Raw genomic sequence first — 72,089 nt, forward strand, 5'->3', positions numbered from 1 at the left:
TTCATAATGTTCTTACTCAAGCTCGAGATGTAACTTTACATTTGATATTGTGCAACTGAAATATTGGGCAAGATTTCCTGGGGAAAGGCAATCTCTCACATTCTGCTTGATGGAAGGCCGGAGCTCTAGATGTCTGAGAGGTGATTCCAATCGGGGCTCTGCCCAAAATGTGGAGCTGTGCTTCCACTCTGACAGTTCTCTCTCAAAGTCAAGAACTGTCAAAGGAAAGCAAGCCATGCCCCCTTTTTACAGCAGTCAGCTGCCGAATTCTGACTTTTAAAGGCCAATGTGGTAGCTGTTGTCAAACAGTAAATACATAAGGTAAGTGTGGCGTTAGAGTGCTGGGAGAATAGGCTGGCTAGTGGTGGTGTGGTGCCAGATAAGTAGGGTACTGTGCTGAAATGATGCCAGCTGGGATAGGGGGCTGGGGTAGGGTGCCAGGAGTGGAAGGCCAGATGAGCTGGGGCACTATGCCAGGTAACTGGAGATAAGCTGGGTGTCAGTTACATAGGGAACTAGGTGGGTAGAATGTAAAGTGGGAAGGGTCTAAGATGACAGAATGTAAGGGGGCAAGGGGATTAGGTAAGTGTTCCAGTGTTTAGTGTAAGCTAGGGCAATGGGAGAAATCAGATCTGGCGGAGGTGGGGGAAGCAGGGTGGAATTCTGACCAAGGATTCTGCTTTGGTGGGGAGGGGTTGAATGTGTGGAATTGGGTCAGACTGGTCCAGTAGATGGAAGGAATTGTTAGGTAAAGATGGGTCTGGTGTGGGAGGTGTGGTGGAAAGGTAAGGCGAGTTGGGTGTGAAGCAAGGGTTTAGAGAAATGTGTTAGCCCAGGGGAGGACGGGTGTCGGATTGGACCTGGCAGTAGTTGAAGTGGGGTAGAGGTCACAGAGGAGGGAGGAAAGCTTAGTACGTGGAGGGGTGGTCAGGTCAGGATCTGGAGTGTTGTAAGTAATCTGGAGGAGGTGTAATTGGATCTGTGTGAAATAAGCTCATGGTCTGTTTAATAATCTGACTCCTGAGAAACTATGTACAGGTTTTAATAGTTTAATTTTTCCTAAGTAAATATTGATTGATTTTACTGTTGTTACATGTACTGAGGTAGAGTGAAAAGTGTTGTTTTGCTTGCTATACAGGCAGATCGTACCATACAAAGTGCCTCAGGGCAGTAGAACAGAGTATAGAATACAGTGTTACAGCCACAGAAGATTCAGAGAGAGATCACAATTAACATTTAAGAGGTCTGTTCAATAGTCCGATAACAGCGGAGAAGGAGCTGTTATTGAATCTGTTCGTGTATGTATTCAAACTTGTATATCTTCTGCCTGATGGAAGAGGGTGGGGACAGAGTATATCTGGGGTGAGAGGTGTCTTTGATTACGTTGTTGCTGGAAAAACTCAGCAGATCTGCAAAGTGAAATCAAAGTTTACATTTCGGGCCTGGTGACCCTTTCTCGGAACTGTTGGTTGCTTTCCTGAAACAGTGGGAAAAATAGATGGAGTCAATGGATGGAAGGCTGATTTGTATGATGGACAACACTGTGTTCACAACTCTCTGGAGTTTCTTGCGGTCTTGGGAAGAGCAGTTGCCATATCACACTGTGATGTCCTTAGTTTATTGGAACCTTCTGAATTCTCTAGTTTAAATGGAAACTTTTGGAGGGTTCTGTTCCTGACAATTTTTGGGAGAGAGATTTGGATAAATGGCATGCATGCAGCTCTCTCACTATTGCCAGTTCCATTACTCGAGTAAGAAGTCAAACTCTTTGGCTACAATTGTGGTGGAGTTAGGCCCCTTCTGTGAGTAAATGATGTCATAGGACCTCAACAGAACTACATCCGATAGGGAGACTCCAGTCAAAACTTTCTTCCAGCTTCAATAGGCCCCATTGTTTGGAACTGCAGTAGTTTGTTTTGTCAGCTGGGTCCATTATGAATGTTTGTTTGAGTATCAAAAGTGAACAAACCATTTTTTCCTATCAGGTTGTTACATTCAATTTTATTGGCAGTAAATGTTTATTGATGGAATAGTTTTAAATTATGTTTTTGTGAATGGATGAAAGTGAGGACTGCTGATGCTGGAGATTATAGTCAAGATTAGAGTGGTGCTGGAAAAGCACAGCATGTCAGATAGCATCCGAGGAGCAGGAAAATTGATGTTTCGGGCAGGAGCCTTTCATCAGGAATGAGGCTGGAAGCCTCAGGTGGACAGATCATGAGGATGGTGCTGAGCTGGAAGATCGGAGCTGGGGTAAGGGGGGGGGGAGGGGGGGGGGGGAGGGGAAATGAGGAAACTGGTGAAGTCCACAGTGAATGGATGTCTGCTTTCACAACTTTCAATGACCATATGAGGGGATTTAAGATATTTTCAGTGTCTCTGGTGTTTTTATGCAGTTATGAGTGAAACTTAATTTCTATACATGTTTATTTCAAAGACTTCCCATTACTGTAGCATGGATCTTGAAGCCTATCCATGGTCGTTGCCAGATAATTGGCTATGAGGGATATTTTGCGAGATGGGACTATGAGGGCAGCATAGGGAATATGAGGATTAAGGAGGGTACACATGAGTTGAATGGTCCAGCATTCATGTTTTTAACTGGATTGATATCCAAGTGAATGGAGACAGGACTTCAAACCTGCCAGCTTCATCATCTGCCCACTTTCGTTGCTGTCTCAGATCTACCTCTGGAGTGGTGGGTCCAATTGTATTTTGACCCTGCCCCCAGAACAAAATATAGTGGGAACTGGGTTAAGGATTCAGATACCTGTCACCTTCATGGAAATCTGGCCATTCATCATTGCCTCTCCTTCCCTTGATGTTGTTAGCTCTGCCAAGTATTTCCAGTATTTCAGTTTTTGTTACCGAGTCTAATATGCTTTAACCCTATGTTTCATTGTTATTTTTATGAGTGCATTAGTCCGCCCATTGTTTCCATATTACATGTGTGGATTACTCACACTACATTGAAACAGCCTTTCAGGGGTTACTAAAGCAGCTCTTTATTCTCCACCACCATTTAAAAAAAAATCCTAGCAACTTCTGGGTCAAGAGAAAATAAGGTAATGTTAAATTAACTTCTCTGTTAGAAAATAAATCAGAAAGAAGGTTGTCTGTGATATGCCAAGCAACTTGCAAATGCACATCTCTGAATTCAATGAGTTGAAACAGATATTCCTCATCCTTTAGTTTATCTGTGTGAAACACTGTCAACTCAATTCCCTTGCCCTGATCATATAACAGCAATTGCATAAAACCAATTTGCATAATTAATAGAATGTGTTAAAGCATATCGCTTGGTTCTGTTTCCTGAAACCAAATTATACTTTTGATATGTTAGACTCATTAGTGTGTTGAAAAGTCCCAATAAATAAATTTTCTATATGATCAATTAAGACCTGATGCAAAGAGAGTAGGATAAGTTGTAACCCTGCTCACCTGATGGATTCTATGTGCTCAGGGACTTAAAATGGTTGCAGGGTCTTTACCATTTAATTTAACAGGGCAATCCTTTCAATTTGATGATTAGCCTCTGATAACTTAATCCAACTATAACTTTAACCTGAGACCTATGTTTAAAAAGCCATTGTGGACACCTCGTAGAGTTAACCTGGAGAAAAGAGGAACAAGGGATGGATGAAGTCCAGAGCAGCATGTTCAGTTTATTTACATGTTTGCTTTCCTTATGGTTGAATAAAAACAATGCATTTCTTGGTGCAAAAGGGTAAACCTGGACCCCTTCTGTTCTGGGCTTCACTCTTCACCACTAACTCTCTGGCTCCTTTCAACTGCTTAACTACTTAATTTCCTGGACCAGACCAGACTCCCTCAAAGTATATTAAGAAAGTAGCCTAGACCCCCACTTTTCCTTATTTTAAAGGTAAATGTGAGGTCCTGTGTTTCAGATGCAATTTGTTTAGTCAAACTACTCGACGTTAAGCAAAACAGAATGTATTCAAAAACTATAGTTAAGATGCAACAAAGAAAGAGAAACTTGGACTAACAAGTCTATTGGAAAATTTAACAGATTAACAGATTATTTTACGACTAAACAGTAACTGTTTCCACTATAGCAACAGCTCATAAATACATGCTTGGCAAAAGGTAAATTCCAAAAACAGGTTGTCTCACATGCAGTTCTTCAATCCAGGAGGAAAGGAGATCAAGGGACAATTCTGAGAGAATGCAGCAGCTGAGAGGGATTCACTGCATTCCAACCCTGCTAACACCCCAGCAACAGCTACTGAATGCTAGACCTAAAATCCCTGGTTCTGTGTGTGGGAGCTTAACCACATCCAATCAGGCTGCTTCTATTGTTTCAACTTTTTAAAAACAGTGAAGGCTTCACAAGCTGTTTATCATCTTGTAGATAGCTCATCACCTGTCTCCCAATCTCTTTCTCTCCAGAAAGAAACAGGACAAACATACTTCTTACAGTCACAGTATCATCATACTTATCAGGATCCTGGTGTACATATTCACACTCATGAAATCTCTCCTTCAGGAGTTCAGGTGGAAGGTGGGAGGTACTGCCAAATAAGCAGGGCCCTTAGTGTAAATTCCTTTCCCTCTTTTCCCACTACTAGCCTTATGCTTTAAAGGGTCAGATGCTTTGCTGTCCTCTTCAACCTCCAACTGTTCAATTCAGACCATCCATAATTTTATTGACTGGTGAAGAAAGGCTCAAGGGGCCAAATGGTCTGTCTACTGCTGTTCCTATTTTGTATTTTTGATTGTTAAAATCTGGTTCAACAACAGATGATAGTAAGATTTCACAGACTAAGTAGTTGTTCCTTCATAGCTGAAATACCTCAAAAGATTATACCTCGCAATTGAATAATGGGAGGTGACATCAATTGTGCTCTCAGGCAGTACTTCTCAGCAATAGGCTGCTTCTTGATGCCCAATTTGGATTCCGCCAGGGCTACTTATCTCCTGACCTCATCACAACCCCCTGATTTAAACATGAACAAAAGAGTTGAATTCCAGAGGTGAGGCGAGAGTGATAGTTTTTAACATCAAGGCCATATTTGATGGAGTGTGGCATCAAGGACCCTCAGCAAAACTGGTGTCACTGTTAACTGGGAAATCAGTGAGCAACCTCTCTGCTGTTGGAATCATAACTGGACTAGTCATATAAATATGATGGCTACCAGAGCGGGTTAGAGGAGAGGAATCCTGCAGCAAGTACTTCACCTCCTGATTCCCCAAAGCCCAATGAAGAGTCTATGCCAGGATGCAACGTGGAAGCAGAGTTATACTGTGAACAGGAAGTCTGTCACAGCTACAAATTTAAAGGGCTGTTGCTCTCTAAATGTGATTTTATTTCTTGTGGCAGGTTCAAATTGAATCCCAAAATCTCACAGATTCTATCATCGTTGTCATCAGTAACTACTCCTCAATGAGTACAATTGCCCACCTAGGAAATTCTGTGTCACTGCTAATAAGCTCTATGGTCCTTGAGTGGCTGATGACCCTGATCCTAGAACTACATGCACATCTAGCAGTTATTTCCAGGAAGTGGAAATGTTCCTTGGTCTCGAAATCATTGGCGTTCCTTTCCCCTGTTCCTTTTCCACACTATCTCTTGTTGATGGGTGCTAATGAAAAAAAACAGTGCCATCTTCATCTGCATAATTTTGCATTGAAGGTGTGCTTTAATAGGTTCAATAGCTTCTTAATTGCTCATTTCAAAATGATGAATGGGTTTGCGATTCTGGCAGCCTCTCATCTTCTGGAATGTGAAATGTTAGCTTGCTCTCTATCCATGGATGCAGCCTGACCTGATGTGATTTCCAGCATATTTTGTTTTCAGTCCAACTTCTGGAATGCTGGCTTAGTCACCCTATATATTTTACATTCAATTGTTTTAATAGCTGGATATCAGGAGATATATATTTAACAGATTAAGTCGTGAAAAGTTGCCATTTGAGAGCCTAAATACCTCAAAAGATCAAACTCAGCAATCAGATGAAGGTTCAACAGGGCTATCAAGCAATACTTGGCCAGGGACTTCTGTGCCCCTCTCTTGTCCTCCCAGTAAATATGTATATAGTTTAACTGTGTGTACTGGTGGTGGTTGCACTATGCTTCCGACATGGAGACAACTATAGCCAGCCTCAACATCAAAGGCAGCAGGGAGTCACAGCGCAGATTCCAGACCCTCTCGGTCCTTTGGGACGGGAGGTATGCGGTGTGCTTCCTGCAAGAAACCCACACTACCCCGGGAGACGAAGCCACCTGGCTCCTGGAGTGGCGAGGGGGAGTCTACATGAGTCACCTCACCCGCAGATCTGGCGGGGTGGCTATCTTGTTGGCCCCGCATTTTCAGCCGGAGATCTTGGGGGTCAGGGAGCCAGTGCCAGGCCGTTTGCTTCACCTGACGGTTCGGCTGGGGGGTGCGGTGCTTCACTTGGTGAACGTCTATGCTCCCCTGGCCGGGCCGAGGCAAGCGAGCTTCTTCGAGAAGTGTCTGCTCACCTTGCTTCCATTGACGAGAACCAGTGCATCGTCCTCGGGGGAGATTTTAACTGCGTCCTCGAGGACAGGGACCACGGTGGTGCCGGCACGAGTTCGGCGTCGGGGAGGAGGTTGGGGGACTTGGTCAAGTCCTTCGACCTGGTGGACGTCTGGCGGAATCTCCATCCTGACTCCATCGCCTTCACCTTCGTGAGGCCTGGGGTCGGAGCGTCCAGAATCAACCGCCTGTACGTTTCGTGGGTGTACGCCTCCTGTTTCCCAAAGGCCTCCTCGCGGCAGGTGTCGTGCACAGACCATCACCGAGTGTGGACGGATTTCCTTCCGTTCGGCGCCAGGCTGGGCTCCGCATACTGGCACTTTAACAACCTGCTGCTGGAGGACGAGCGGTTCCGGGACTCGTTTTGTCGTTTCTGGGCCGGCTGGAGAAGGAAGCGGGGAAGCTTCCCCTCCCTGAGGCTATGGTGGGACGTGGGCAAGGCTCACGTCCGCGTCTTCTGTCAGGAGTACGCGGGGGGTCGACAAAGAGGCGGAAATCCAGGATCCGGGAGTTGGAGAGGGAGATGCTCGACCTGGAGTCATGCCTCGGTCAGCCCGACGCGGACCCGGCCCAGCGCGGGGTGTACGAAGAGAAGAAGGCCACGGTCCGGGAGCTGCAGCTCCTCCAGGACCTGGAGCGCGGTTCCCCCTTCTTCTACTTGCTGGAAAAAAGGCGTGGCACCCGTCAGCAGCTCCTTGTGCTGCTGGCCGACGACGGGTCCCTCGTCTCAGATTCGGAGGGTATCAGGGCCCATGTCCGATCCTACTACACGGCCCTGTTCTCTCCGGATCCGTCCAGCGAGGATGCTCGCAGAGTCCTGTGGGAGGACCTGCCGCAGCTCAGCCCGGAGGACGCCGGAAGGCTCGACGCTCCCGTCACCTTAGAGGAGCTGACCGGTGCCCTCGACTGGCTCTCGAGGGGCAAATCCCCGGGGCTGGACGGGCTAACTGTGGAGTTCTTCAGGGCGTTCTGGGACGTCCTGGGGAGCGACTATGCACAGGTCCTGGGGGAGTGTCTAAATGCCGGAGAGCTGCCCCTTTCTTGGCGCAGGGCGGTCATCGTCCTGCTGCCAAAGAAGGGGGACCTTCGTTCTTTGAAGAACTGGCGTCCGGTCTCCCTCCTCAGCACGGACTACAAAATCTTCGCCAGGGTGTTGTCTTCTCGCCTGGCTTCCGTGCTGGCCCACATGATCCACCCGGACCAGTCCTACACGGTCCCGGGCCGGAGGATACACGACAACGTCCATCTGGTCCGGGACCTGATCCATTTCTGTCGACGGGCTGGTCTGCCGAGCGCCTTCCTGTCTCTCGATCAGGAGAAGGCGTTCGACAGGGTCGATCACGAGTACCTGCACGGGACTCTGCGGGCATTCGGGTTCGGGACACAGTTCGTCACCCGGATCCGACTTTTGTACGCCGCCGCAGAGTGTCTGGTTAAAGTTAACGGGTCCCTGACGGCGCCCCTTCGCTTCGGGAGAGGAGTGCGTCAAGGCTGCCCCCTGTCCGGCCAGCTGTATTCCCTGTGCGTGGAGCCTTTCCTGCGCCTCTTGCAGAGGAGGTTGTCGGGGCTGGTTCTGCACGGCGCGGGCACGGGGGTGGTCCTTCCGGCCTACGCCGACGACGTGCTCCTCACTTTCACCGACCCGGCTGACCTGGGGAGGATGCGCGAGTGCCAGGCCATGTACTCGGCGGCGTCTTCCGCCAGGATCAACTGGGCCAAATGTTCCGGGCTACTGGTGGGTCCGTGGCGGGTGGACTCCCTGCCGGAGGAGTTTCGGGGGTTCAGCTGGAGTACCACCCATCTCCTCTACCTGGGGGTCTACCTCAGCCTGACCGAGGAATCCTGGCCGGCCAACTGGCAGGAGCTGGAGGCCAAAGTCTCGGCTCGCCTAGGCCGCTGGACAGGACTGCTCCGAGTGCTATCTTACAGGAGCCGAGTGCTGGTCATAAACCAGCTGGTGGCCGCCATGCTGTGGTACCGGCTGGTCACTTTGGTCCCTCCTCTTGGCTTTGTCGCTGACATCCAGAGAACGTTGGTCGACTTCTTCTGGGACAAAAAGATGCACTGGGTCGCTGCACAGGTTCTGAGTTTCCCCATTGAGGAGGGCGGTCAGTCGCTGGTGTGCGTCCGCACCCAGGTCGCGACCTTCCGCCTTCAGACCTTGCAGCGATACCTTTACGTCGAGCCTCCTCCTAGGTGGTGCGCCCTGGCGACGTATTTTTTCCGCCAGGTGCGTAACCTCAACTACGACACGCAGCTCCTGTTCGTCGATCGTGACGGTTTGGAGGTCGCCCTCAAGGTGCTGCCTGTCTTTTACCAGGACCTGATCACTGTCTGGAACATGGTCGAATCACGTCGCGCCTACCCTCCGGCAGAAGTAGCGGCTGTCGTCAGGGAGCCGTTGCTCAGGAATCTGCACCTCCGTGCTCGCGGGTTCGAGTGGCTGTCGAAGGGGAGGGCTGTGGCGGCAAGGGTTACCAGGGTCGGGGACGTGCTGGGTGCCGGGGGGCCTGGGCTGGACGTTGCTGCAAGACATAGCAAGCAGGGCAGCGGTAGACGTCCGGTAGGTGGCCACCGGCATCCGATGCCTTAAAACGGCGGTGCTTGGACCCGACATAGTGCACCAGTTGGAGGACGCTCAGGTGTGCGGTGGGACCCCTTCCGCGCTCACCCCTGCCCGGACGGAATTTCACATTGGCCCCAAGGTCCTGTACTTCCCGCGGGAGCCTGTGCCCCACAACCTGAGCTGCCTCCGAAATTTTAATTTTGTCCCGTTCAAGGACGTTAAAAGGCGGGCCCTGTACAGACTGCTGCTGTACACCGTCCACCTCTTCTCCCTCATCCACCGCCCGGACACGCCCTGGCGTGCCCATTTGCCACCCGGCGGTGGGATTCCCCAGTGGAGGGCCCTCTACGCAGGAGTCCTCCCCCTTTCTCTCGGGGATCTGGGGTGGAGGGTGCTGCACGCAGCAGTCCCGCAGATTGCGGTGGTTCACGGACTCCCAGCCCAACTGCTTGTTCTGTGGTGCTGTGGAGTCCGTGGACCATGTGTATGTTGGGTGTGGGCGTTTGCACTCCCTTTTTGATTTTCTTAAAAACCTTCTCCTCTGTTTTTGGTTGCACTTCAATCCCACGCTCCTGATCTTCGGGCACCTGGTGCGGAGGAGGGAGGGCAGGTCTGAAGACCTCCTCGTGGGTCTGTTCCTGGGCCTGGCCAAACTGGCCATAAACAGGTCCAGGCAGCGGGCCGTGGAGGGGGTCGTAAGGGCCGACTGCCTGCCCCTCTTCCGCGGTTACGTTAGGGCCCGGGTGTCCTTGGAGAAGGAGCACGCGGTGTCCACCAACACCCTGGAGTTGTTCAGGGAGAGGTGGGCGCCGCAGAGAGTGGAGTGCATCATTTCCCCCTCCAACGCTATTTTGATTTAGTCCCTGCCCTCCCCTTCACTGTTTGTTCACACAGCATTGCCCTCTGATGTGAAGGGCATTGCTTGTCACAGGCCACTCGGGTGTTTTCCTACTTTTCCTTGTGGTGGAAATTGAATAAAGATTTGTACACCTTGTCTCTCACTGTGTCTCACACCTGCACACACACACCATGGGTGCTGGGGAAAATAAGCACTACCGCAGTTAGGTGGTAGTGTGGGGGTTAAAGAGGGAAAAAAAAAGGAGTGCTTGATGTGAAGGGGCACTGCTTGAAAAAAAAAGAAAAAAGATAACATGGGGTAAACAAGGGCAGGTAACCACCTGATGAATAACACCTACTGCCTTCCCCCAAAGGATAAAGTAATATTTATCCAAGTTGGGTAATATTTATCCTGTTTGGAATGAGCTCCTGAAATATTGTAGGAGCAACTGCACTTTATAAACTGCAGCAGTTAGGGAATCAGTTCACAAATACTTTCCCAAGGGCAGTTAGATATCAACAACAAACGTTGCCTTTGCCAGCAAATTATACATATGGTGAATGAATATCTAACAAAAATAATACAATTGTGTAATTGTTTTTACAGCATATTGTATTACTGTGAAGAAACAAATAAAAGGTGGATATGTACAGATCTATGAGGAAGGACCTGATGGTGGGACTAAGTTGACAGCTCTTTGAAGGAACCAATACAGACAGGATGGATTAAATAGTCTCCTTTTGTGTTTTTTAATTTTATTGCTACTTGCAAAAGAAAATATATTGTGCAGAATGCTTGACATCAATAAGACCGGTTGTTTTGTGGGAGTAAGCAATGAATTCAAGAATATTTAGTTTGTACTTTAAAGAATATGGGGAATGATGCCTTATGATTTGTCAACATCTGAAATTGTTGACTATGAATATGTCCAATACAAATGCTGTTGTGACAGACTTAGTTTGACAGTGCACCAGTCTGTGGTAATGAATGGAAGCCTAGCTTGGATGAAACGTTTAACTGTGCCAAGATTGCCATCCTGCATAGCAAGTGCTGCAAAACTCACAGATCTGCCATCCCCATATTTTTTGCCGTTGACTTAATCTAGATAAACATGGAATGACAAAAAGCAGGAATAGGCCTTTTGGTCCATCAAGCCAATGGGTGGCATGGTAGCTCAGTGGTTAGCACTGCTGTCTCATAGTGCCAGGGACCTGGGTTCGAACCAAGCCTTGGATGACTGTCTGTGTGTAGTTTGCACATTCTTCCCATGTCTGTGTGGGTTTCCTCAGGATGCCCTGGTTTCCTCCCATGGTCCAAAGATGTGCAGGTTATGTGTATTAGCCCATAGTGTTCAGGGATGCCTAGATTAGGTGCATTGGTCAGGGGTAATGTAAAAGGGGTAGGGGAATGTGTCTGGGTGGGATACTCTTTCGAGGGTCAATGTGGACTTGGCCAAATGGCCTGTTCCACACTATAAAGATTCAATGATTATGACTGATAATCTATTTCAAAGCCATATTCCTGCTCTCCCCGTTATATCTTTAGGATATAGAAATCCATTTATTACTTTCTTATATTCAATTATTTGATTCCACAGTCTTCTGTGGTAGGGAATTCAGTAAGTTCATTACTGTAGAGTAAAGATATTTCTCCTCATCTCAGTTCAAAATGTATTATCACATATCCTAAAACCTTGACCTTTTGTGCGAGACTCCAAGGGCAGGGGCAATCTCATTTTTTTCATGCAGTCTATTCAGCCCAGTGGAATTTTATAAATTTTATTGAGATCCCTTCCCATTCTTCAGTGAATAAATGCCCATGTTGACTCAATGTCTCCTCTATGTCAAAGCTATCATTCCAGGAATCAGTCTGGTGAGCTTTAACTGCACTCACTCTGTGACACGTATTTCTTTTATTGGATAAGACCAAACCTCCACACAATATTCCAGGTATGGTCTCACCAAAGCCCTGCATAGCTGCTCTACTCAAAACAACTTGCACCTAACCGACCTGAGGTAGGGAATGATCTTTCCCATTCCTGTTTTCCTCCATAACGATTTCTTTTTTCATTCATAAGATATGTGTGCCACTGTCTAGGTCTGCATTTATTGCACATCTGCAATTCCCGTTGACAAGGTGGTGATGAGTTGCCTTCTTGACCCTCTGCAGTTCATTTGGTGTAGGTACACCCTCAATGCTGTGAGGGAGGAAATTCCAGGACTTTGAACAGCAACACTGAAGGAACGGTGATATATTTTCAAGTTTGGATGGTGTGTGATTTGGAAGGAAACTGGCAGGTCACGGTATTCCCATATATCTACTACCTATGTCCTTATAGTGATCTTGGGTTTGGAGGGTGTTGTTGGAAGAGCCTTGATTAATTTTTGCATGCATCTTGTAGTTGGTTAGCCATTATTGCTACTGATTGTTAGTGGTGAAACGAGTGGCTGTTTGTGGATATGTGATGCCAATCAAATGGGTTGCTTTGTCCTGTATAGTGTCAAGCTTCTTAAGTGTTGTTGGGCCTGCAATCACCCAGGTAAGTGAAAAAGATTTCATCACACTCTTGGATTGTGCCTTGTAAATAGTGAACAGGCGTTGGGGAATCAGGAGGTAAGTTATTCACTGCAGGATTCTGAGCTTCTGATCTGCACTTGTCGTGTTAGTATTTATATGACCGGTCCAATTCAGTTTCTTGTCAATGTTAAGTAGCCTGCAGGATATTGATAGTGAACGATTCAGTGATTGTAATGTTCCTGATTGTCAAGAGACAATGGTTGCATTCTGTTTTATGGATCTGGCCATTGTGAGGCACAAATGTTATTTGCTCCTTATTAAGAAAAACCTGCATATGGAGACAGGCTGCTGCAATATCTGAAGTGTGTGAATGATGCTGAATATTGTGCATTTATTGGTGAGAATCCCCACTGTGAACCTCTGAAGGAAGGAAGGTCATTAATGAAGCAGCTGAAAAAGATTGGGTCTTAGGGCACTATCCTGAGGAGCTTCTGCAGAGGTATACTTGGCTTAAGATAATTGATTTCCAACAACCACAACTATCTTCCTTTTGTGTCAGGTGCGGCTCCAAACAGTGGATAATTTGCATTAACTGCAGTTTTATGCTCCATGATGCAATCACCTCTGGAGTTTAACTGTTTTATCCATATTTGGACCAAGGCTGGAATGAGGCCTGAGCTGAGTAGCACGGGAACAACCAAAACTGAGCATCACTGAACATGTTGTTGATTTGCAAGTGTTGCTCGATAGCAACACTGTGTTGATAATCGAGAATAGACTAGTGAGTTACAATTGTCTAGGTTGGATGTGCTCTGAATTGATGGCAGGACAATATCTGAGCAATTTTCCACATTATTGGGTAGATGACAGCACTGTAGCTGTACTCGAACAGTTTGGCTCAGGGAGCAGCTATCTGTAGAGGACAAGTCTTCAGTACTCTTGCCAGAATGTTGTCAAGACCATAGCCTTTACAGGGTCCAGTGCATTTAGTTGTTTCTTGATGTCACGTGGACTGAATTGAATTGGTTGAAGACTGGCATTTGTGAGACTGTGGACACCAGGAGGAGGCCAACATGGCTCATCCACTTGGCACTTCTGGCTAAAGATGATGCAAGTGTTTTGCACTAATGTGTTGGAACAGCAATATTTGTGAAGTTTGCTTGTGAGTTGTTTAATTGTCCACCACCATTCATAAATGGATCAGACAGGACTGCAAAGTTCAGATCTAATTTAGTATTGTGGAATTGCTTAGACTTGACTGTTGCACATTAATTTTAGTTTGGAATAAAATTATCCTTGTTTCATATTTTCACCAGATTGACTCCATTTTTAGAAAGGCCTGGTGTTGTGCCTGGAATGTCTCCTGAATTCTTCTTTGAAGCTGGGTTAGTCTTGTCTTGATGGTAATGGTAGACTGGGGGATATGTGTGGTTACAGGTCTTGATCGAATACAGTCCTGCTGCTGTTAATGGTTCACAGCCCCCCATGAATCACTAGATTTCAGTTGCTCGACGTCTTCCAAGTTTGTCCCATTTAGCTTGGTGCTGAAAATGTGTTGCTGGTTAAAGCACAGCAGGTTAGGCAGCATCCAAGGAACAGGAAATTCGACGTTTCAGGCCAGAGCCCTTCATCAGGAATGAGGAGAGGGTGCCAGGCAGGCTAAGATAAAAGGTAGGGAGGAGGGACTTGGGGGAGGGGCGATGGAGATGTGATAGGTGGAAGGAGGTCAAGGTGAGGGTGATAGACTGGAGTGGGGTGGGGGCGGAGAGGTCAGGAAGAGGATTGCAGGTTAGGAGGGCGGTGCTGAGTTCAAGGGAATCGACTGAGACAAGGTGGGGGGAGGGGAAATGAGGAAACTGGAGAAATCCGAGTTCATCCCTTGTGGCTGGAGGGTTCCCAGACGGAAGATGAGGCGCTCTTCCTCCAACCGTCGTGTTGTTATGTTCTGCCGATGGAGGAGTCCAAGGACCTGCATGTCTTCGGTGGAGTGGGAGGGAGAGTTAAAGTGTTGAGCCACGGGGTGGTTGGGTTGGTTGGTTCGGGCGCCCCAGAGGTGTTCCCTGAAGCGTTCTGCAAGCAGGCGGCCTGTCTCCCCAATATAGAGGAGGCCACATCGGGTGCAGCGGATGCAATAGATGACGTGAGTGGAGGTGCAGGTGAATTTGTGGTGGATATGGAAGGATCCCTTGGGGCCTTGGAGAGAAGTAAGGGAGGAGGTGTGGGCGCAAGTTTTTCATTTCCTGCGGTTGCAGGGCAAGGTGCCGGGAGTGGAGGTTGGGTTGGTGGGGGGTGTGGACCTGACGAGGGAGTCACGAAGGGAGTGGTCTTTGCGGAATGCTGATAGGGGAGGGGAGGGAAATATATCCCTGGTGGTGGGGTCCGTTTGGAGTTGGCGGATGATGCGCTGTGTACGGAGATTGGTGGGTTGGTAGGTGAGAACCAGTGGGGTTCTGTCTTGGTGGCGGTTGGAGGGGCGGGGCTTAAGGGCAGAAGAGCGGGAAGTGGAGGAGATGTGGTGGAGGGCATCGTCGATCACGTCTGGGGGGAGTCTGCGGTCCTTGAAGAAGGAGGCCATCTGGGCTGTACAGTATTGGAACTGGTCCTCCTGGGAGCAGATGCGGCGGAGGCGAAGGAATTGGGAATATGGGATGGAGTTTTTACAGGGGGCAGGGTGGGAGGAGGTGTAGTCCAGGTAGCTGTGGGAGTCAGTCGGTTTATAGTAGATGTCTGTGTTGAGTCGGTCGCCCGAGATAGAAATGGAAAGGTCTAGAAAGGGGAGGGAGGACTCTGAGACAGTCCAGGTGAATTTGAGGTTGGGATGGAAGGTGTTGGTAAAGTTGATGAACTGTTCAACCTCCTCGTGGGAGCACGAGGCAGCGCCGATACAGTCATCGATGTAGCGGAGGAAAAGGTGGGGGTGGTGCCAGTGTAGTTACGGAATATGGACTGTTCCACATATCCTACAAAGAGACAGGCATAGCTGGGGCCCATGCGGGTGCCCTTGGCAACTCCTTTAGTTTGGAGGAAGTGGGAGGATTGGAAAGAGAAGTTATTCAGGGTGAGGACCAGTTCAGTCAGTCGAAGGAGGGTGTCAGTGGAAGGGTACTGGTTGGTGTGCTGGGGTAGGGCCACCATTTAGCTTGGTGGCCATGCCAAGCAACACAATGGAGAGTCACCTGAATATGGAGACAGAAATACAACAACTGTGTGGTAGTCTGTCCTACAGTACTGTCATAGACAGGCACATCAGCTACAGGCAAATTGGTGAGGATAATGTTAAGTAAATTTTTCCCTTTTGTTAGAACCCTTAGCAGGTGCTCTTATTGTTTGTCTATATTAAAGGGTTAAGTAAACCTTTATTCTCGGTGCACTTACTCAGCACATGCACTTTAGGTTTCCTTACTTAAGAAAGGATGTAAATGCATAGGAGGTGATTCAGAGGAGGTTTACTGGTTTGTTGTGGAAAGTACGGTTCCCTTGTTGGTCAGTCCATAACTGAGGGCCACTATATTAAAATCAGGGATTGCCTTTTAGGACAGAGATGAGGACGTTTCTTTTTTCCCTCAGTGTTGTGCAAATTTGGAACTTTGCTTCAGAAGCTGGAGGTAGGATCATTCAATATTTTTAAGGTAGAGGTAAATAGATTCTTGAGCAGGGAATTGCTGCTTATTGAGAGTTAGCTAGGAATATGGAATGTGAAACACAATACTGAATGACAGAGAATGTTTAAGGGACTGAATGCCCTCCTTCTACTCCTATCCCATACGTTCCTAACGGGTTAATTGTACCTTTACTCAGCATGCAGAAAGAAGAGCTTGTTAATATTTACTCAGATTAATGTAGACCTTAATTGACTATAGCTTATAGAGTTTTCTGGAACCAAATAAAAAGAATCCTAGTTCTTAAAGATGGGTTTATCTCTGGACTCTTGTTTCTCCACAACAGTTTGCTACTGTTTAATTAGATTTTGCAAATTCACTCAATTAACATTAAAATAAACCACTGGTCAAGATGATTGATGTCACTCACGCAAACAGATAAGGCAAGAGCTTTATCACTCTACTTTGCAGCCCATTAATGACAACATTGTACCCAAAGTCCTCTTCCTGAATATTCTGCTTCAATTACCATGTATGGAATATAATTTATGACATATAGCTTTCAGCCACATATTAGCAAACATATGTTCAACTGCTCTGTTAGTGCTGTTTCTGTCCCTTCACATAAGAAGGCTAGGTTAATATTACTGGTATGTGATGGCTGACTTTAACTTGAATGCTTTTCCTTTACTTTGTACTTTAATAATAAATGCACCTTTTCCCTAACTGCTTATGGTTTATTGTCTCCATGTATTTTATCACATTCTGCTACCTGACAGGGTCCTGAATTCAGGATTGACCTATTTGACAAACTTAATCATTGTCAGTGTGAATTTTAAGTACATGCACTTGCACCCTTGCAAATTGCTTAATACATAGCACATGTCGTGTTGTTTCCCTACAAATTCTGTCTAAACAAATTCTTGTCAGTCAGGCAATTTTTGCTTTATTGTCTTAAGGCCCATACAGCGATGGTCAGAATGTGTACCTTGTTGTCTGAAACACATTTGTACCTAATTTCTTTAAAAATCAGCAAGCAAGCTTACAAAGTATGTAAAAGGCAACAAAAAAAAATCTACCTGTAGTCTGAAATAAAAATGGAAGATGCTGAAAGTACTCTCTTCTTGCAACAAGATCTGGAAATAGAATATATAAATTATTGGTTTGGATCTAAGACACTTCAACCAAGCTGGTTGGTTCGTTTGAAGGGTTTAACATTTGAAAGATTTTTCTCTTTTTATGCTTACAAGCTTTCTTTACATTTCCAGCATTTTGTATAGAGTAATGCATGCTTGCAAATTATTATCAGACTAAATGATGAGTAGATGAAGGGGAATAATAATGAAAGTTGAGATAAGCTTCTGTTGCTACTGTCCTCCACATTTGTAATAGCCTATGGCTTTAACATTTTAAGAAGTTAATTACACCTGCCTTCAACTTTATCTCAAATCTTCTTGTAGTTTCTTACTTGTGTATTTGCTTAAGATCTGTTACATTTTTAATTATCAATTACCTGTCTGTGCTGGTTCTCTGAGGGAGCAATATGGTTATCATCATTCCTCTTGCCTTTTCCCATAGCCTGGGAAAGTTGTCGTTTTTTCAGATAAAGATTTTGTTGAGAGCTACAATTGATCTTGTTTGTCTTTTCCACAAACCTGTGTATGTTCTTTTTGAAGTCCTAACTAACCTCTGTGCAGTTCACAATGACTCCAAGTTTATATCAATTGAAAATTTTGAAATTGTGCTCAAGATCAATGTCATTAATGTATATTAGGAAGTCAGGGTCCTATGTATTAACTAGGAGAAAGTGAGGACTGCTCCCTTGATACTGCCTGACCTGCTGCTCTTTTCCAGCAACACATTTTTCAGCTTCTATGTATTGACATCTTTTACAAAATTAATAATTGTGGGTGTGAATTTTAAATACCTGCACTTGAACCGTTGCAAATTACTTAATATGTAACACCGATCCCTGGCAAGACTCTACATAAACCATCTTCTGGTTAGCAAGCCAACCATCCAACACTATTTTTTTTTAGATTAGATTAGATTAGATTACTTACAGTGTGGAAACAGGCCCTTCGGCCCAACAAGTCCACACCGACCCGCTGAAGCGAAACCCACCCATACCCCTACATTTACCCCATTACCTAACACTACGGTCAATTTAGCATGGCCAATTCACCTGACCCGCACATCTTTGGACTGTGGGAGGAAACCGGAGCACCCGGAGGAAACCCACGCAGACACGGGGAGAACGTGCAAACTCCACACAGTCAGTCGCCTGAGTCGGGAAATGAACCCGGGTCTCAGGCGCTGTGAGACAGCAGTGCTAACCACTGTGCCACCGTGCCGCCCATTTCTGGCCAGGTTTTATAGACCCCATAGATTTTCAGGCTGGGGTTCCCAGGGGCTGTGGGGAAAGCCTGGCATGTCACTCTCCTGTGATTATGGGTGGGAAAGGAGTGACCAATCTTTCATTGAAACCCTACCAGATTGGGTGCACCCTGCATCCCCCAAGATCTATCTGCCCATCCTGTAGTTGCTCCTTCCCTCTGTGCCTCCTCATCAAGAAACTAACTGTGCTAGGCCCCATGTCCCATTATGCGATACCTATCTTTTCCTATTCTTACATGATCTTGCATTCTGGGACTTGAAATCTGAGGAGTGGCTGTCGTTCCAGTCCTGGCTACTGCTACTAAGGGGGGCTGCTGGTGATCAGATTCATTGCTCCACATTTTTTTCTTTCATGGGCATATACATTGAATAAATTGGAACTAGCATTTTTTAAAATAAAAAGACAAACCATTGTTCAGTTACAATGTTATCTGCTAATCTTTGATTTTAATATATCAGCGCCAAGTCTATTTTACCTCTTTTGAAGTTGGCTGAACTATTTTCTTTTCTCTGAATTGCTCTGACTTTCCAGTTCTGAGTAAAGGTCATTGAACAGAATTGGACTTTCTAGTGAGGGCAGTGGAGCCCTAGCTTTGGACAAATGAAGATGGTCTGAGTGTCTGTGCAGTGCAACCTCTGGGGAGGTGACCTCCTTAGTAACTCCCTCCACAAGGAGAGGTAGGTGCTGCCAAGATAGAGCGGCACCTTCGACTGACTGCATGACCGTTAAAAATGGAAATAACCCAAACCTGTTAGGACTAGTGGGTTGGAGAGGGAAACCCTTTTGCAGACCATAAACAGCTGAGACTGTGCTTGTTCAGCTTGGTGGCCCTGTCACTGGGTGTAGATTCTTCACCACCAGTGATCTCCTAGCTTGTTACCAGAGAGCTATCTTAGCTGATTTGATGCTTTCTATACTTGGTAAGGTGGGAAGGGATTCTGATTTTGCTTAAGCCCCAGCATCAGCGCCAAATGACCCTTAATGGTCTCCTAATTGCACAACTAGACCGCTGGCCTCCACAGAGGGGCAGTTCCCAGACTGTCTGTAGGAAATTTCCTCTGGTGATGGGAATGCATTGAGGACCAGTCCCAATGCTACTACCGTCGAATGCAGTAATACTTCTGAAAGGTCGAATGTTCATGTTACACTGGCTTCATCTACTGATGCAACTCTCAGTATAAGTAGAGACAGGAGATCTACTCCAGTATTTGGAGAGAACAGATGCATCTTCATCAGCTCGCTAAAGCCCTAGTAATTATGCCTGACCAAATCTTAATGTACCGATTGTGATCATGCAGTAAGCATTCTCATTATCAAAGAACAATGTCCTTTCTGTAGATTCTTTACTTTGATATGACTGATCTTCAGGTCCAAGTTAAAGCACAGCTTGGTTGGTGGCAGCACACTATCACAAGTAACACTTACCCAGCAATGCTTGAGGTGATGACAGGGTTACCTGGAAAAATACCACAGCTACCCCCAACCCACACGTAGCATTGCACTCCCCCCATCCACTATCACCACCCAACGCCAACCCTATCTCTGTGGGTCATGAAATGATGTCTGACCTGCTATGTATTTGAGTTTTATTTCAGAATTGTGGATTCCATTGTATTTTGTGGCTTATTTCCATACTATAAATCCTGCGTAGTCCAATGTTATGGAACTCTGAGGACAGTTCTCGGATTGTCTCCTCAAAGGGTAGTTGAACAGGACTATGTTGACTTCACAGGAAGGAAAAAGACTCTTCAAATATGTGGCTTTGTAATTTTGTATCCTTGGCAAGTAGGTTACGAAACTCAATAAAATTGAAAGAACTGCAGATGCTGTAAATCAGAAACAAAAACAGATGTTGCTGAAAAAGCTCAGCAGGTCTGGCAGCATCTGTGATGAGAAATCAGAGTTAATGTTTATATGGTGCTACTGAATCACAAATGCATCAGCATGAAATACAATGCTAGAATGTAGGGAGAGCATGGCAGTAACATCAATCATGACAATTATCATTGTGTGAAAAACAGGCTAGTTGGCTAATGTCCTTTGGGGAAGGAAACATGCCATCCTTATCTGGTCAGCTGTACATGTGGCTTCAGACCCATTGTGATGTGGTTGACTTTTGACTGTCCTCTGAAATGGCCTCATAAGTCAGTGAAGGGCAACTAGGAATGGGCAACAAATGTCAACCTTGTCAACAATGCTCACATTCATGAATTAATTAAAGAAAAAGGGTTATCTCTTAATAATGTCTGGTGGCCAGCAAGGCTGGACAAATGGTACAAAGTCAAGAGACAAATGGTACAGTAAGGCTTGAGCGATAGGAATACCTGACATCTTCCTGCAGCTATACAATTATGTCAATGGTTGGAAAGTTAGCAGAAACACTGGCCACTTAAATGTCCAATCAAAGGTCTCTTCCTGCCCACTATGGGCATTTTGCCAGTGGTGGAGAATGCTGCCAAATTGTGAGGAGGTCTATCACTGAAATCTCGTCACCTCCCCCACCCCGCCAACAGGCAGTTAGTTAGTGGTCCTACGTTTTCACCATTCAGTGTGCCAACTGGGAGACAGTCCAGATAGCAGTGACTGCCACCGTCACTACCTATCATCATCCGATGAAATCATCCCCCAGCCAATCACAGTGCTTGTCTGCTTGCATTTTGATGCCACCATACGTGGCTTTGTGCATCTGGTCATTGATGTGTTTTCATTCAGAATATGCAGTCCCATTCATTTTCTCAAACCAGTGAGTATCCTGATCTGCTGGGCTTCAGAGAAGATCTGAGGCTCTTGGAACTAAGTGATCATTCACTTCAGTGTACCTGTGTCAACTCTACCCTTACCAGCCTAGTTGCAGATGCAACCCCTTTAAAGGTTGAAGTTTTTGCTTTATGTGCATTTAGCTAATTACCTGCAAAGTATACCCAAAATTATATCTGCTTTGAAAAGATTGAGTATATTTGCATATCAGATCAGAGTGGTGCTGGAAAAGCACAGCAGGTCAGGTAGCATCCGAGGAGCAGGAAAATCGACGTTTCGGGCAAAAGCCCTTCATCAGGAATGGAGGCAGGGAGCCTCCTGGGTGGTGAGATAAAACTTTAAACTCTGGTTTCCAGCATCTGCAGTCCTCACTTTTGCCTATATTTGCATATTACCTTATGTAAAACCTGCCATGACTTAGTATGACCAGGTAGCCATATGAGACCTAATTAATGCAGTTGAAAAGAGATTTAACGAAAGGAAGAAGCATTGTAAACACCATCCATAAGTAACATAATTTAAATTCCTAAAAGGGAACGTTGGAGCAGAGATATGCCAATTGGCCCCTCACACCTGCTAAGCTAATCAACTCCATATAAACCAATATTTTCCTAGGTATCATTAGAATGGATTAGATTACTTACAGCGTGGAAACAAGCACTTCAGCCCAATCAGTCCATACTGACCCTCCGAAGAGCAACCCACCCAGATCCATTCCCCTACATTTAGCCCTTCATCTAACACTACGGGCAATTTAGCATGGCCAATTCACCTAACCTGCACATCTCTGGATTGTGGGAGGAAACCGGAGCACCCGGAGGAAATCCATGCAGCCATGGTGGTGAGGAAGGGTTACCAACCCGAATTGTTAAGCCTGACCTCTCTTCACAGTTGCTGCCAGACTTGCTGAACTTTTCCAGAAACTTCTGTCTTGTTTCTGATTTATACCATTCACAGTTCCTTCAGTTTTCACTTAGCTCTTCACTCTGATGTCAATTGATCGTCTGCATCATAGCCATTTTCTTACACTGTCCCTTGGTGTTTTTGCTCTCTAGATGAGAAAAAATAACTTTCAAAAAAAAAAATCTTTTCTACTCAGGCTACAGTAGTCAGTTTCCAAGTAAATTTAACATACAAATAGGTATAAAACATGTCATGACATCCATTTTAATATCTTGGACTTACATGTATCAAGTTAATTTTTTGAATCTCCTTGAGGGGTTGCATTTGAACCCAATTGGAGAAAATTCCACATAGTGATTAATTCAACTGATGATGGGGCTATTTCCAGTTTCATACTTGGGGATTGCTGCGACCACATTGATGGCAGAATTACACAAATGATTCCCAAAACTCTGGTTGTATTGAACATAGTTTGTTTAAAATGTCATGATATTTTGTTCTCTTTATGCTAAATCTGTAAAATAAACTGTATTTGAATGTAAATTCCTGGATCATAATTTATTCGATTCTGTCAAGAGTAGTCTGTGGTGTGGTTAAGTTATATGGGATACTTGATTTTATCAGCCGTGGCATTGATTCTAAGAGCAGAGAGATTATATTGGAATTGCGCAGAACTTTGGTTCGGTCACAGTTGGAGTACTGTGTGTAGTTCTTATTGTCACATTATAGGTGGGGGTAGAGGGGGTACAGAGGAGATTCACCAGGAAGTCTGGTGGATGTTGTGTTGCCAGGGTTGGAGTATTATAGCTGTGGGGCGAGGTTTAGATTGTTTCCTTTACAGCAGAGAAGGCTGAGAGGGGACCTGATTGAGGGGATATGATTATGTGGGGTAGAGACAGTACAGACAAGAGCAGTTGTTCTCATTAGTTGAAGGATGGAGGGGGGGGTGCATAAGTTGAATGAAGGGGGCATAATTTTAAGGTGAAGGACAGGAGGTTTAGAGTGGATTTGCGGAAAAAAATCTGTTTACCCTGAGGGTAGTGTAATCTGGGATGGACTGTCTGGGAGGGTTGTAGAGGCAAAAACCCTCACAAACCTTAGGAGGTATGTGGATGAGGGCTTGAAATATTATAACATTTGGGACTTTGGGCCAAATGCTGGAAAGTGAGCTCAGTGTAGGACAGCACAGACTTTATTTGCATCCCAGTGTTAATATCATATTTAACAATTTGAAAGTTTCATATTTGCCCCTTCACTACAGATGAACATATTCAAACTAATTCTAAAAAAGTTACGTAATCCGTTTTAAATGAAAAAGAAAAATATAGCGCACGCAGTGCCAGGGTATTAATAGATTCTGGCTCACTGATTAATTGACTCATACTTTAATATCCATGCTTTCTTTTTAGAATGGATTGTACTCTGACTCATCGCAAGAATTAAAAGACGGACAGGGAATTGAACTCAAATATAAAGAATCACCACCAACTGGTCAGATGTATTGCAGATAGGAATTGAAAATATAAGGGAGATTTTCTTAGACCTGCCACCAGATGACTCTTTGTGCTTGTGCACTGAACCAAAGAACTCTCTGTTTAAACAATTAATCATATTTAATGGCAGATTAGTCTTTCTCCATTGATAAGCTATGCATCCTGATAAGATATGTCAAATGATATTGTCTCTGTGCACACACATTAGTTAAGGTATTTCAGGTAACTGGGAGTTCCCTCAGAATCAAACCCCTCTGAATGGCTGATAGCAGTTATTGTTACCACTAACATGGAGACTTTAGAATTCTAATGAATTTGTTGAGAATCTTTTAGAACTTGCTTTACTTTATAAAACAAAACATTATTCACTGTACAATCCTCATGAGAGACTCATAAACCAAGATATAGAAATTGACTAAATGGCATCAATGAGAGAATAAGCAAGAAGATTTAACTTTTCATACCTTTAGCTTTATCGGGAATTAGAAGCAATACAGGTGAGCATTTTCTACCTCATTCAAGGGATGGGGCCTTTGTTGCCTGGGGCAACATTTATTGCCCACCCCTAGCTGCCCTTGAGATGTGGTTGGGAAATTGCCTTCTTTAATTGTAGTAGTCCATATGCTGTCGGTGCATCACATTGCTGTTAGAAAGGGAGTTCTAGGATTTTGGACCAGTGACAATGATGTACTGATGATATATTTCCAAGTCTGGATGGTGAGTGTCTTGGAGGAGAACTTTCAGTTGATGGTGTTCCTAAGTATCTGTTGCCCTTGTCCTACTAGATAGTAGTGGTTGCAAGTTTGGAAGATCCTGTCAAAGGAACTTTGGTGAATTTCTGCAGTACATGTTGTAGTTGGTTAGACATGGCAATGACTGAGCATCAGTGGTGGAGAGAGTGAGTGTTTGTAAATGTGAATGTTGCTGGAGTTGCACTCATCCAGGTGAGTGGAGAGTATGCCATTACACTCCTGACTTGGGCTTTATAGATGGTGGGCAGATTTTAGGGAGACAAGTAGTAAGTTACTCACTGCAGGAATCTGAGTATCAACTCTCCACAATCCAATTAGTGGTCATCATCAAAGAAAAGGCTTCCACTCACTAAATGTGCAACTGCTCTGTGAGAACTGCTGATGGATCCGTAGGTTTATGTGTGGTTTTTGGAAGCAGCCATGACACCTACAGACTGAGATAGTCTGAGATATTGCAGCTTTTTGTTCACTCTGGCAGGTCTCGAAGACAAGCGCCAAACCCTTAAAGAAATGACTCTTTTTGTGAGTAACCCCAATATGGATGTAGAGGAGAGGCACAACACCTGCCACAGGCAGTCTTAGCTACCATTGCAGAAATGTGAGTGAGCATTAACGCTTGCTGAGCTCCAGGTCTTTGTGAGCTGCTGCCGTTATAAAAGTGCTGCTTTCCCTCATGCATGGAGTTATTCTTTGAGTAATGGTATATTTAAACTTTTGACCCAATATCATTCCTCCAAGTTCTTTTCACCATTAATAATTACATTTTATTCAATCACACTGCACCCCATACCCATCCCCCACACCCCAACCCCCTCACTGGCCTCCCAGTCATTTTGCCCATGAGGCACTAATCTCCAACAACATTCTCAGCTCAGTGGAAGGACACAGAGGGCATATAGTCTTCCATGTTGTCTGTTAAAATGGGATGGCAGCTTTCTTGGCAGCCAAGGCCACAACTGGAATTCCATTGGAAAGTAGAAGTGCATCATGGTTTTGAAGGAATAGAGTACTGGGTGAGAATCCACAGAAAGGTCATGTATTACTCTGGGGTCTGTAGGCTGGACGGTAACTTGGTCGACATTGTCATGCATTTCTATGTCTGGATTCAAAAGATCATCCTCATTGTGCAGCTGATCTCCATCTATAACAAAGATGGCTAACTTTGGAAAGTTAAAAAAAGAATTCCATTCTTCAATTCAAGATTTTCTTTTTCAAGTGTAAACTCATCATTAATTGATTGCAGAAGAATGTTTACATCAGGTGAAAGTGGCCAGACTGGAAATGGCTTTGATTGTCTTGATATCAAGTGCATAAGAGCCCTAACAACCTATAGAAAATGTTTGGAAATTGATAATCGTCTTTTTTTCCTCCAGTTACCAAGGCTTGATTGTATCATGTGACTGCCAATTGCTGAGCTTTCATTTCAGAATTATTTTGAAACATAAGAGAAATCAAAGTTAACATTGTGGGTCTGGTGACCTTTTGTCAGAACGTTCATCTGATTTCTCTTCACAGATCCGCTGAGCTTTTCCAGCAACTTCTGCTTTTGTTCTGGATTACTAAACGCATCTTGTGTTCACTGCTGCCAAATTTCTTGCTAACTGTTTATATGGTGCTGCTAAATCACAAATGCATCAGCATGAAATACAATGCTAGAATGTAGGGAGAGCATGGCAGTAACATCAATCATGACAATTATCACTGTGTAAAAGACAGTCTTGTTGGCTACTGTCCTTTGGGGAAGGAAATGTGCCATCCTTATATGGTGACTTCAGACCCATAGTGATGTGGTTGACTTTTGACTGTCCTCTGAAATGGCCTCATATGTCAGTGAAGGGCAACTAGGAATGGGCAACAAATGTCAACCTTGTCAACAATGCTCACATCCATGAATTAATTTTTAAAAAAGGGTTATCTCTTAATAATGTCTGGTGGCCAGCAAGGCTGGACAAATGGTACAAAGTCAAGAGACAAATGGTACAGTAAGGCTTGAGCGATAGGAATACCTGACATCTTCCTGCAGCCATACAATTATATCAATGGTTGGAAGGTTGGCAGAAATGCTGGCCACTTAAATGACCAATCTAAGGTCTCTTCCTGCCCTCTTTTTGCCAGTGGTGGAGAATGCTGCCAATTTGTGAAGAAGTTTATGACTAGAATCTATCCAATCCCCAACAGGCAGTTGGTTAGTGATCCTACGTTTTGCCCATTCAATGTGCCAACTGTCGAACAGTCCAGACAGCAGTGACTGGTAATGGCACTGCTTATCATCTCCAATGAAAATCATCCCTCAGCCAATCCCGGTGCCTGTCTGCTTGTATTTTGAGGCCCACATATGTGGTTTTGTGCATCTGGTCATTGATGTGTTTTCATTCAGAATGTGCAGCCCCATCCATTTTCTCAAACTAGTGAGAATCCTGATCTGCTGGGCCTCTGATAAGATCTGAGGTTCTTGGAAATAAGTGATCATTCACTTCATTGTACCTGTGTCAACTCTACCCTTACCAGCCTAATTGCAGATGCAACCCCTTTAAAGGTTGAAGTTTTTGCTTTATGTGCACTTAGCTAATTACCTGCAAAGTATACCCAAAATTATATCTGCTTTGAAAAGATTGAATATATTTGCATATCAGATCAGAGTGGTGCTGGAAAAGCAGAGCAAACCCTTCATCAGGAATGGAGGCAGGGAGCCACCAAGGTGGAGAGATAAAACTTTAAACTCTGGTTTCCAGCATCTGCAGTCCTCACTTTTGCCTATATTTGCATATTACCTTATATATAACCTGCCATGACTCAGTATGACCAGGTAGCCATATAAAATCTAATTAATGCAGTTGAAAAGAGATTTAACTAAAGGATGAAGCATTGTAAACACCATCCATAAGTAACATAATTTAAATTCCTAAAAGGAGAATGTTGGAGCAGAAATATGCCAATTGGCCCCTAACACCTGCTTAGCTATTCAACTGCATATAAACCAATATTTTCCTAGCTACCATCAGTTCTGATGAAGGGTCACCAGACCCGAAACGTTAAGTCTGATTTCTCTTCACAGGTGCTGCTAGCCATGCTGAACCTTTCCAGTAATATGTCTTGTTTCTGATTCACAGTATTTGCAGTTCTTTGTTTTAATTTAGCTATACAGTTTGTTGTCAATTGATCTTCTGCATCATAGTCATTTTCTTACTCTATCCCCACATCCCTTGACGTTATTCTCTCTAGATGAGAAAAAAAGTGATTTTCAAGAAATGTACAAGAATATTTTCTACTCTTATTGAAGTACAGTAGATTTAACACACAAATAGGAATAAAACATGTCATGACACACATTTAATATCTTCAACTTACATGTATCAAGTTAATTTTTTGAATCTCCTTGAGGGGTTGCATTTGAACCCAATTGGAGAAAATTCCAAATAAAGATTAATTCAGCTGATGATGGGGCTATTTCCAGTTTCATACTTGGGGATGGCTCCTACCATATTGACGGCAGAATTACACAAATGATTCCCAAAACTCTGGTTGTATTGAACACAGTTTGTTTAAAATGTCATGGTATTTTGTTCTCTTTATGCTAAATCTGTAAAATAAACTGTATGTGAATGTAAATACCTGGATCATAATTTATTCAATTCTGTCAAGAGTAGTCTGTGGTGTGGTTAAGTTATATGGGATACTTGATTTTATCAGCCGTGGCATTGATTCTAAGAGCAGAGAGATTATATTGGAATTGCGCAGAACTTTGGTTCGGTCACAGTTGGAGTACTGTGTGTAGTTCTTATTGTCACATTATAGGTGGGGGTGGAGGGGGTACAGAGGAGATTCACCAGGATGTCTGGTGGATGTTGTGTTGCCGGCGTTGGAGTATTATAGCTGTGGGGCGAGGTTTAGATTGTTTCCTTTACAGCAGAGAAGGCTGAGAGGGGATCTGATTGAGGGGATATATGATTATGAGGGGCAGACACAGTACAGACAAGCAGCTGTTCCCATTAGTTGAAAGGTCCATAATGAGGGGGCATAATTTTAAGGTGAAGGGCAGGAGGTTTAGAGTGGATTTGAGGAAAAAAATCTATTTACCCTGAGGGTGGTGTAATGTGGGATGGACTGTCTGGGAGGTTGTAGAGGCAGAAACCCTCAAAAACCTTAGGAGGTATGTCGATGAGGGCTTGAAATATCATAACATTTGAGACTTTGGGCCAAATGCTGGAAAGTGAGCTCAGTGTAGGACAGCACAGACTTTACTTGCATCCCAGTGTTAATATCATATTTAACAATTCGAAAGTTTCAAAATGTACCTTCGCTACAGATGAACATATCCAAACTAATTCTAGAAAAATTAACTTAATCCGTTTTAAATGAAAAAGAAAAATATAGCACACACACTGCCAGGGTATTAATAGGTTTTAGCTCACTGATTAATTGACTCATATTTTAGAATGGATTGTACTGTGACTCATCACAAGGATTGAAAGACAGACAGGGAATTGAACTCAAATATAAAGAATCACTACCAATTGGTCAGCTGAATTGTGGATAGGGATTGAAAATATAAAGGAGATTTTCCTAGACCTGCAACCATATGATTTATTGTGCTTGGGCATAGGCCTCAAGAATTATCTGTTTAAACCATTATTCATATTTAATGGCAGGTTAGTCTTTCTCCATGGGCAAACTCTTAAATAAGCTATGCATCCTGATAACAGATCACAAATGATCGTGGTTGTGCACACTCATTGTTTAAGGTATTTAAGACAACTGGGAATCCCCTCAGTATCAAACTTGCCATAATGTCTGATAGCATGGAGACTTTAGAATTCTAATGAATTTGTTGAGAATCTTTTAGAACTTGCTTTACTTTCTAAAGGAAACCTTTACTCACTGTAGAATCGTCATGAGATATACCAAGATATATCAACATAAACCATGATACAGGTAGTTACCAAATTGGCCTCAATGAGGGAATCAACAATAAGATGTAACTTTTCATACCTTTAGCTTTATCGGGAATTAGAAGCAATACAGGTGAGCTTTTTCTACCTCATTCAAGGGATGAGGCCTTTGTTGCCTGGGGCAACATTTATTGCCCACCCCTAGCTGCCCTTGAGAATTGGATGGGAAACTGCCTTCTTTAACTGTAGTAGTCCATATGCTAGCAGTACTGTCACATTGCTGTTAGAAAGGGAGTTCCAGGATTTTGGTCCAGTGACAATGGTGTACTGATGATATATTTCCAAGTCTGGATGGTGAGTGTCTTGGAGGAGAACTTTCAGTTGATGGTGTTCCTAAGTATCTGTTGCCCTTGTCCTACTAGATAGTAGCGGTTGCAGGTTTGGAAGATCCTGTCAAAGGAACTTTGGTGAATTTCTGCAGTTCATGTTGTAGTTGGTTAGACATGGCAATGACTGAGCATCAGTGGTAGAGGGAATGAGTATTTTTAGATGTGAATGTTGCTGGAGTTGCACTCATCCAGGTGAGTGGGGAGTATGCAATTACACTCCTGACTTGGGCCTTATAGATGGTGGGCAGACTTTAGGGAGACCGGTGGTGGGTTCACTGAGCATCAACTCTCCACAATCCAATTAGTGGTCATCATCAAAGAAAAGGCTTCCACTCAGTAAAAGTGCAATTGCTCTGTGATAACTGCTGATGGATCCGTAGGTTTATATGTGGTTTTGGAAGCAGCCATGACACCTACAGACTGAGATATTGCAGCTTTTTGATCACTCTGGCACGTCTGGAAGACAAGCGCCAATCCCCTAAAGAAATGACTCTTTCTGTGAGTAACCCCCATATGGATGTAGAGGAGAGGCACAACAGCTGCCACAGGCAGTCTTAGCAACCATTGTAGAAATGTGAGTGAGCATTAACACTGGCTCAAGTTCCAGTTCTTCATGATCTGATGCCACTATAAAAGTGCATAAGAACCCTAACAACCTCTAAACCACTTTTGTAAATTGATGATCATCTTTTTTTCCCCAGTTACTAAGGCTTGATTGTATCATGTGACTGCCAAAAGCTGAGCTTTCATTTCAGAATCATTTTGGAACAGTGGGACCGCAGCAACTCTTGGTTAGTTTTAATGTTTTCAAGCTGCTTTTGACACTCAACTCTACAATGTTCCAAGGCAGCTTTCAATTCTAAGTAATAAATTCTTCACGGTCAAGATTGATTTGCTCCATTTCAGAATTAAGGACACCATTTTCCGTGGATAACTTTTGTTAGTTGCTTGTATTAGTTGAATATCCTGTTGATGAGCCCTTTCCAATGTTTGATTAATTTTTCTTTCTTAAAAATGTCAATCTCATGCTGATACTTTCAGTAAATTTGACAAGAAACTTTGTATACTGTAGAATTGGTTTCTACCAATGACATGAGTTGAATGTTCCACACTGCCTGAAGCTATAGTCTCATGAGTGTACATTGGAAACTGAAATCTTTCTTGTATTATTGATGATCTCTTTCAAACTCCATATGCAGACATAGCTCAGATTTTGTAGTCACTTTGGTCACTGTAGAATCATTGATACCTTCACTTGCTTTTGCTGGTGATTGAATTAGTATAGTGAATGAATGATTTTTGATTAAATATTTTATTGTCACCGTAATTTTGCAGATGACACCAAAATTGAAGGTGTGGTGGACCGTGAAGAAGTTTGCCTCAAAGAGCAATGGGATCTTGATCAGATGGGCCAATGGGCTGAGGAATGGCAGATGGAATTTAATTTAGATAATTGTGAGGTGCTGCATTTTGGAAAGCCAAAATCAGGGCAGGACTTATACACTTAATGGTAAGGTCCTGGGGAGCGATGCTGAACAAAGAGACCTTTGAGTGCAGGTTCATAGTTCCTTGTAAGTAGAATCACATGAAGATAGGATAATGAACAAGGCATTTAGTATGCTTTCCTTTATTGGTCAGTACATTGAGTATAGGAGTTGGGAAATCATGTTGTGTCTATACAGGACATTGGTTAGGCCACTCGTAGAATATTGTGTGCAAATCTGTTCTCCTTTCTATAGGAAGGATGTTGAAAGGGTTCAGAAAAGATTTACAAGGATGTTGTTGTGGTTCTTTTTGCTGAGCTGGGAATTTGTGTTGCAGACATTTTGTCCCCTGTCTAGGTGACATCCTCAGTGCTTGGGAGCCTCCTGTGAAGCGCTTCTGTGGTCTTTCCTCCGGTATTTGTAGTGGTTTGAATCTGCCGCTTCCAGTTGTCAGTTCCAGCTGTCCGCTGCAGTGGTCGGTATATTGGGTCCAGGTCAATGTGCTTATTGTTTTAATCTGTGGATGTTGTCAGGGTAGAAAGGTTTGACCTGTAGGAAGAGGCTAAATAGGTTGAAGCTGTTTTTCTCGGAATGTTGAGGCGGGGGTGTGGGGGTGGGGGGGAGGGGGGGGAGCCTTATGCAGATTTATAAAATCAGGGTTTCAGTATTTCAATCCTTCATAAATTATTCATGTCACAACCAACCAACAGAGGGACTAAATTAAGGAGGGGAGTCAGTTCATACATCCTCACTTGGGAACATAAGCATTTGTGGTATACCATCCAGAATCAACAAATTGGGTACTTTTGCCTGGAGATCAATCATAACAATATAAATGTGAATCTTTTATATTTTGAAACCATTAGGAAATGAAGGAAAACTCTCCACTGGCTGGAATAATATCAGAACAAGAGATATTAGGGCTCCAGGACATAAGAGTGTCATAGAGTCATAGAGCACAGAAACAGCACTTTGACCAACTGAGTCTGTACTGACCTACCTACACTAATCCCAATGTCTAGCATTGGGCTGATAGCCTTGAATGTTATGACATTTCAAGGGTTCTTGCATGTACTTATAAAAGTTGTGCGGTTTCTTCCTCTGTTGCCTTCCCAGGCACTGCATTCCAGATTGCCATCACTCTCGGAGTGAGAAAAACCCTTCCTCAACTCTCCTCCACATCTAAATTAAAACAAAGAACTGCAGGTGCTGGAGATCTGAAACAAAAACTGAAATTGCTGGAGAAACTCAGCAGGTCTAGCAACATCTATGCAGAGAAAGCAGAATTAATGTTAATGGAGGTGGATGGGTTGAAGAATTGCAGCTTAAATGGGAAGGTACTGGTCAAGGGGAGAAAAATGTTTAAGTCGAGGTAGGAAGAAATAAGGTCTGTAGGGCAGCAACAGGCAATAATAATGGATCTGTCCAAGCAGCCCTGTTTGTGGATTTTGGAAATACCCTCCCCTCACTTCCCCGACTGCATCTATACTGTAAATATCACTTTTCTCCCTAACTGCTATCAGTTTTGATGAATAATCACTAGACTCGAAAGCTAACATTGCTTTCTCTTCACAGATGCTGCCAGACTTGCTGGGTTTTGACAGCAATTTCCATTCTTCTTCTGTCTCAACCTCCTGCACTTCACCTTAAATGATGCCCCTTGTTATTTAACCTTCAACTAAGGGGAACACTGCTTCCAATTTACCTTTTCCATGGCCTCCACAAGCCTATGTAACTCAAACAGGTTGACCCTCAACCTTCTCTGCTCTAAAGAATCTCTTTTCATCACTAAAATGCTCCAAAAAAGGCAACATCCTGACGAAGGTGCATTGTATTCCCTCCAGTACAATCACATTCTTCCTATAGTGTTGTGGCCAGAACTACCCACACAGTATTCCAGCTGTGGCCGAAGTAAATTCATCACCTCCCTATTCTTTTATAATCTATGATATGTTTCATAAAGGCAAGTGGCCTGTAAGTCTTCTTAACTACCTTATTAATCTGACCTGTCACTTTCAGGAATCCGTGGACAATCACCAGAAGATCCGTCTGTTCCTCTCAACTTCTTTGAATACTTCCTTTTCTTGTTACTTTTTCCAAAGTGCATCACCTCAATATTTTCAGGGTTAAATTCCATCTGCCACTGATTGCCCATCTGACCAATCCCTCGGTGTCCACCTATAAGCTAAGATCTTCCATGTCATTGATAACCACTTGATCAATCTTCATGCCATCTGTAAACTTATCATTCTCCTCACCTTCTCATCTATATCCTTTATATACATGGCAAACAATAAGGGACTCGATCCGTATGGTACTTGATTGGACACCAACCTTTTATCAGCATCTTTGCCTCCTATCATAAAGCTAATTTGGATCAATTTTTGCCAAGTTACCCTGCATCCCTTCTATATTAGTCTCCCATGTGAGACCTTGTCAAATGCTTTATAGGCTTTGACTTTCCATATAAACTCTATCACCCATTGTGACCTCATCTATACAACTTATTATTTTGTCAAACCATTCAATCAAATTTGCTAGGGATGACCTGTCTCTGACAAAACAACATTAACTTTAAACTTGATCAAACCCTGACTCTCTAATTAGAGATTAATTATCTTACAATTTCCTTCAATAGTTTCTGTACATGGTTTGGGCTCCCTGCTTTATCTCTACCATCCTTCTTATAAAGACCACATCAGCTGGTCTCCAGTTCTCTCACGGTGGATGGAGAGGAATTAAGGATCACTATGGATTCCTATGGATAATTTCCTCTGTCCAACCATCAGTAATGTACAAATGTGAATGATTATACAGTGCTCAGTTCTATTTCCAAGTCCTCAAATAGTGGAGGAGTCCTTGCCTGCTTGCAGCAAGACCTCAACAACATGCAAAACTTTGGACAATGAAGTGCCATGTAAGGTCCAGGAAATGATGATTTCCAACTAAACACAAACTCACTATCTCGCCCTAATCGACAACATCATTACCATTACTGAATCTTCAGTTACCAATATTGTGGGATCACCGGGATCTTAGACTGCACCAGCCACATATATACTGTGGCTGCAAGACCATTTCAGAGAATATTGAACGTAGAATATTAAAGCACATGAACAGGCTCTTCAGTCCACCTTGTCTGTACATACAATGATGTCATTCTAAACTAATATCATCTGCCTGTACGTTGTCCATATCCCTCCTGTTTAAGAGTTTGTTTAAATACTTCTTAAGTGTTGCTATTTTATGTACTATGCCACCTTCCCTAGTCATAAGTTCCAGGCATGTACCACCCTCTGTCATAAAAAAACAACCTGCCTTGCACATTCTATTAAGCTTTCCCCCACTCATCATAACCCAAGCCCTTTGGTATTTGACATTTCCATGCTGGGAAAAAGACTGTGATCATCCATCCTAGACATGCCTCTGATTTTATATGTTTTTATCAGGTCACCCCACAGCCTCTGACACTCTAGCAAAAACAGACCAAGGTTGTCCAACCTCCTCTTATAGCTAATACACGACAATCCAGGCCAACCATTTTTGCATCCTCTCCATATGTTTCTTATAGTGTAGTGACTAGAGCTGCAAACAGTACTCTAAATGTGTCCAGGCTATAACTTTAGGCAATAATTCAGCTCCCGACTTTCCAAAGCCTGTCCACCATCTTTGAAACAGAAACAATTCATGTCATGGAATGCTCTCCACTTGTCTGGATCAGTGCAACTCCAATAATATTCAAGAAGCTTAACACCATCCAGGACAAAACAATACATTGAATGAGCACCTTACCCACTATCTTAAACAGTTTTAAATGTACTTCAGCCATTCACATGCCTCCTGAAACAACATCTTCCTAACTTGCAATCTAAATGCTTTTGCATTAGGCTGTTATTGCATCTTCTTTAGGTTAGAAATCTGGAAATCTCTCCCTAACACACCATGGACATAGCTACACAAAATGGATTGCAGTGGCTGGAGAAAGTCACTGCCACTTTCTCAAGGGTAAGTACGGATGGGCATTTCAGAGATATCTACCAACTATGAATGAATAACAAATATGTATTTTATTTCAATATTCATTGGAAAATAGAAAGGTATTCCATTAAGAATGATACAAAATCAATAGTCTGGTGAGTAATTGCCAATCGTTTAGGCAGTTAAATACAAAGAAAACTATGCTCATTGAAAGTTAAATGTATGGCAACATCAATTGACAAATCATGTAAAGTTGTTGATAACAACGACGAGAGTAGGATTCAAACCCACTTGTGCAGAGCACAATGGATTAGCAATCCATTGCCATGACCTCTCTGCCACCTTGCCATTAACATTGAAAATCTTTGATAGCATTGATGAGAGTGGGATTCCTGATGAAGGGCTTTTACCCGAAACGTCGATTTTACTGGTCCTCGGATGCTGCCTGAACTGCTGTGCTTTTCCAGCACCACTCTACTCCAGAATTTGGTTTCCAGCATCTGCAGTCATTGTTTTTACCTAAATCATGTAAAGTGCAGTTTCAGAAGAAGCACAAAGAGATAATCTTCACAGACACTAAATCATTCACGAGGTATCAGATATTGAACTTCTGAAGGTAATTGTAAAATGCATTGGTTTTGTGAGTTAAACTGATTTTAGTTTTTCTGTGGGCATGGCATTTTGTCTAACTCCATTTGATAACCTGTGATGTGTTGTGGAACTTCTACAAAGAAACCTGAATGGACACAATAATGGAAGATGAATTTAAGAAGGATTCACAATTAGGTTGAAGAAAAATATTCTTCACTTTTGAAGATCTTTTGCTCATAATTTACGTTTATAATTACGGAGGCATTTTTACTTAAAAAGTGTTTGATCCTGAGGGTCTGACTACAGTTGGCTTAGAACTGTGATGCTAGAAGTGAATATTATTTCATGCTTTTGTGCACTATTTTTGCCTAAGCTGTTATAATTTAAAGCTATAGCCTGAGAAAGCAATAACTAAGGTTTGCAAAATGATCAGCCATGACCGAATTCTCCATAACATCTAATTTCACGCTTAGAAAACAGCTTTCTCTTCCAAACCTTTGGCAGATTAGTAACATCAAACACCCAAAGAATTGCCTAGAAAATAAGACTTCCTTCAAGAAACAGCCTGCTGCAAAAGTTAAAAAGAACCATTCTGGACACATGGTTTGGTATTTGCAACATTATTCATAGCGGTAGATGTAATCAAAGATTTACAGGAGGATACGCATTGGATTATTTTACCTGTGATAAGTTATGCAGTTAACACTGAGACTTTGCTCACTAATAAGTTTCCTTCATAAACAACTCTAACATATTAGCCAGTATAGCCATAACATGTGTTAAATATAAAAAAGTATACTGCCAATGAAATTGAGAATGTTCTACTATAAGAATATTGTTTAAAAGAAATACACATTTTGGCCTAGATTTTGCTATCAACAACCAAGATCAGGTACTCATTGCTATCTGAAGAATGTTATCACAAAGGTCTAGTGATCTTTGTAGCATGACTCTCCCCTCTCTTATGTTCAAGAGTATATCCAGCCTTCATGCAACACTGATGTCATTACCATCAAACACTTTGATGCATTTATATTAATAGCACAATAATCAATGAAAAGCATTTGCCATTTTAAAACTTGCTTCAAATAACTTCCATTGAATGTTCATATTGCCAACTAATTTTCCCTTGTTCTTTAGAATGATGGAAGAATATTCACACACTTTTCTCTCTCCCATGAGAATGGTAGAGACTTGGAAGAATTTGCAGGCTGAATAACAACTTGTTTAATCACATCAACAGTTCTTCTGTGCCCATCAAATTCTGGGTCTAGAATCCAGACATGATTAGCTCAGAGCTAAAAGCACTGTCAGTTGAATATTCAGGCCTCCCTAATGGATGTCAATGATTGAACCATATTCCAAAGTTGAATCAAAGATTGAATGCAGTATTAGAAGAGATGAATTAACCAAAATGTTTACTGAGTCACCAAGGTTGTGGATGTAAGGTATTGTCTTTCATCATTCCAGCATATATACATGCCAGAGTTAAACTGCAGAGAAAAATTACAGAATATAAATAGGGTGTAATATAATTAATGTTGCAGATGTACACAAGAGTTGTTTCATTCTGATAAATATTAATAAAGCAACATTTTTTGGCATACATCTGATTCAAACCTACAGGAACACTCACTTTGGTTTATAGTGTTTATACATTCATAGAAAAATTTAACATTTTGTTGAGATTATTTTGAAGAGCAGTTTAATCCTGACAATCTATTAAACAGATTTTTTTTCTATCAAATGTTAAAGGTTCAGTTCTTTCATATGAAAATATGAAGGAAATTTTCACTTCTGCTTTATGTAAACTTCAATATGCCTCAATTTCACATTTGATGAGGTGAGCATGACCACCCTTGACATCAAGGCTGTATTCGACAGAGTATGGCATCAAGGTGCCCGAGCAAAACTGAAATCAATGGGTATCAATGGGCAAAATCTCCAGTGGTTGGAGATGGGCAAAATCTCCAGTGGCATGGCATAAAGGAAGATGGTTGTTGAAGGTTAGTCATCTCAGCTCAAGGACATCTTTGCAGGAGTTCCTCAGGGTAGTGTCCTAGATGCAACAATCTTCATCTGTTTCATCAAAGACTTTCCCTCTATCATAAGCTCAGAAGTGGAGATGTTTGCCGATAATTGTGCAATGGTTCATCACCGTTTGCAACTCCTCAGATACTGAAGCAATTTGTGTTCAAATACAATAAGATCTGGACGATATCCAGGTTTGGACTGACAAGTAGCAAGTATCTTTCATGCCACACAAATGCTCAGCTATGATTAGCACTAATAAGAGGCAATCTGACCATTGCCTCTTTGTTATCATCACTGAATCCTCCACTATCAACATTCTGGGGATTATCATTGACAAGAAACTCAACTGGACTCACCACAAAAACACAGTGGCTACAAGAGCAGGTCAGAAGTGAGGAATACAGTGGCCCATAACTCACCTCCTGACTCCCCAGAGCCTATCCACTATCTACAAGGCATAAGTCAGCGGTGTCTTAGAATACTCCCCAATACCTGGATGAGTGCAGCCCCAAGAACACTCAAAAGCTTGACACTGTTCAGAACAAAGCAGCCTGCTTGATTGGCATCACATCCACTCACTCCACCACCGACGCTCAGTCACAGCAGCATGTACTATCTACAAGATGCACTGTGGAAATTCACCAAAGATCCTTAGACAACATCTTCCAAACACATGACCACTTGCATCTAGAAGGACAAGGGAAACAGATATATGGGAACACCGCCATCTTCAAGTTCTCCACCAACACCTTCGCCATTCTGATTTGGAAATATATCGACATTCCATCATTATCGCTGCGTCAAAATCCTGGAATACCCTCTTTAATGCAATATGGGTCAATGGACAGGGGGATCTGCAGCACACCACCACATTCTCAAGGGCAACCAGGAATGGTCAATAAATGCTAGCCAGCCCACATCCCACAAGTGCATAATAATAAAAAAAAATTGCTTGGAAAAGCTATGTTGAGCAAGATAAGGAAGAGCTTAATTATTCATTTTGAGCAGTGAAAATGTTTTAATACATTTATTTACATATTGGGAACTGGGCAATATATTTTAAGTAAAGGAGTAAGGTTTTTTTCAGACAGACAAATGACATTACTGCCTACAAATACTGCTCACTTCAAGATTCCAGCCAATGGTGAATTAAAATGTAGAGGTAAATGATAATTATTCAAATCTGCTGCCTCAAAACATTACTGAATATGTGTTAATACAGTCTTGGCTGAGGTTTAAATTACGCTAGCTAAATATTGGAAAGCCAAGAGTCAGAACCTGTCATCTATTAATTATTTGGAATCCCTACAGTGTGGAAACAGGCTCTTCAGCCCAGCAAGTCCACACAACCCTCCGAAGAGTGTCTTACCTAGATTCATTCCCCTACCCGATTACTCTACATTTACCCTGACTAATGTGCCTAACCTACACGTCCCTAAACACTAAGAACAATTTAGCATGGCCAATTCACCTAACCTGCACATCTTTGGATGGTCGGAGGAAACTGGAGCACTCGGAGGAAACCCATGAAGACACTGGGAGGATGTGCAAACTCCACACAGTCACCCGAGGGTGGAATCAAACCCAGGTCCCAGGCACTGTGAGGCAGCAGTGCTAACCACTGAGCCACTGTTTGACCACAATGCTTTTAAACATGCACAGCTTTGTCTTCAGACTGGACTAGATTATTTTCAGTCTCAATATCCTACTTAATCCAGGATTAAGCTTCCAACCTCATCTCTTCTGCATCATATAAACTTACATCTTCATAACACCACCTGCCTCTGACCACATCTGACAACAAAACTCTCCTTTGCACCTTTGTCCATTCAACACTTAACATTTCCAATATGCTTCTAATCTTCATCTTCAGAATCTTGAAATCATCTAGAACTTTGTTGTCAATATCTTATTTCTCCTGAAGTCCCTATTACTTAAGGATCCTTACTCACTGACATGTACAGATGCTTTGTCTCCTGATGCCTCAATTCTAAAATGATTTTTTTTTTATTTAAGACATTCTGTGACCTTGTTTCTTCCTGTCTCAATAAACACCTCCAGCTGCTTAATTTTCCACATTTTGTTCCTCTGAAGCCCATATCTTACGCATTTTCTTCCATTGTCCCTCTACAATTGGAGGTGTAGTGCACAGCGAAGAAGGTTACCTCAGAATACAATGGGATCTTCATTAGATGGGCCAATGGGCCAAGAAGTGGCAGATGGAGTTTAATTTAGAAAAATGTGAAATGCTGCATTTTGGAAAAGCAAATCAGAGCAGGGCTTATACATCAATGATAAGGTCCTGGGGAGTGTTGCTGAACAAAGAGACCTTGGAGTCCAGGTTCATAGTTCCATGAAACTAGAGTCACAGGTAGATAGGATAGTGAAGAAGGTGTTTGGTTCGCTTTCCTTTATTGGCCAGAGCATTGAGCATAGGAGTTGGGGGGTCATGTTGCAGCTGTACAGGACATTGATTAGGCCACTTATGGAATACTGTGTGAAATTCTGGTTCCCATCTTATCAGAAGGATGTTGTGAGACTTGAAAGGGTTCAGAAAAGATTTTCAAGGATGTTGCCAGGGTTGGACGATATGCAGAGGCTGAATAGGCTGGGGCTGTTTGCCCTGGAACGTCTGAGGCTGAGGGATGATCTTACAGAGGTTTATATAAATCATGAGGGACATGGATAGGATAAATAGACAAAGTCTTTACCCTGGGGTTGGGGAGTCCAGAACTAGAGGGCATAGGTTTCGGGTGAGAGGGGAAAGATATAAAAGACACCGAAGGGGCAACACAGGGGGTGGGGCATCTATGGAATGAGCTGCCAGAGGAAGTGGTGGAGGCTGGTGCAATTGCAACAATTAACAGGCATCTGGATGGTTATATGAATAGAGGGATATGGGCCAAGTGCTGACAAATGGGAGTAGATTAGGTTAGGATATCTGGTCGGCATGGACAAGTTGGATCGAAGAGTCTGTTTCCGTGTTGTACATCTTGATTACTCTATTGGCCAACGTGCTTTGAGTCACCTAAACCCATGCCCCAGAATTGTATTTCAAGATGCACTCTGCCTGTCCTCTGTATGATGCTATAAAGAACTCATCTTTTTGATCAATCTTTTCACCTTTCTTTCAGTATGTGTTTTCTTTACAATTCCTTGAATAATCTTTTTATGTTAATGGAATTACATAAATACAAAATGTTGTTATATTGTGCTGATGGATGGTAGAAGATATGATTCATGAAAGTAAAATTGAGAAGGAAGCTGAGGCAAATATTTTACACATAATTAGGGATGTTTCTTCCAATGAGTGTATAAAATTAAATGATTCTACATGCAACATTTTCTCTATTTTATGTTTTATTTATTATTTAGGTATTAATAATTTGATAGTCAACATTAGCATGAGGAGATCAGAAACACAAACAGAATTTGTTGCATAAACTCAGCAGGTCTGGCAGCATCCAGAGAGAAAGCAGAGTTAACATTTCAGGTCCAGTGGCCCTTCTTCAGAAACATTAACAGATACTGTCACACTGGCTGAGTTTTTCCAGCAATTTCTGTTTGCATTTCTGATTTCCAGCACCATCGTTTTTTTTTAATTAAAGTGGGGAATTCCTAGCTTAATGCTAATGTTACTGAGCTGGTATTACAGAAGATCAGGCTAATGTTCTGGGGACATGGTTGCAAATCCCGAATTCAAATTCACCTAATAAATATAGAAGAAGAGTTAGCCTCAATAACAGTGACCATGTCAACTGAAAAATTCCTCTGGTTCACGAATGTATGTTAGAGAAAGAAATCTGCATTTTTCACCTGCTCTGGCCTACATCTGACCTCAGAACCACAGTCATCTTGTTGACTTCTAATTGCTATTTAACTCAAGGACAATTAGGGAATGCAACACAATTTCTAACCTTGCCAGCAATATGCAGATCTTTCCAACAAATAAAGGAATAACAAAGTCAGATATGATGAACAAAAAGGGAATTCAATACTTAATTAATGAAGTTAATGAAACAGAAATGAACTGATTCCACCATGGTTCATTATTTAAATAACTTTTTTTATTCACTCTTGGGTTGTGTGAATCACTGGCTGGCTAATATTTCTTGTCCATCTCTAGGTGCCCTTGAGAAGGTGGTGGTATGCTGCTGTCTTGAACTGCTGCAGTCCACATGCTGTGGGTTGAACCAAAATTCCCTGTTAACTTGTTCTTATTTAGATTAGATTACTTACAGTGTGGAAACAGGCTCTTCGGCCCAACAAGTCCACACCGACCCTCTGAAGTGCAACCCACCCATACCCCTTCATTTACCCCTTACCTAACACTACGGGCAATTTAGCCTGGCCAATTCACCTAACATGCACATCTTTGGACTGTGGGAGGAAACCGGAGCACCCGAAGGAAACCCACGCAGACATGGGGAGAACATGCAAACTCCACACAGTCAGTCGCCTGAGTCGGGAATTGAACCCGGGTCTCAGGCGCTGCGAGGCAGCAATGCTAACCACTGTGCCACCGTGCCGCCCACTTATTGTTAACTTGTTCTATTCAGCTCGGATGAGAGCACACCATTTGTCACTCTATTGGTGAAGTTTATATGTTTAGGGGAGAGGGAGCATCAACCTTGATAGGAAGAGGGAGTAGGGATTTTGGGATGGAGGAAGAGATCACAAAGGTGTACTTGACCAGTCTTCTGTGCTAGGAAGAGGCTATCTGCTGTGGGTTGTTTGTAGTTTGTGGCTCAGCTACCCACAACATTTGGATCAGTGTTGTTGAAGACTCTGTCTCTCCAAACAGTCTGCCATATTGCTGGACAAGCTCAGCTCCATGCCAATTAATGGTTCCCGTGCTGCTGAAGATCATTGTGGCACTGAATTTCTATGACTCAGGCTTATTCCAGGAATCCACTGGGAATATGTGTGAGATCTCACAGTCTTGGCTTGTTGCTGCATCAAGAAGATCACAATGCCATGTTTAAGAGCCACAACCACTGCATGCACTTTCATGCTGATTTAAACAGAGAGAGTGAGAGGGTACAAGGGGATGGGGGCATCTTAGAAGGAAGACAAGTGGACGGTGAGCTACAGTAGTGAAGATATCAATCTCCAAAAGTTGTCTTGCAGGCTCTTTCCAAGTTCCAATTGTTCCTGTCAGCAGGCATTACCTGACTATTCACTAGCACAATGGAATTTATCAAATGTCCTATACCTTCCACTTGCCAAGTTTTTGTTCCATGTATGTATAATTATTGTTCAACCATTAATATATCCCTTAACATTTAACTTCTAAAGTTTCTCTTACTATTTGACTACTAAGATGTCTTTTAACATTTAGTAATTTACTTTTTCTCACTCCTATTCAACACTATTTCCCTCTGACCCCTTTTATTTGGGTTTGTTCACTGTTCACCTTTGCAAGGATGGGATGTAGGTGATTCAATTTTGGCTTTTAGGAAGACTGAATCTTGACCTTTTGGGCTGCTAATCCTACACAGTACCTTGTATCTACAGCATAGCAGCAAGATGATCCAAAAGTCACATCAGTGAAGAGAAGTCAACAAAGGGTGGACTTTGGAGGTAAACTGTCACCAACTTAAGGGAGAAAATTTGGAAACAAGATAGGGAGATGGCTGTAGTCCAAATTTTTTTTGCTTTCATTTCTGTAATCCTAGGAGAAACTTCACCACCCATTTTTGGGGAGGGAACATCTGCATTTCATCTACATTATTTGGTCGGAATGTTCATGAGGAATAACAGAACTCGCCTCTGGGACCAAAGAAGGATAATGGTCAGAAAAAGGAGTATTCGCTGTTGGACTAGTCCACAGGACTTCGAGGATGGGAATGCCAGTTTCTGAGGGCAGTTGGGTAACTGATCCACATTCAGGATCTTGGGAATGCTCTAGGATGGAAGATAGGAATGGAGAACATAGGAGTAGGAATGGGCCATTCAGTCTTTGAGCCTGCTCCACCATTCATTATAATCAATACCAACTCAGAAACCTTTTCCTGCTTTTCCCTATATTCTTTGATCCCTTTAATCCCAAGTGCTTTATTCAATCCTATTTGAAATTATGTCACTCTTTCTTTTTAGTTTTTTATGTTTTTGCCTCTAATGAATTCTGTGATCGTAAATTCCACATGCTCAGCACTCTCTGGGTGAAGAAATTTCACCTTGTCTCTGCCTGAAATGGTTTACCCTGCATCTTCAGACTGTGACTCTGGGTCTGGACTCCCCCAGACTGGGATCATCTTTACAACATCTACCCCATCTAGTCCTGTTAGAAATCTTTAGGTTTCTATGAGATACCCCCTCAATTGTCTAAACTCCAGCAAATATAATCATAACTAGTTCAATCTCTCCTTATATGTCAGTTCCCCAACTCAGGAATCAGTCTGGTAAAGCTTTGCTGCACTCTCTCTATAGCAAGAATATCCTTCCTCAGATAAGGAAAGGAAAACTGCACACAATATTCCAGGTGTGGCCTCACCAAGACCCCGTATAATAATAACAAGACATCCCTGCACCAATACTTGAATCCTCATGTTATGAAGGGTAACATTACATTTGCCTTCTTTTCTGCCTGCAGCACCTGCGTGCTTATCCTCAGTGAATGAGGATACCCAGGTCTTGTTGCACATTTCTGTTTCTCAATTTATAGCCATTCAGATAATAATTTGCCTTCCTGTTTTTGCTACTAACGTGGATGAAGTCACATTTATTCATATTATGTTGCAGCTGCCATGCACTTGCCAACCCACTCAGCTTGTCCAAATTACATTGAGGCATCTCTGCACCCTTCTCACAGCTCACCCTTCCAACCATCCTTGTGCCAAACACAAAATTGGAGACAGTACATTTTCCTCCCTTCTTCAGAACATTAATGTACATTGCGAATAGCTGGGGTGCTAACATTGATCGCTGTGACACATCAATCGTCACTGCCTGTCTTTTGGATAAAGCTCCATTTATTCACATGCTTTGCTTCCAGTGTGCCAAGCAGTTTTCTAGCCGCCTTCATGCACTACCCACAATCCTATGTGTTTTAATTTTAAACACTAATCTCTAATGTGGGATATCATGTCTGAAAGTCCACATGAGCAACATCCACTGACTCCCCCTCATCAACTATACTAGTTACTTCGTCAAAGTCTTAAATTGGATTTGTCAAGCATAATTATAAATTTATGCTGACTCTGTCCAATCTTGCTAGTGTTTTGCAAATGCTCAATTATTAAATCTTTCTTCACACACTTCAGTATTTGCCTCATTACCACTTCAGGCTGACTGGCCTATGGTTTTCACTTTGTCTCACTTCTTTAATAAAGGATTTACATTAGCTACCCTCAATCTGTAGGAACTGTTTCAGAGTCATAGAGATGTACAGCATGGAAACAGACTCTTCGGTCCAACTCATCCATGCCAACCAGATATCCCAACCCAATTTAGTCCCACCTGACAGCACCCGGCCCATATCCCTCCAAACCCTTCCTATTCATATACCCATCCAAATGCCTCTTAAATGTTGCAATTGTACCAGCCTCCACCACTTCCTCTGGCAGCTCATTCCATACATGTACCACCATCTGCGTGAAAAAGATGCCCCTTAGGTCTCTTTTATATCTTTCTCCTCTCACCCTAAACCTATGCCCTCTAGTTCTGGACTCCCTGAGCCCAGGGAAAAGACTTCATCTATTTAACCTAGCCTTGCCCCTCATGATTTTATAAATCTCTATAAGGTCACCCCTCAGCCTCTGACACTCCAGGGAAAACAGCCCCAGACTGTTCAGCCTCTCCCTTTAGCTCAAATCTTCCAACCCTGGCAACATCCTTGTAAATCTTTTCTGAACCCTTTCAAGTTTCACAACATCATTCCGATAGGAAGGAGACCAGAATTGCACGCAATATTCCAACAGTGGCCTAACCAATGTCCTGTATAGCCGCAACATGACCTCCCAACACCTGTACTCAATACTCTGACCAATAAAAGAAAGCATACCAAACACCTTCTTCACTATCCTATCTACCTGTGACTCTACTTTCAAGGAGATATGCATCTGCACTCCAAGGTCTCTTTCAGCAACACTCCCAAGGACCTTATCATTAAGTGTATAAGTCCTGCTAAGATTTGCTTTCCCAAAATGCAGCACCTCACATTTATCTGAATTAAACTTCATCTGCCACTTCTCAGCCCATTGGCCCATCTGGTCCAGATCCTGTTGTAATCTGAGGTGGCTGTATTCGCTGTCCACTACACCTCCAATTTTGGTGACATCTGAAAACTTATTAACTATTACCTCTTATGATCAAATACAAATCACTTATGTAAATGATGAAAAGTAGAGGACCCAGCACCGATCCTTGTGGCACTCCACTGGTCACAGACTTCCAGTCTGAAAAACAGCCCTCCACCACCACCCCTTTTGAGCCAGTTCTGTATCCAAATGGCTACTTCTCCCTGTGTTCAGTGAGATCTAACCTTACTAATCAGTCTCCCATGGAGAACCTTGCTGAACACCTTACCGAAGTCCATATAGATCACATCTACCGCTCTGTCCTCATCAATCCTCTTTGTCACTTCTTCAAAAAACTAAATCAAGTTTGTGAGACATGACTTCCCACACACAAAACCATGTTGGCTATCCCTAATCAGTCCTTGCCTTTCCAAATACATGTAAATCCTGCCCCTCAGGATTCCTTCCAACAACTTGCCCACCACCAATGACAGACTCACTGATCAATAGTTCCCTGGCTTGTTCTTACCGCCCTTCTTAAACAGCGGCACCACGTTAGCCAACCTCCAGTCTTCTGGCATCTCACCTGTGACTATCAATGATACAAATAACTCAGCAAGAGGACCAGCAATCACTTCCCTAGCTTCCCACAGAGTTCTAGGGTACACCTGTTCAGGTTTGAAAAATGTGGTGCTGGAAAAACACAGCAGGCCAGGCAGCATCCGATGAGCAGGAGAATCGACATTTTGGGCATAAGCCTTCTTCAGGAATGAGTCCTGAAGAATGTCATTCCTGAAGAAGGACTTATGCCCGAAACATTGATTCTCCTGCTCCTCAGATGCTGCCTGGCCTGCTGTATTTTTCCAGCACCACATTTTTCAACTCTGGTCTCCAGCATTTGCAGTCCTCACTTTCTCATACACCTGATCAGGTCCTGGCGATTTATCCACCTTTATACATTTCAGGACATCCAGCATTTCATCCTCTGTAATCTGGACATTTTTCAAGATGTCACCATCTACTTCCCTAATTTCTATATCTTCCATGTCCTTTTCCACAGTAAATACTGATGCAAAATACTCGTTTATTATCTCTCCCATTTTTTGCAGCTCCACACAAAGGCCACCTTACTGATCTTTTCTCTCCCTAGTTACCCTTTTGTCCTTAATCTATTTGTGAAAACCCTTTGGATTCTCCTTAATTATCCTTAATTGCCAAAGCTATCTCATGATCCCTTTTTGCCCTCCTGATTTCCCTCTTAAGTTTACTCCTACTGGCTTTATACTCTTCTAAGGCTTCACTCGATCTATCCTGTCTATACCTGACATATGCTTCCTTCTTTTTCTTCACCAAACCCTCAATTTCTTTAGTCATTCAGCATTCCCTATACCTATCAGCCTTTTCTTTCACCCTAACATGAATATACTTTCTCTGGATTCTCGTTATCTCATTTCTGAAGGCTTCTCATTTTCCAGCCGTCCCTTTACCTGCGAACATCTGCCTCCAATCAGCTTTTGAACGTTCTTGCCTAATACCGTCAAAATTAGCCTTTCTCCAATTTAGAACTTCAACTTTTAGATCTGATCCATCCTTTTCCATCACTATTTTAAATCTAATGGAATTACAATTGCTAGCCCCAAAGTGCTCCCCCACTGACACCTCAGTCACCTGCCCTGCCTTATTTCCTAAGAGTAAGTCAAGTTTTGCATCTTCTTTAGTAGGTACATTCACATACTGAATCAGAAATTTTTTTGTGCAAATTCCTCTCCATCTAAACCCTTAACACTATGGCAGTCCCAGTCTATGTTTGGAAAGTTAAAATCCCCTACCATAACCACCCTATTATTCTTACAGATAGCTGAGATCTCCTTACAAGTTTGTTTCTCAATTTCCCTCTGACTATTAGGGTGTCTATAATACAATCCCAATAAGGAGATCATCCCTTTCTTATTTCTCAGTTCCACCCAAATAACTTCACTGGATGCATTTCTGGGAATATCCTCTCTCAGTACAGCTGTAATGCTATCCCTTATCAAAAACGCCACTGCCCCTCCTCTCTTGCCTCCCTTTCTATTCTTCCTGTAGCACTTGTATCATGGAACATTAAGCTGCCAGTCCTGCCCATCCTAAGAATCTTGGAAGATGACCACTAATGCATCCACTATTTCTAGGGCCATTTTCATAAGCGTTCTGGACGTTGATTATCAGGCCCTAGGTTTTATCAGTCCTCAATCCCATCAATCTCCCCAACATCATTTTCCTACTAATGTCCTTCAGTTCCTCTCTCTCACTATGCAGTGCTCCCCATTTCAAGTATGTTATTTGTAACTTCCTTTGTGAACACATAACCAAAGTATGTATTTAGTAGGAGAAAGTGAGGACTGCAGATGCTGGAGATCAGAGCTGAAAGTGTATTGCTGGAAAAGCGCAGCAGATCAGGCAGCATCCAAGGAGCAGGAGAGTCGACGTTTCGGGCCTGACATTTCAGCACTTTCCTCATTCCTGAAGAAGGGCTCAGGCCTACTCTTATTCCTATGATCCTCCTTTGCTGATTTCTAAACTGCTCCAACTACTCAGTAGTTTGGGCTGAGGTTAGAAATAGGAAAGGTGAGGTCACCCTGTTAGGTGTTTTCTACAGGCCTCCTAATAGTCCTAGAGAAGTAGAGGATAATATTGCGAGGATGATTCAGGAAAAGAGTGAAGGTAGCAGGGTGGTTGTTATGGGGGACTTTAACTTCCCAGATATTGACTGGGAGAGCTATAGCTCGAGTTCATTAGATGGGTCGGTGTTTGTACAATGTGTGCAGGAGGGTTTCCTGACACAATATGTCGACAGGCCAACAAGAGGGGAGGCTATATTGGATTTGGTTCTAGGTAATGAACCAGGCCAGGTGTTGGACTTGGAGGTAGGTGAGCACTTCGGGGACAGTGACCACAACTCGGTGACTTTTACTTTAGTGATGGAGAGGGATAATCGTGTGCCACAGGGCAAGAGCTATAGCTGGGGGCAGGGAAATTATGATGCAGTGAGGCATGACTTAGGATGTGTGGATTGGAAAAACAGGCTTCAAGAGAAGAACACTAATGAGATGTGGGGAGTGTTCAAGGAGCAGCTACTGCGTGTCCTCGATAGGTATGTACCAGTCAGGCATGGTGTAAAGGGCCTTGTGAGGCAGCCGTGGTTTAGTAAGGAATTGGAGTCCCTTGTGAAAGGGAAGAAGGCGGCATATGTAAAGATGAGGCGTGAAGGTTCAGTAGGGGCGATTGAGAGTTATAAGGTAGCCAGGAAGGAGCTAAAGAGGGAGCTAAGAAAAGCGAGAAGGGGACATGAAAAGTCTTTAGCTGGTAGGATTAGGGAAAACCCAAAGGCTTTCTATAGGTATGTCAAGAATAAAAGGATGACTAGGGTAGGTATCGGTCCTGTCAAGGATAGTAGTGGGAAGTTGTGTGTGGAGGCGGAGGAGATTGGAGAGACATTAAATCAGTACTTTTCATCAGTATTCACTCAGGAACAGGACACTGTTGCTGATGTGAATATGGAATCACAAATAATTAGAATGGATGCCCTGGAAATATGCAGGGAAGAGGTTTTGGGAATATTGGAAAGGATGAATATAGATAAGTCTCCTGGGCCTGATGGCATTTACCCCAGGATCCTATGGGAAGCTAGGGAGGAGATAGCAGAGCCATTGGCCTGGATTTTTATGTCGTCGTTGTCAACAGGAATAGTACCAGAGGACTGGAGGATAGCGAATGTGGTCCCATTGTTCAAGAAAGGGAGTAGGGATAGCCCTAGCAACTATAGGCCAGTGAGTCTGACTTCAGTGGTGGGCAAAGTCTTAGAGAGAATGGTAAGGGATAAGATTTATGAACATCTGGGTAGGAATAACGTGATCAGGGATAGCCAGCATGGTTTTGTGAAGGGCAGGTCGTGCCTCACAAACCTTATTGAGTTCTTTGAGAAGGTGACCAAGGAAGTGGATGAGGGTAAAGCAGTAGATGTTGTGTATATGGATTTTAGTAAGGCGTTCGATAAGGTTCCCCATGGTAGGCTAATGCTAAAACTTCGGAGGTATGGCATTGAGGATACATTAGAGGTTTGGATTAGGAATTGGCTGGCTGGAAGGAGACAGAGGGTAGTAGTTGATGGATTATGTTCATCTTGGAGCGCAGTTACTAGCGGTGTACCACAAGGATCTGTTTTGGGACCATTGCTTTTTGTTATCTTTATAAATGATCTAGAGGAAGGACTTGAAAGCTGGGTAAGCAAGTTTGCGGATGACACAAAAGTCGGTGGAGTTGTGGATAGTGAGGAAGGAAGTGGTAGGTTACAGCGGGATATAGATAAGTTGCAGAGCTGGGCGGAAATGTGGCAAATGGAATTCAATGTAGCTAAGTGTGAAGTCGTTCACTTTGGTAGGAATAACAAGATGATGGATTACTGGGCTAATGGTAGGCTACTTGATAGTGTGGATGAGCAGAGGGATCTTGGTGTCCATGTACACAGATCTCTGAAAGTTGCCACCCAGGTAAATAGTGCTGTGAGGAAGGCATATGGTGTACTGGGCTTTATTGGCAGAGGAATTGAGTTCCGGAGTCCTGAGGTCATGTTGCAGTTGTATAGGACTCTGGTGCGGCCTCATCTGGAGTATTGTGTGCAGTTTTGGTCGCCATACTATAGGAAGGATGTGGAAGCTTTAGAACGAGTGCAGAGGAGGTTTACCAGGATGTTGCCTGGAATGGTAGGAAAATCTTATGAGGAAAGGCTGAGGCACTTGGGGCTGTTCTCATTGGAGAAGAGAAGGTTTAGGGGAGATCTGATAGAAGTGTATAAGATGATTAGGGTTTTAGATAGGGTAGATACTAAGAACCTTTTACCGCTAATGGAGTCAGGTGTTACTAGGGGACATAGCTTTAAATTAAGGGGTGGTAGGTATAGGACAGATGTTAGGGGTAGATTCTTCACACAGCGGGTTGTGAGTTCATGGAATGCCCTGCCCGTATCAGTGGTGAACTCTCCTTCTTTATGGTCATTTAAGCGGGCATTGGATAGGCATTTGGAAGTTATTGGGCTAGTATAGGTTAGGTAGGATTCGGTCGGCGCAACATCGAGGGCCGAAGGGCCTGTAGTGCGCTGTATCCTTCTATGTTCTATGTTCTATGTACTCAGTGGTGTTGTCCTTTTTTCTGTCCAAATTGTCTGTCTCTGTCTTAAATCTAATGCTATTACTAATTTAGCTTGTAAGCCATTGTTTGGCCACCTTTTCTATGTTACTTTGGTACCAAACAGAGATGAAAGACTATTACAGTTAACCCAAGTGATCTTTGAACCTTTGCCATTGCCTTTTCACCATCAACCCTTTAAGGAATGTTCCCCAATCTATCATAGCCAACTCACATCTCCAATCTTCGTATCTTCCTCTATTTAGCTTTAGAACCCCAGTTCAGAATCAACTATGTCACTCTCCATCTTGATGGGGAATTACTCCCTTACCAAGTCTTCCAGTCGATACTGGTCCCACATCCCTCAGAACTAGACCCAATGTCTCAGGAATCTGGAACCCTCCCTATTGCACCAGCTTTTCAGCAACATTTTATCATGAAATATTCAGTTATTTCTATTGACTAGTACATGGTGCTTGTAATAATCCTGAGATCATTATTTTTGTGGTTCTACTTACCAACTTAATTCTGAACTCCCATTTTTCTGCTTTTAGGACTTCATTCATTTTTTTTTACTTATGTCATCGGTACCGGTGTGAACCATAATCACTGGCTATTCATCCCACACCTTCAAGACGTCATCTTGACACCTTTGACCCCAGACCAGGGAGTTAACATACCACCTTAAAGTCTTGTTTGTGGCCATAGAAACACCTTTATGCCCCGTATGATTGAATCCCTTATAATTATTGCAGTCCCACCCTTTTTTCTCCTTGCAAATTGTGGTGCAATGAGTTTGGCTGTTGCTGCTCCCCTGAGAGGCTATTCCCTCCAACAGTATCCAAAGCGGTATATCAGTTTTATCGGGAAAAAACCTCAAGAGATTCCTACACTGTTTGACTCGTCCTCTTGTTCTTCCTGACGGTTACCCATTTCCTTCCTGTCTGTGGAGTCTTAGCCTGCAATGTGACCACATCCGTGTAAGCACTATCTGTGATGCTCTCTACCTTGCAGATGCTCCACAGTATTCCCAGCTGCTGCTCTAGCTCCAAAACCTGAGCTTTCAGGAGCTGCAGCCTGGAGACTATTTCTGCACAAGTGCTGGCTCTGGGCGCTGGAAATGTTCCCAACTTTCCACATAGATAAACATTTGAGCTCTCCTACTATACTTAGCCTTTTAATTTAAACATTTTGTAATATAAAGTAAGATCAATTACCCAGGGCCCTTATTCCCTGGTCCTTCTTGCTGTAGAATATAATCCTTTCAACTATACACTACAAAGAAAAATGCAGAAAGCACCTCTTCCCCTTTGTGCCAAATTCCCACTATGCTCCACATCCTCAGAAAAACACATTCACTCTCACGGTGTCTCATTCAGGATGTGGTCTCTGCCAATTGCTTGCATGAAAATCCTCTATATCCCAAGTAGGAATTTCTTGTTGCCTACACATTAGCAAACTGATAAATTTGCAACATGTGGAGTGAGCAGGAGCAAGACCAAATCCTTAGGAAGAATTGGCTGGTTAATAAGCGGTGTGAGAACTTCTAAACACCTATCATTTTAAGTCGAAAATGTGTTGCTGGTTAAAGCACAGCAGGTTAGGCAGCATCCAAGGAATAGGAAATTCGACGTTTCGGGCATAAGCCCTTCATCAGGTTCCTGATGAAGGGCTTATGCCCGAAACGTCGAATTTCCTAATCCTTGGATGCTGCCTAACCTGCTGTGCTTTAACCAGCAACACATTTTCAACTGTGATCTCCAGCATCTGCAGACCTCATTTTTTACCTATCATTTTAAGGCTATATACAGGAAGATGTCAAATCTCTTGGACTGTGGAGTGTGGGAGATTGTGGAAGATCCCAGTAATTCACTTTCTCTGACATACAATCATTAAAAGCTGAATAATTTGGATCTTTAGTGAACTCCTCAGATTTATAACTTGAGTAGGACACTTGTGCAGTATCCAAAACTATAAATTGAGGCAGAAGTATTGAGGGTACAAGTGCATTAATACAAAAAAAAGCCTCTGTCATGACTTGAGACCAAAGTTTGCTTGAAGTGAAAGAAAATCCAGGAAAATTGGAACTGAGAATCTCAGACAGCTGATCAAAGAAAAGTAAACATTCAACATGACAATGCAGCTCTGATTCTTTATAGTAGACTGATCTGCAGACATGTTTGAAGACAAAGAAAGTTTCAGGCTAAGAGAAGGCCTTGCTTGTTGAAGAATTGTTGGTATGTTTCTCTGATCTGCAGAGTGACTTTTCAAATTAGGGAATTCAATGGCATCTCTTTAAAAAAACTGCTGGGCCACACTGCTGAGGAGATGTAGTAGGTGACTCAGAAAACTCTGCTCTATACTCAGGCACTTTAGGCACGAATGTCAAGAAGGACATTGCACCTCTGTATTATCAAAAAGGATTGTTTCCATGTCAGACATTCTGATTACAGGTAGGCTGTCTGGAAGGAATATCTGTTGAGACAGAAGGAGCAGGGCATCCACCTGTGACTGCTGCTGTGCAACGTTGGACTATAAAGAGGAACTGCCAGATAAAGGCACTGCTATAGTGGATAGGGAGTTGATAACCATCACAAGGGACAATGGAGACTGGCAGTTTTTAATGCTGTGTTCAAAGAGCATGCCTAAATCTAGGATCTCCTCCTCCATCCAATTATTATCAATAATGACATCTTCCTTCTCATGTGATCTATTGTTAAAGAGCAATTACAAATTTAACATGGCATCCTGTAGTGGGTTGATTTCATGCCTGCTGCACTGTGTCCTACTTCCTATTGCCTGTCTGAAAAGGAAATAAAAGATCATGAAAATTCAACTAAATCACTGCTTTAATGGTTTCTGGTGACATAACATTAAAATGTTCCTCCAAGGTGTGATGAGAGCTTTGAGTGGAACATGGGAGGTCATTGTTGCATCTGTACAGGACATTGGTTAGGTCACTTTTGGAATATTGAGTGCAATTCTGGTGTTGTGAAACTAGAAAGGGTTCAGAAAAGATTTACAAGGATGTTGTCAGGGTTGGAGGATTTGAGATATAGGGAGAGGCTGAATATACTGGGGCTATTTTCCCTGGAGCGTCAGAGGCTGAGGGGTGACTTTATAGATGTTTATAAAATCATGAGGGGCATGGATTGGATAAATAGACACAGTTTTTTCCTTGGGGTGGGGGAGTCCAGAACTAGAGGGCATAGGTTTAGGGTGAGAGGGGAAAGATATAAAAGAAACCTAATGGACAACCTTTTCACGGAGAGGATGGTGTGTGTATGGGATGAGCTGCCAGAGGAAGTGGTGGAGGCTAGTAGAATTGCAACAGGCAATTGTAAAAGGCATCTGGATGGGTTTATGAATAGGATGGGTTTGGAGAGATATGGGCCAGGTGCTGGAAAGTGGGACTAGATTAGATTCGGATATCTGGTCGGCATGAACGAGTTGGACTGAAGGTTCTGTTCCCATGCTGTACATCTCTATGACTCTATGATTCTGAAACAGTTCCTCCAGACTGAGGATAGCTAATGTAAACCCTCTACTAAAAAAGTAAGACAAAGTGAAAATCATAGGCCAGTCAGCCTGAAGTCAGTAATGAGGCAAATACTGAAGTGTGTGAAGAAAGAAATAATAGTTGAACATTTGCAAAACAGGTATATCACCAGGAGCCTGGTGACCATGCTCATCACAGCCTTGCTGCTATTAATATTCCTGTATTTTGATTCCAACTTGTTGACAAAATCTGTTACATATTGTAAGCCAAAGAAAGACAGCATCCAAGGAGCAGGAGAATCATGATTCTCCTGCTCCTTGGATGCTGCCGGACCTGCTGCGCTTTTCTAGCAATACATTTTCAGCTCTGATCTCCAGCATCTGCAGTCCTCACTTTCTCCCAGTCAAGGAAAGACATCAAGCCAGCTAATTCATGTGTTTAATGATACCATTACGCATTGTGTTTGCTGATAAGTACAAATACACTATAGAGATAATCCAAATTTTTGCCTCCCATATCTCATTCTTCACAAACCCATCCTCACTCATCACTCCCATCTTTACTCAGTCTTCTCTTCACAAGACAGATGATGGCTTATACTTGTGCCCTGAACACGAGAAATATGCAAAGTGTTTAACTGATTTGCATATAGTCTCCTCATTGTAGAGAAATAGAAGTTAACATGACTTTGTGTTTAATGTTGGTTTCGTGGATTTCCTCCAACAATGCTACCTGAAATCCTCAACTAGATTCTTCCTCCTATCACTATGGAGCAGTGCAATCGACTGACTCCTCACAGTCTCCAGCAGAAATCCAGGTTAGAGTTACTGAATGTGATTGTAGCTTTTGGCTTTTATGACTGAATTCTTTCATTTCTACTGCTTTCTCTTTAATTCTCAAATCTGTTAAGTTGCACAAAAGAAAGATCTTTTAAACACTGGGGTTGCAATCATGTCATGTAGGTCACCACAACTACTGATGTAAATTGTTTGGGAAACCTAAAAGTAACATGGTAATCCAGTGACTGGGTTAAAATCATACTGTCAGTTGGACTACAGTGACTTGGTATTTATAGGTTCTATCTCAGCCCATTGTGCTCTAGCCCTTGTTGCTGCTTGATTGCTACTCATGATTGTTAAAACATTAACAAAAGTAGGTTGCAGTTTAGCCACAGATAATTACATACAAAGAGCCATGAATTTCCGAACTGTATTGGGACAGTACTTATGACAGTAAATGTGATTGTTGACATAAGTGTGTACATGTTAAGTGGCTTTTTAAATTTATTGCTAATGACTCAATTTTTTCTTCAAATCAATTAAAGAGAGGAAATAAGTCTACTCTAAAAGAACTTCTACGGCAGGTGATAGACGTAAGTTTGCCTGAGAACAGCAGGTTATCTAACCTGTATACTTCAAGCTTCAATAATATCTGGAAGAAATGTACAAGCCATTCAATTATTGCCTGCTGACTAAACCAGCTGCACCATTTAAAAGTATTTATCCTCAATGATTCCCGATGCTGTCTCTACACACAGCTGTTCCAGCTAAAATAAAGCACAAACAAATTATTCTGCTGTTCCACTGCATCAGTTTGGGCCTGCTTTTTGGAAGCAGGTATAGGATGCCATAGCAAATGATAATTTTTCCCAGGACAACAAGCAGGCACCACCAACTAGTACTCCTACAAATATTAAGAAGAAAGGTTATCTTTATGAGACGCTAGCGAGTAATTGTAGTGGTAAGTGTCTATTTGTGAGTGCTGCAAGTTTTTTTTGAACCCCAAATGGTATCTGTGGTGAATTGTGCCGGATGCCATATTGGTGTGCATACATGTGATGAATGTCTATTGAAAGTAGGCAGAGCAGCCAGATCATGATGCCAAAAAATGATTTGGTGTGCCAGCTGGCACACATTGGTGATTATAGCTCCAGCTAAGGCACTATCTTAACCTTGTCCAGTTGACTGTAGAGTCAGCAACACCTATTCTCTTTAAAGGGATCATCAACTACTCACACATCAGTTGTTCCTTGATTCTACAAGTATTGGTGCTTTCTGTAGATGTTTAATGTTCTAAGAGTCTAAAGACACTGGTGCGTAGAAGTTTTAGGACATCTTACTAACTTCAAGACAAAGTAATAGTTACCAGACATGGAAACACTGGTAAGATTTCCCCTTAAGAAATGTCAAGCACAAGGAAGCTACAGCAAGGGCATGGAAAAGGATAGCTAAGGTACCAAATTGGCAGAAGTCAAGGTCACCCACAAATTCTTTGAAAAGAGTCCAGCCAGAAACGATACACCATCATTGTTTGAAGAATCCCCCCAAATCCTCCTCCTTCTCCTCTGCCTCAGTCCTACATTGCTCCTAGTCTTCATGCTCCTCCTCTCACCTACTTACCATATACCTGGGGGCAAGGTTTGTCCCTACATCCTGGTGGTGCTGTGCAACATACAACAGATCAAGCCAAGAGAGGAGTCGTGGGATTCCCACATTGACTCCATCCAGCACGCAAGACCCCTGTCACTGAGATTAAATTCTGCGTATGTCCTGGGTTGTATACTGAGGTTATCAGCCTATTCATCTTTGCACTTGTTTCCCATGAACTACCCTTCCACTTTGCTATGGCAAATTGCAGAAGTTTATACTTCGGTGTGTCCCAACATCTGCTCTCAGTCCCCGGTCTCACCATTGGTAATTTACCAATGGTGGGACTGGGTACAGATAGGCTGCCTGCTCCATATTTGGACCAAGGTTGTAATGAGGTCAGGAACTGGGCGGTACTGACTGAACGGCATCGGTGAGAAGGTTATTATTAAGAAGTGCTGCTTGATAGCACTGTCAATGACCCCTTCCATTACTTTGATTGTGAGTATAGTATGGGTCGACACTTGGCAGAGATGGGTTTGTCCTGCTTTTAGTGGACAAGATGAACTTGTGTGCAGGCAGGAACAATACCTGACTTGGTGACTCTGATTCTTATACTTATTTTCATGTGCTCTTAAAGTTTGTCTTCAATTGTAAGAGGATTTGATGAGTGCAAGATGCTTTGTGTGCAATAGCCTTGAGTTTGAACTCTCAAGAAATGTCTGCCAAGTATGACTGCTGCTGAAGCAAAGTGGCCCATAGTGCATTGAGGTACCTATGCACAATTTTATGAAATAATTATCTTCCAGTACAGCTTTAGCCTTGAGTAAGCAGTTAAATTAATGAAGCATCAAGAAAATAAAGCAAGAAACTCAAATTTCAGAGAATGTGTCAGCTTCAAGTTAAGTGAGTGCTTACAGAAGTAGTTATTATTTCAGCCTTTAGAAAGGTTTATGTGAAATCTGAAACAGTTGGAAGTGTTTGCTGGGGATGGGAGGGGTAAAGAAGTGGCAGAGGCTGATATAATGTGAATGAAAATCCAATGTACTTGCACTAAATATTTCTGTGGGTCTGGTGTCCTTTTGCTCTGTTCCTAGAGATGCTGCCAGAGCTATTGTGATTTTCCAGCAATTTCTGTTTTTGTACCTGGTTTCCAGCATCTGCAGGCTCTTCCAGTTTTGAGCTGAAGGAGAAGTTGTTCAGGGTAAGGACAAGCTCGGAGGAAGGTGGTGGTGGATGAGGATGGTTCCGACCATCTTTCCGGAAAGAAGTGGAGAGTCCTGAGACTCTTCTAATGTGGGATGGATGTGTGAAAGAATTGCTTGTCCGTGGTGAAGAGAAAGCAACTGGAGTCTGTAAACTGGAAATTCTGAAACCGACCTGAGGCATCAAAAAATCATAGATGTAGGTGGGGAGGGACTGAACTAGGACAAAAGACATCAAACTGGGGTAGGAAGAGATGCATTCTGTGGGTCAGGAGCAGGCAAAAACAATGAGGTCTGCCCAAACAGTCCCGTTTGTGGATTTTAAGGAAAAGTGGAGATGAACTGTAAAGTGGTGTGGGACTATAGCTAGGAGGAGGAGATCCCCATCGACAGTGGTAGATGCACTAGCCTGATGGCCCATGGTGGGGTCACAGTCCAAAAGGAGATAGGAGGAGTTATCTGAGAGTTGGCACTCAGTCTCCTCTATGTAGAAGTCAGTACACCAGACGGCAATAGCAGTACTCTAGTCAGCAGGCTTGATGACAAAGTTAGGATGAGATCTGAGAGTACGGAGTGCAGTCAGTTTATAGTGGTTTAACTGGGCGAGGAATGGGGAGGCAGAAAATTACAGTGACCGAGGCGAACAAGTCAAAGAGATTTCCTGGCTCAGATTTAATTGAGGCAGAGGTAGGATCACCACCTGCCATTCCTGCACCCAATAAAAAGTCCTTCACCACAAAACAATGTTGTAGGAATAGCAATAAAATCCATCTAAAGTTTTCATCAATGGACTTTCAACCCTGATCGCTCAAAAGGAAGGTGGTGAACCTCCTTCACAAACTGCTGTTGTTCAGGTGGGGTAGCGACACATTCAATACTGTTAGGAGGGTTAGCAGGATTATGGGCTAGTGACAGTGAAATAGCTCCAATAAAATTCCAATCAAAATGACATGTCACATAAGGAGAACTTACAGATGTTAATGTTTGCATGTGTCTACTGCCCTCATCCCTGATGAAGACAGTAGCTGCAGCTTTGGAAGCTGCCACTAAGGGAATCTGGGTGAGGTGAAGCAATGTATCTTTTTTCTTTCATCCCAGTCCGAGAAAGGCAAGCCTAAAATGTTAAAATAGTGCCCTTTAGCTCTGGACTTACCCACAAGAGTAAACATCCTGTAATATATTAGTGTGTTAATAATTTGAAAGTAAAATGTAAGTTTATTCAGTGGTGACCTGCATAACCATGAAGGACTCTCCTTCCCAACCTGTGCCTTCATCTAAGGCAGGGTGACCCTCATGTTAAACCACCAACAGTTGTCTCTCTCTAATGAGAAACCAGCCCTTTGGTCCTCTGGGACAAGGGCAACTTTACTTTGCGCAACCATAGAAGATGTAATCCTATTCTTAAATCTGTCTATAAGAGCTGGAATGGTTAAATAGCAGTCTTCTGGCTGAGCATGTAACTGTGTGCCCTGGATATAAGCATACATAGTGCATGAGATAAGACTGCACATACATAGAACACAGAACATTACATAGGACAGTACAGGCCCTTCCGCCCTGAATGTTGTGCCAACCTGTGAAACCAATCTGAAGCATCTAACCTACACTATTCCATTTTCATCCACATGTCAATCCAAAGACCATTTAAATGCCCTGAATGTTGGCGAAACTGCTACTGTTGCAGTCACCTCTTGAACTTCTTCTCTCTAACAAAAATAGTCTCAAGTCTCACAGCTTTCCTTTGTAGAACTTCCCTCCACACTAGGCAACATCCTAGTAAATCTCCTTTGAACCCTTTCCAAAGCTTCCATATCCTTCCTATAATGTGGTGACCAGAACTGCTCGCAGTTCTATGTATGTGTGTCCAAGTGTGGCTGCACCAGAGTTTTGGACAGCTGCAGCATGTCTTCCAAAACTTAATCGCTCTACTCATAAAAGTTAACACACCATATGCCTTCTGAACAAACTTATCAAACTGCGTGGCAACTTTCAGGGATCAATGCACATGGACACTGAGATCTCTACTCATCTGCATGACCAAGAATCTTACCATTAGTCTGTAACAGGAATTACTCTGCATTCCTGTTGCTCCTTCCAAAGTAAATCACCTCACACTTTTCTGCATTAAACTCCATTTGCCTCCTTTCAGCCCAGCTCTACAACTTATCTATGTCCCTCTGTAACCTGCAACATTCTCCACAACTGTACCAACCTTAATGTCATCCACAAATTTACTAACCCATCCTTCTATGCCCTCATCCAGGTCATTTATAAAAATGACAAACAGCAGAGGACCCAAAACAGATCATTGCAGTACACCACTAGTAACTGAACTCCAGAATGAACATTTCCCATCTATTACCACCCTCTGTTTTCTTTCAGCTAGCCAATTTCTGTCTAAACCATTAAATCACCCTCAATCTCATGCCTCTGTATTTTGTGCAATAGGCTACCATGGAGAACCTTATCAAACGTCTTACTAAAATCCATATATACCACATCAACCATTTTACCTTCATCTACCTATTTGGTTACCTTCTCAAAGAACCCAATAAGGTGTGTGAGACATGACCTACCCTTCACAAAACCATGTTGACTATCCCTAATCAACTTTTTCCTTTCTAGATGATTATAAGTCCTATCTCTTATAATCTTTTCCAACACTTTACCGACAACCAAAGTAAGGCTCTCTATAATTACCAGGATTGTCGCTACTCCCCTTCTTGAACAAGGGAATAACATTTTCTATTCTCCAGTCTTATGGTACAATTCCTGTAGACAATGGCGAAATAACGATCAAAGGCAAAGACTCGACAATCTCCTCCCTGGCTTCCCCGAGAATCCTAGGATGAATCCCATCTGACACAGGGGACTTATCCATTTTCACATTTTCTAGAATTGCTAACATGCCCTCCTTGTGAAACTAAATCCCATCTAGTCTAATAGCCTGTACCTCAGTATTCTCCTTGACAACATTGTCTTTTTCTAACATGAATACTGAGGAAAAATATTCATTTAGCACTTTTCCATCTCCTCTGACTCCACGCACAATTTTCCATTGCTGTCCTTGATTGGCTCTAAACTTACTCCAATTATTCTTTTATTCCTGATATACCTCGAGAGAGCGTTAGGATTTTCCATGATCCTATCTGCCAACGACTTCTCATGTCCCCTCCTGGCTCTTCTTAGCTGTCTCTTTAGGTCTTTCCTGGCTAACTTGTAACTCTCAAGCACCCTAACTGAGCCTTCATGTCTCATCCTAACATAAGCCTTCTTCTTCCCCTTGACAAGATATTCAATTTCTTTAGTAAGCCATGGCTCCCTTGCTCAAAACTTCCATCCTGCCTGACAGGTACATACTTATCAAGGACACGCATTAGCTGTTCCTTGAATGAGCTCTACAGTTCAATTGTGCCCATTCCCTGCAGTTTCCTTCCCCATTCTATGCATCCTAAATATTGCCTAATTGCATCATAATTGCTTCTCCCTCAGCTATAACACTTGCTCTGAGGTATATACCTATCCCTTTCCATTGTTAAAGTAAACATAACCAAATTGTGTTACTATCACCAAAGTGCTCACCTACCTCCAAATCAACACCTGGCTGGGTTGATTACCCGGTACCAAATCTAATATAACTGCGCCCCTTGTTGGCCTGTCTACATACTCTGTCAGGAAACCCTCCTGCACATATTGGATAAAAAACTGGCCCATTTAATGTACTTGACCTATCACATTCACAGTCAATATTTGGAAAGTTAAAGTCCTCCATAACAACTGCCCTGTTACACTTGCTTCTATTGAGAATCATCTTTGCTATCTTTTCTTCTACATCTCTTGAACTATTTGGAGGCTATAGAAAACTCCCAACAGGGTGACCTCTCCTTTCCTGTTTCTAACCTCAAGCCATACTACCTCAGTAAACGAGTCCTCAAACATCCTTCCTGCAACTGTAATACTGTCCTTGACTAATAATGCCAACCCTCTTCCCCACTCCCCATCCTTATCTTACCAACTTCTCTGTTCTTGTTGAAACATCTAAATCCTGGAACCTGCAACAGCTATTTATATCCCTGTTCTTCCCATATCTCTGAAATGGCCACAACATCAAAATCCCAGGTACCAATCCATGCTGCAAGTTCACCCACCTTATTCCAGATGCTCCTGGCATTGAAGTAGACACACTTCAAACCAACTTCTTGCTTGCTGGTGCCCTCTTGCGACCTTATTTCTGACCTCACTGTTCTCAACCTCCTGTATACTTGACCCAAATTTAGGTTCCCATCCCCTTGCTGAATTTGTTTAAACCCAAATGAAGAGCATTAGCAAATCTTTGCCCACCACCCCAGGATATTGGTACCCCCCTGGTTCAGGTGAAGACAATCCTGTTTGTAGAGGTCTCACCTATCCCAGAATGAGCCCCAATTATCCAGGAATCCAAAACCCTCCCTCCTGCACCATCCCTGTAGCTACATGTTCAACTCCTCTTTCTCCCTATTCCTCCCCTCGCTAGCACGTGGATACCTTTCCTTCTCCTGTGCTAGGAATGCTGAAAGGAATTTTCACCCTGCCAGTATTGGTTGCTGCAAATAAAATAGCAGCTGTATGTCAGGCAGCTGCAAGAATTAATTTTAGAATTAAATGTTTTGCAGCCTGCATTTAATCAAGAAAAGTGGAAGCTGAGCCACAGAAACAAAGATGAAGAAGGCTGGAAGAACGATTTGAAGGAGCATTTTAATGAATAGTTAATTTGTTAATAGCTCATGGTAAGTTGGAGGGCATCACGAGGTGAATTCCAGAGCATGAGGCCTAGGCAGCAGAAAGCATAGCTCACAATGATTGAGTGCCAAAATTAGTGACATACAAGATGCCAGATTCAAAGGAATATAGAGTTCGAGCTGTAGATGTTTGGGGATGGGGATCTTTTATTTTCAGTTTCATTCTTAAGTTTGTCACCTTGAACTTAACTTTGTGAACATACTGTTACTTTTATTCAGCAAGTATGTTGATAGTCACAAATAGATGTGCTGTTGCAACATGAATTTACAAAACTCCACTGTAGGATATTGATTATTAGTCATGAATGGTACATTTTAAAATAAAATAAAGTCAGGCAAGTACATATTTCACCAAAAAAAAGCCAAAACTGATTCTTATGAACTGTTTTACTGGGTATAAATACTTTCAGTGTTGCCTTCTTCCTACATTTATTACTTTTCAACATAATCTCTCTTTACAATGTTGTAACTCTTGCTGACGAAGGCTTTCTTTATTCAAACACATCTGGAATTTATTATTTTTGGAACGCTTTTGAAATTTGTTTTATAGGTTCCACATCTAAAATATTTTCAAGTCAATGCTAATACTTGGGGTTTGGGTTGATCCTGAAATTAACTGAGGAAATCAATAAAAATTGGTGAGCATGTGATTTATTAATTCTTGTTTACATTATCCTGTGCCTTTATTGTATTTGATATGTTTTGTTGATTCATAAGGCAGACAGTTAATTATACTTGACATGATAATAGAAGGAATATTGAGAATGAGCAAATGAACCTTAATGTCTACAATCAATTGAAGTGATTAGTTATTCCAACCAGGATACCTGCCATCAATCTTTTTCTATACTGCTATTGGTATCATTAAGAAATCTATCACCAAGCTTTCTTCATTTTATTTCTCACTCCTGAGGCTTTGGCTCTTGCTCCACGGTGGGACCCAGCTCCAGCTCAGTTTACAGTTTGAGTCTAGACAGTGAGTACTGCAATGGAGCATGTGATAATTACTCAGACCTTTTTCATTGCTTTCCTGTTCAAAAATACCACACTAATGAGGCCAGGTTTTATTTGGCTTTAGTACCATTGTAGACATGTGCAGTAGAGAGAAAATTGGATTTCCTGTAGCATCAATATCAACTGGGACAGGTGGAAACAAGGATCCATCCTGTTTAAGTTCTAAGATTCCATTTAAATTATAAGGAGGAAAGGCAGCTGGAATTTATGAAAAGGGGAGCTATAGCTTCTATTTCTGTCAAGTTTTATTTTTCAATTTAGTCTGTAAGATTGGAAATAAGGCAAATATGTCCTACCAAGTCTCACTCCTCTTATGAATTTACATATTAGAATTAGGAGCTGGAGTAGGTCATTTGAGCCTGTTCCATTACTCAATAAGCTCAAGACTGATCTGGTTACACCACATTCCCATCTACCCCTAGTGATCTTTCAACTCCTTGCCTACGAAGACTTTATCTCGCTCTGCCGTAAAGTATTCATGGACTCTGCTTTCATAACCACAGGAAGAGATTTTCAAAGACTAATAACTCTCTGAGAGTAGAAGATTTTACTGATCTCTATCTTATATATGTCAGCCTTATTCTGAAACAGTAACTCCTAGTGTTGTATTTCCCATAGGAGAAATCATATTTCCCACATCCACTTAGTCAAGACTCCCAGGAGCTTGTATTTTTCAATTAAATTACTTCTTACACTTCTAAACTTCTGCAGATACCAGCTTAACCTATCCAATCTTTCTTCATGAGACAACCTATCCATTCTAAAGTCGAACTGGTTAGAGTTGGTTTTGCCTGTGATATGAATAGTGAGGCCATATGAGCTGGAAATCCAAGAAGATGGCTATCACTGTGGGTGGGAGCGGCATGTTCCAGTTTACTCCAACTTGCCATGGCATCACATATTTTTACATGCACATTTTAGTATGGAACTATGGGTAATGATGACAGTGGCTCTGATGGTCTTTACATTAGATGGCCAGGAATATTCTCCAAGCTTACCCCATTTCATTGATGGAAGGATTTGTAGATTGATATTCAACTTGCTTGACTGCATTGTGAATGTACCTACTGTGCAAGACTTCCCCATTAATGTGGATAAGATGGTTTATTGCAAGAAAGACATTAAAGAAGGAAAGAGCACAGTAGCTGTTTAAAGAGCTTGAAGAATGGAAAGAGGGAAGTAGGCTGGATTCCTTAAGGAGAAATGGGATGGAAGTAAGAGGATGATTGAGAAGAACAAGTATAATACACAGACCATGCCAGGAAGAAACAAAAACTAACTTCTCATTCAGCAGAAGCGTCATGAAGGGACAGAAAATACAAATGTTCATTCCCATCGAAATTACTGCCATGGTGGCACAGTGGTTGGCACTGCTGCCTCACAGCACCTGAGACGCGGGTTCAATTCCTGACTCAGGCGACTGACTGTGTGGAGTTTGCATGTTCTCCCGGTGTCTGCGTGGGTTTCCTCCGGGTGCTCCGGTTTCCTCCCTCAGTCCAAAGATATGCGGGTCAGGTGAATTGGCCATGCTAAATTGCCCGTAGTGTTAGGTAAGGGGTAAATGTAGGGGTATGGGTGGGTTGCGCTTCGGCGGGTCGGTGTGGACTTGTTGGGCCGAAGGGCCTGTTTCCACACTGTAAGTAATCTAATCTAATCAAACCAACCCTAGTTCTACAAAGGATCCTCACAAGGTCCTTGCGAAATAAAACCTTGGACCTCTCTTATTGTCTTCTTAGCCTTAGCACAATCATCTGCAGTGAGGGCATAACCCAGTAATGGTATAACATTCAGTCCTTGCTGTAATCTAGTTTTTGACATGCTTTTGCTAATTTGCAACACAGGAAAAATAAACCAAACAGAAAATGCTGGAGAAACACAAGTTTGGCAGCATCTGTGAGGAAAGAATCAGGGATAACGCTTCAAGTCTAAAGACCCTTCTTCTGACGATTGTTCCAATGGTTGGTCGTGGAAGGGGTGGGGGAGTAGAAGAGAAGATTAGATCTATGGCAATAGGGGCATTCAAGATTGAAGGGTGAAAAGCGGAAACATGTGTTGAGGTGTAAACAAGGATGGTGAGGGGGGAAATCAAGATAAAAGGTAGGTGATGGGAGGGCATGGAAGGCTACAGAAGGGGATGCTAATTTTCTGTGAGCATCACCATAGCTGTTGTTTGGGCTACAGTGGACGTTATTAAAGTGTCATGCTGGGTTTCAGTGGATAAAGGGGAAAGTTGGAGACAGAGTTCTATATGGTAAGTTTCCACATGGAGGGAACAGGTGTAAATGGGCCATGTCGGAAGTGTAAGGTAAGAGGTTACATGGTAGCCTTAGCAAGGAACAACATGCTGACCAGGCCAAGCCCAGTGAGAAGGGTGTCCACAACAAGCTGCATCCCCTGCTATCACTTGCTGTTTCCAAGCAACCTGCATGGATCAAATATGTGGGGTAATGTCCAAGGTGGGCGGAGTTAGTGTCAGTCTGATGGCAAAAACACAGGCTCCTGTTCTTTCCATGGGAGAACATTGAAGAGGCAAAGGGATCAGTCATGCAGTTGCAAAATGCAACTTCACATCATTGTAATCATATTTTGAGCAAATGAAGTGAAATATATCAGGTGTAAAAGGGTTTGGCAATGTTACTGGCCATTACAAATGGCAATTTGAGATCTCAGTGAAGCAGATATTATCACCATTGATTTTAAAAGAGGCAAATACCAGTCGCAGCCAAATCAATATTTGTGAAACTTTCAAGGCTAATGTGGGGCACAGAACCAATCCCCTCTACAGCTGCACTGCGAGGATAATGATAGACACTCCTGCATGTAACACTACCTTCCATGGGTAATGTGTGGCTAGAATGGGGAGAGTTCGGAGCACATGAAACAATCCTATGACACTGTCCTGTGCTGCTCACTCAGTCAGTGCAGCGCCTCTACTAAAAAAGACTGCTATCCTAGAGAGTCATGAGAACTCGATACATGGTCCTCAACAGGGCACAGCCTGTGGCCAAAATTTCCAATTTACTTGACTGACAAATGCAGATAAAAAAAATCACATATCTGTCCTCTGTAGTTCAGGGAATAACAATCTATGATTAGCAAAGTTTTCTTTAGTCGATAGCAATAAGGAAATATGAATTGCTAACGTGTATCACGACATATTGAACTCTATCCCTTCTCAAATTTCCTTCCTTTCACAGACACATAGCAAGACAGACAAGACATGAATATTAAGCCCAGTAAAAGAAAACAAAATGATCAGGAAAGCATAGTTTGTTACATGGTCTTTGATGAGATGCTTTCTTGCTGTTTTATTCAATTCCTTATAGTTATTTGCTGCTGATATGAAGTTGTTTGTACACCAATGTCAATTCATTCACGGTTTGAGAATTCATCCTTTCACTGTCTTTCCAGAAATTTTATTCCTCCTTCAACAAGAGATTTGCAGAGAAAATGAATGGAAGACAGGAGAAAGAGAAATTTCGCAGGGTGGGTGTTTCTCTACTACACTGACTCTACACAAGCCATGGTCAAGGGAACTAAAAAATATTTGGTCTTCATAAGTTCCATAGAGGTTTCACTTGAAGCATTGTGTACAGTTTTGGTTGCTTATTCAAAGTAGGATACAATTGCCATAAAGGCATTTCAATGCAGGTTTCCCAAATCAATCCCTAGGAACGTAGGATTGATTTCTGTGGAGAGATTGAGGAGACTGGGTCTGTGTTCTCCAGAGTTTTGAGGAATGAAAGGTGATTACACTGAAACTTCCAAAATTTGTCCGGCGCATTACAGGATGGGTATAGATAGAATGCTTCCTCTGACTGGTGACTCCAGAAGCAGGTGACAAAATCTTTGGATAAGATGCAGGCCATTTAAAATTCCTTCATTCAGAGTGTAGGGAACCTATGGAAATTTTTGCTGAAAGGGGCTTGGATGTTTAGTCATTGAGCAGTTCAAGACAAGTTTCTGCAGTTTTCTGAAGACTGATGATATCAACGGAGATGGAAGTAATGTGGAAAAATTGCGTGAAGCAATGATCTAAAATAAAGAGGGGAACTTGATGGCTGAATGGCCTACTCCATTCCTGAGATTAGATTAGATTCCCTAGTGTGGAAACAGACCCTTCAGCCCAACCAGTCCACATTGACCCTCTGAAGAGTAACCCATCCAGAACCATTTCCCTCTGACTAATGCACCTAACACTATGGGCAATTTAGCATGGCCAATTCACCTAACCTGCACATCTTTAGACTGTGGGAGGAAACCCATGCAGACATGGTGAGAATATGCAATTCCACACAGACATTTGCCCAAGACGGGAATTGAACCCGGGTCCCTGGCACTGTGAAGCAGCAGTGCTAACCACTGAGCCACCATGCCGCCCCTCTTTTGATAATTTGGTCACTTAACTTTCTACATCCACATGCAGTTGGTCTGCATTGAGGGTACCCACCCTCAATATTGAGAGACCGCCCATTGAAACCTCCCAATAAACTAGTGGGGGAGGGAATCATCTTTTCGGGTACTCTATGGCTCACTGGACATTCCAGTAGCAATGGCTGACCCTGGCCATGTGTCCTTCAAAACTGACCTCTCACCCAAATACTGATGCCTGTCTGGGTGCTACTCTACTTAGCTGTTTTCAGGGGCACTGGGACATTGAGGCCCACTCATTCTGTGCTGAGTGTCAGCAATGACAACTGCTATAGCTGTTGCTGAACTGCTAAAGGACTGGCAATCATATAGGATGAGCCACTGTATTAATTGGCCACCACTGGGAATATGCTTCTTCAGAGAAGTGAATAAGTGTAGTCAAGTTAACTGTGGGAGTCAGTGGATTTGTCATGAGTATTGGTGGACAGTAGATATCCAGAAATGGAAACAGAGAAGTCAAGGAAAAGAATGGAAGAGTCAGGGATCGGCTAAGTGAAGATGAGTGAAGGTTGGAAATTGGAAGCAGAATTGTTGGATTTTCCCAATTCTTTACAAATTACATATACCTGATTGGAAGAAATGATTCTGTCATATGAAAAGTGCATTTTGTCACTTCAAAAGTCTGGTAAAATGAATGGAAAGTTTTTGAAACTCATTAGCAGCTCTCTGTTGTACAAGTAGTTATCCCATTGGATGGACTAACATTTACCTAATATTTTACCCTCCCCACTTTTGTTTGTGTTGCAAATTGTCTGCCTGCCAGCCTTTTCTGTTTCTAATGCTCTTCGCACTGCTGCATATTTCCATAAGAACACTATAAAGTATAAGGAGCAGAATCGGGTCATTCAGTCCATTGAATCTGCTCTACTATTCAATTGTGGCTAACATCTTTCTTGACCCCTTTCTCCTGCCTTCTCTCCATAGCCCTTAATTCACTCACATATCAAGAAACTATCTCTGTCTTAAACACACTCAATGACATCACCTACACAGCTTTCTGTGGCAGAAGTCCACAGATTAACCTCTCGCTGGCTGAAGAAATCCCTCCTCATCTTAGTTCTAAAAGGTTATCTCTTCAGTCTGACAATGTGGCTTCGAGTCCCAGTCTCTCCTATTAGTGAAAGGATCTTCTCCGTGACCACTCTATCCAGGCCTCTCAGTATTCTGTAAATTTCAATCAGATCCCTTGTCATCCTTTTAAACTCCATAGTGTACAAACACAGTGTTGTCAACCACTCCACATATGTCAACACTTCATCCCTAGGATTATTCTTATAAATCTGCTCTCAACTCCCTCCAAGACCAGCAGCTTCTTCCTTAGAAATAGGAATCAAAACTACTCACAATATTTCAAATGCAGTGAGACCAGAGTTTTATACAGCCTCAGCAGTATATCTCTGCTTTTGTACTATTGCCCTGTCAAAATGAATGCTAAGTGAATGCAAAGTCTGCCTTCCTAACTGCTAACTGAACCGACATGTTAACCTTGATAGAATTCTGTATTAGGACTTCCATATCCCTTTGTGCTTTACATTTCCACAATCTTTCTTGGGTTAGAAAATTGCCAACTCCTCTATGCTTCCCACAAAAGTGCATGACCTCACACTTTCCCATGTAATATTCCATGTGTCACTTCTCTGCCCACTCTCCTAACCTGTCCAACCTCAACACTACTTGTCCCACCACCTACTTTTGTGCCACCTGCAAGCCTGGCAATAATGCCCTCAGTTCCTTTGTCTCGAACGTTAATATAGAACATGAATAGTTCTGGAATGCCACAAGTTACCAGCTGCCATCCTGAAAAAGACCGCTTTATACCCAATGTCTGCCAGTTGGCCAATCCTCTATTCATGCCAGCACTATGGGCTTTTATCCTATTTAGAAGTAAGCGGCACCTTGTCAAAGGCCTTCTTGAAATCCAAATAGACCATGTTCACTGGTTCTCCTAACTTGCTTGTTCCATCTTCAAAAGACCCTACAGATTTGTCATGACTTCCCCTTGACAAAGCCGTGGTGACTCAGCCCAATTTTACCATACGCTTCCAAGTACTCTGCAATCTCATCCTTAACAATGGATGCTAAAATCTTACCAACAAACGAGGTCAGACTAATCGGCCTATAATCTTCTGTCTTCTGCCTCCCTCCCTTCTTAAACAGAGGTGTTATATTAAACATTTTCCAGTCCTCTGGCACCCTCTTTGACTTCAGTGATTCCTGCAAGATCACCACCTATGCCTCCACAATCTCCTCAGCCATCTCCTTCAGAACTCTGGGATGTAGTCCACCTGTGCTGGGTGTTTTATCCACCTTCAAACCTTTCAGCTTCCTCAGCACCTTCTCCTTAGTGATGGATGCTACACTCACCTCTCCCCCCACCGACTCTCTTGAATTTCTGTTGCTGGTGTCCTCCACCATAAAGACTGATGCAAAGTACTTGTTTAGTTCCTGTGCCATTTATTTGTTCTCCATTACTATTTCTCCAGCTTTATTTTCAATAGTCCAATGTCCACTCTTGCATCTCTCTTACCATTTGGATATCTAAAAATAACACTGTTTATTTTAGTAGCTCGCTTACCCTCATATTTTATCTTCACCCCACTTGTAGCTTTTCTCAGTTACCCTCTACTAGTTTTTAAAGGCTTCTCAGTTCTATGGATTCCCACTAATTTTGACGGCATTGTATGCTTTATGTTTTGCTTTTAAGCTGTCCCTGACTTCCCTCATCATAATGTTGTCTCATCCTTCCTATATTATGTTTCTTCTTACTTGTGATGAATTTCTGCTGTGCCTCTGGAATTACCCTCAGAATCTCATGCCTTTGCTGCTCCACATCTTATTTCTAATCGTTTTATTTTATTTCAGATATCTAGAAATTGTAGATGTTTACTTTCAACTGTTAGGTGTGTAAGTGAGTCCAATAAACAATATTATTGCAGTCGGCATGCTCCACAACATATTTAAATAAAAGAAAACCCAATCTGTTTGTCAAGTGCCTTCTCATCTGGGAACAAAGCAACATCTGGGTCCCATGCATATTTGTGAAATGAATTAAGTAATGTGAATGATTAAAATACGAAAACAGAAAATTTCATTACCATCACAAAAGAGAAAGGATCGGGTTATTACTTTTCTGTTACAGGTCAATAATCTGTTGTACAACCAATATGTATAGTAAATTTTCACATTTTAATACTCAATTCTGTTTTTACATTTTGCATCTGAAAGACCATTAGCGCAAAAGAACTAAATGCAATAGTTGGCAGTTCTGCCCCTCAAGCCTACTCCGCCATTTGAGACAATCATGGCTGATCACATCTCAACATCAACTCCATTTTCCTGTCTGATGTCAATAACCCCTCAACCCATTGCTAATTAAAAGTCTATCTCCTCCTTATGTCCGACCATCAATTTCATTCTGGGGTACTAAATTTCATAGATTCACAGTCCTTTGAGAGAAGTAATTTCTCCTCATCTCTATTTTAAATCAGCTACTCCTCATCATAAATCTACGACCACTCAATCCATATTGCCCCACATGAGAAAACATTCTTTCTACATCTGCTTTGTCAATCCCCTTTAGCATCTTATGTATCTCAATTAGATCTCCTCTCATTCGTCTAAAGGCCAGCGAGTATAAGCCTAAATTGCTCACTCTGCCCTCAGATGCCAAACCCCTCAGCCCTGG

The sequence above is a fragment of the Hemiscyllium ocellatum genome, chromosome 2 (assembly GCF_020745735.1).
Source record: "Hemiscyllium ocellatum isolate sHemOce1 chromosome 2, sHemOce1.pat.X.cur, whole genome shotgun sequence".
Lineage (NCBI taxonomy): Eukaryota > Metazoa > Chordata > Chondrichthyes > Orectolobiformes > Hemiscylliidae > Hemiscyllium > Hemiscyllium ocellatum.